General features: G+C 43.2%; 1 protein-coding gene across 4 annotated transcripts; it reads left to right on the top strand.

Moving 5' to 3' along the window:
* The first annotated feature begins 11,861 nt into the window (after window positions 1–11,861).
* Window positions 11,862–59,688, top strand: EPHX1 (epoxide hydrolase 1). 4 transcript variants are annotated; one of them, XM_039529273.1, is made up of 10 exons: window positions 12,420–12,557; window positions 13,925–14,004; window positions 43,099–43,292; window positions 45,415–45,595; window positions 47,633–47,860; window positions 49,206–49,335; window positions 49,835–50,049; window positions 53,962–54,070; window positions 55,383–55,508; window positions 58,938–59,688. In XM_039529273.1, exons 3-10 carry the CDS (start codon window positions 43,110–43,112, stop codon window positions 59,161–59,163), a joined length of 1,398 nt encoding a protein of 465 aa, XP_039385207.1. In that variant the 5' UTR covers window positions 12,420–12,557; window positions 13,925–14,004; window positions 43,099–43,109; the 3' UTR covers window positions 59,164–59,688. The 4 variants fall into 4 exon arrangements, with proteins under 4 accessions (XP_039385210.1, XP_039385206.1, XP_039385207.1 ...); XM_039529276.1 differs by lacking the exons at window positions 12,420–12,557; window positions 13,925–14,004 and adding an exon at window positions 11,862–11,949; XM_039529272.1 differs by lacking the exon at window positions 13,925–14,004 and having other exon boundaries at window positions 12,419–12,557.
* Window positions 59,689–60,948: the final 1,260 nt, after the last annotated feature.

A 60,948-nucleotide genomic window follows, 5' to 3' on the forward strand; every position in this document is an offset into this window, starting at 1 on the left:
GTCCAACCAGCAACACTCCCAGGCTACTTCCTCTGATAAGGGACACAAGAGGTTTGACCTCTTCCACCCCCGTCTAGTTCAGGATCTCAAACTGTCAGGCTCTCCTGACCAAATATGATTTTATCAGTTATTCTAAGTTTATGGATTTTAAGGATAAGCTCCCTGAGGATAGAGCCTACTTCCAGGCCTTAGTTGATGAGGGCAGGATGATGTCCAAAACTTCCCACTAGGCCATCGTGGATGTGGCAGCTACTGCACTTAGGGGGGTGGTTACTGCCTTGTTATGAGAAGAAATCTGAGATTGCAATCTTCAGATTTCTCTAGGGAGGTGTAGCTTCTGCTCTTTGATACAATCAACCTACAAGAAGCCAGATGACTGGCTCCACTCCCTCAAGGAGTTTAAGACAACACTTTGCTTGCTGGGCATCTATACTCTGGTCCTCAAGAGAAAACATCACAGATGGGGCGTGACTGCCTCCTCAACCTTTTTATCACCATTGTCCTCAGGAGCTACCATGTAAGAGACAGAAGGTTTACCAACCCAGGAACCCAGACTCTGCAACATCCAGCACCACATCATACTATAACTCCCAGGCAAAGAGTTTCTTTTGATGGGGCTGTTGAGGCCTGCATCCCTTTATTGATGCCTCTTCATTCCCCTCCTCAGATATTTGGAGGCTGCCTTACCCAATTTACTGAAAACTGTAGGGCCCTGACTACTGACAAATGAGTACCAGAAGTTATTGATGATGGCTATCTGATCAAATTTCTGGCAACGTCTACCCACAAACCCCCTTTCCCGTTCCTTTTCAGGGACAACTCTCATGAGGGGATTATACAACAAGAAAGGGACCCCCCTTTTCCTCAGGAGAGCTATAGAAAGGGTTCCACCTCAACACCAAGAGAAGAGATTCTACTTCCCTTACTTCTTGATCCCTAAGGAGAATGGAGGTGGAGGCCAATGCTTGATCCACAATGATTGAACATATTCATCCAAAAAGTAAAATTCTGCATGAATTCCTTGGTATCAATAATTCCCTCCTTATGTTGAGAGCCACAAGCTATCCTCTAGAGACATATTTTCAGACATTCACTTAGCCCATAGGAAGTCCTCAGGTTCCTCTTTGGTCAAGACCATTACCAATGTAGAGTCCTCCACTTTGGGCTGGCCAGAGCAGCCAGGGTCTTTACAAAGATCTTTTCAGTGGTGGCAGCTTTGAGGAGAAGAGTGGGATTTAGAGTTTTCCCATACCTCCATGATTGGCTTCTGACACGCAGTTCCTTGAACTCCAGTGGCAACCTGTGTTCTACTCAGTCTTCTGCCTTCCCTATGTGTCTGCATCAACTACAAAAAATCCACAGTGAGCCCCTCAAGGTATATAAATTTCATAGCTCTAGCTGGACTCTACCTCAGCAAGGGCCTGAAACCTCTAGCTATGCTATGAAAACACTCATACACCAAGTCATTATTTGACCCTGGATGTCAATCAGAACTTGCCTTTTCCTCCTTGGCCACGTGGCTTCATGCACACACACGATGCCATTAGCCAGGCTTCATCTTCATTGCATACAAGCCTGGCTTCTCTCCATATACTCACCAGAGAAGGGCAACATCAACGACAGAGTGAAAACTCCTGCCAAGGTTTTGGACTCTCTTGTCCAGTGGACAAAACTGGAGAAGATTCAGGTAGGGATCCCTTTTCTCACACAGATTCTCAAGTCACAACTGTTACCGATGCCTCCCTCTCAAGTTGAGGTGCTCACAATGGGCGATCATATGGACAAGGTGTTTGGACCTTGCAGGAGTCCAGAATGCACATCAATTTACTAGAACTCTGGGTTGGTACTTCAGTGCCCTGCCTGGTTTCAGCTAGACCCGCTAGCCTGCTGCAAACCCAGACCCAGGTCTGAACCACATCCCCTAACAACTGTAGGCTTAAACTGAAAGCAGCTTAAGAAGTGTTCCTGTGTTTAGCACTCAGATGCCCAACTCCCAATGGGGTTCAAACCCCAAATAAATCCATTTTACCCTATATAAAACTCATAAATTGTTCGCCCTCTATAACACTGATAGAGAGGTATGCACAGCTGTTTGCACCACCTCCCCCCCCCCAGGTATTAATACATACTCTGGGTTAATTAATAAGTAAAAAGTGATTTTATTAAATACAGAAAGTAGGATTTAAGTGGTTCCCAGTAGTAACAGACAGAACGAAGTGAATTACCAAGCAAAATAAAATAGAACACGCAAGTCTATGTCTAATACAGTAAGAAAACTGAATACAGATAAAAATCTCACCCTCAGAGGAATTCCAGTAAGCTTCCTATTACAGAGTAGTCTCCTTCTAGTCTGGGTCCAGCAATCACTCACACCCCCTGTAGTTACTGTCCTTTGTTCCAGTTTCTTTCAGGTATCTTTGAGAGTGGAGAGGCTATCTCTTTAGCCAGCTGAAGACAAAATGGAGGGGTCTCCCAGGGGTTTAAATAGACTCTCTTGTGGGTGGAGACCCCCTCCTCTCTCCTATGCAAAGTCCAGCTCCAAGATGGAATTTGAGTCACATGGGCAAGTCACATGTCCATGCATGACTCAGTTTTTACAGGGAGCAGCCATTGCTTACATGCTACCTTGAACGTCCGCAGGTAGACTTCTTATGTGGATTGGAGCCTTCCAAGATTCATTGTCCTTTAAGTGTTTCATGATTGGGCACTTAATTCGCACATTCCTTTCTCAAGAAGCTGACCAAATGCTCTACTAAGGCTACTTCTGAATATTGGCTGTAAACTTGCTTGATTTCAAGTACAAAAATGATATATGTATACAAACAGGAGGAATGTATTCAGTAGATCATAACCTTTACAGAGATATGTTACATGGTATATGTAGCATAAAACATATTCCAGTTATCTCACATATACATTCATAAGCCTCATGGGATACACTCTCACTGGTATTTCAATGGGCATTGGAAATAGAATGCTTGTGTTCTGGAAGATGCATTCCATCTTTAACCAATGCAGAAAGGACTCCACAAGGAACTGTTATTCAACAAAATGGAGCACTTCTCCTCTTGGACTCAACAACACCATTTGTCTGGAATATGCTGAGATCCCTGCTATCCTAGAATATCTACTTACCCTTAAGTCTCTGGGTCTTGCACCCAGTTCTCTTTGAGTACATTTAGCAGTAATCAGAGCTTTCCAGCCCGGGGTAACCCTATGATCTTCACTTATCTTATCACACCTAGATTTCTGAAGGGACTTCTTAGATCCTTTCCAACATTGGTGGTGATCATATCTCAGTGGGACCTCCAGTTTTGTTCTATCATCTCTCATTAAACCTCCCTTTCAAGTCTCTAGCCACATGCTCAAAGGCCCCTCTGTCTATGAAGGTGGCCTTTGCAATGGCTATATCAGCTAGAAGAGTCAGTGAGCTGGGGATGCTCATGGGGAACCCACCATATACTACCATCTATAAAGAAAAGGTCTATTTACACCCCCACTCCACATTTGTCCCTGAAGTAGTTTGTTTCATAAGTCAGATCATCCACTTACCAGTATTTTTTCCTAAACCGTATGCCGCAGATGAAGAGAGAAGGCTGCATTCTCTGAATGTCTAAAGAGCTTTGTTTTTTTATCTACAAAGAATATTAGAAAGACAGCTAAACTATTTGTTTCCATAGCAGAAAATCAAGGGACACACTCTATGGGGGTAGAGACTTTTAAAATGGATCTCTGGTTGTATTATCTTTTGTTACCAACTAGCCTGCATCCCCTTGCCCCACACCCAGTGGAAGGGGTGAGGGCTCATTCCATCAGAGGGCAAGCAGCCTCTTCTATGTATCTGAGAGACCTATCCCTACTAGAGAGATGTAGAGGAGCTACTTGGAGCTCTTTCCATATCTTCACCAGACATTATGCTCTGGTCCTGGTTTCCACTGCAGATATACCTGTGGGGACAGCAGTATTACAGTCAAGAATCACTTCTGCATCCTTGCACCCCCCTCCTGTTTGATTGCTGTTTGTTTATTCTCCCACGTGTGGAATACACAGAGGGACCATCACTTTAAAAAGAAATGGAGGTTACTTACCTGTAACGGGAGGTTCTTTGAGATGTGTGGTCCCTATCTCTATTCCACTACCTGCCATCCATCCCCTCTGCTGCAGGAACTGGAAAATCGTCGGCCCACACCAACCTTTATGCCCTTGATTTAGGGCATGAGAAAAGTTATGGTGCATGTGCAAGCCAATGGACATTGCTTGCAAAAAAAAAAAAATTCCAGACTCAAGTGCATGGTGTGCATGCATACTCACATGTGGAATACAGACAGGGACCACACATCTCAAAGAACCTCCAGTTACACATAAATAACCTCCATTATTTGTTGTGGCTGGAGGCACTATAGAAAATATCTCTCTCCACCCTAATGTTGTTCTGCCTTTAGTGAATATCTGTTCTCTGCATTAGTGTGGTCCCAAGGGGGAAACTTGTTCTCTTGGTAAGGCTGCATTATTTTCCCAATAAGAAGAATACCACGATTTTTTTAAAAGTGGGGTAGTTATTTAGCAGAGTAACCAACATCAAGAGTTCACCATCCTTCGTTTATTATATACACTTCATAGCTCTCATCCCTGTGGTATTTAATGCCTTGCATTATAATGGCCTTGTTGCTGTTAGAAGAATGTGGACTTAAATAAGATTATCTGAAGTTGGTCTGGTGGGAGTGAAGCCAAAAATAAAAAAGTGTAGTCACTAAATGTTTCTAGGGTTTGTTACTCTGATACAACTACAGACCCCATTGTTGCAGATATAACCACAGTCTATGCCAGAACCAAGGGTTATTTTAATTTTGTGTGCCAAAATTCATTTTTTCCTTGAGCAGCATGATGGTAACAGATTTGCTTTCTGCCACTGTAAAAATGTCTTGCAACTATTAAAGAAAGGTCAACTGAAAAGGCACTGAGACATGCATCTAATAGAGAAACCTGGATTCTTATATCCATTATATTTTTTTCCTCTAACAGAGATTGGATTTGTGCCCAGAAGTTGTGAATTTGGGATATAGCCATGATATTTGGGCACATATTCCTTCCTTACTGCATTTTCTCTATTACAAACCTGAAACAGCTATGTTCATTTTTATTCTGTACTGTTGTATTTATAAAAGATATTAACTACTATTTTCTATTTGAAATTCAAGGCAGCCTTGAAGATGCTGTATATACTACATCTGCCTGACGACTTTGATCTTGTGCTCATGTTTCCTTTTTTGAGCTCATGCTATGGTATTTTGCTCACTAGAATTTAAACAAGAGTAGTAGTGACAAGTGTCTCTCTAGGGTGTGTTATCTTTTGAAGATCTAGGGGACAGTGAGTACATCTTGCGTCTAAGAGGAGCCTACACTCAGAAAGGGACTTCTTTGTAAAGCACTGTCTACGCAAGGAGCAAAATTTCCCAGATCAGTATGGGATGGATTTTTTTTCTTGAACATTACAATCCGTGCAGTGTTTTTATCTATATAGTAGTTTGGCTAATATAGGTCTGGCGGTGGGGGGAAAGAATTCCTCACACTGGTTAGGGAAAATATGTTCAAATCATGTTTACCATGTTTAAACATGCATGGCCACATGTGTAACACAGTTCTGCAACCACTATGTGGCAAAGGCCTAAAAGGCTTGCCAAAGTAATTTAAGCCTTGGAACTGCATGGCCTCCCTAGCACATGTGTAAAACACATTCCTGTCAATAAATAAGTGCTTCCCAATGGTTTACATACATGTCAAATAATGTTATTATTAGACTTGCTTCTATCAAGGCTAAATACTGATTTAGTCTGAATCATTTCAGTCTGCATCATTTTATTGCCAATGTGGATTAAAAACTACCTGAAGGCTCTCACTTCTGGCCTATAGTTTAGTGGCTTTCCAAAAGCTCCCAAAATCCATTGCTTCGGGGAGCTGTGCTGCAAATAAGCATTGCCACTGAAAAAGTTTACACCACCACTAGAGTGGATGCTGGTAAAACTGCAACAGTTCAAAACACCAGTAATCAGAGCTAGTAAGGAGGCATTGAATTGTGTGTGTTCAATCACACTAATTTGATAAGGGACCCTTTAATTCTCTAGACAGTCATAGGCCCTGTTCACAGTGGCTTTACAGTCGGTGTTTAAACATGGCTTAAATGTGTTTGCAGCCATGTTAAAACTGGTATAAACATGTTGAAAAAGCCACTATGGACAGTGTGGTGCTTAAACATCAAATTAGAACCTAACTACTTTAATATGGGGTGTTCACCAGTGGGTGAGCCATGCAAATCAGATTTGCATCCTCACATTTATGTTCTGTAGGAAAAGGGAGTTGAATTCTAGGCTAATTATTCTCAATAGAAGACGCATCTAATTTGTTTCTTATATCTTGTTTTAGGGATAGTCTGCATGGGGGTGAGTGGCTGGTAGCTGGGACAGATAACTATTCTGAAATCATTGCAACTACGCAGCTGGCTTTTACCTACTTTCCCCTGAATCAATGTGCACTGATTTTTTTTTTTAAATAAGCTCTTAACATTGTGGGTGAGAATCCCCTGATGCTTTGTCCTACTAGTGGGCTCCATTCATTTTGGGATTTTTCTCACAGGGTGTTGTGGGATGCCTACCACAAGCTACTGGAATTCTGGGACTTGGAGTCACAGTAGCAAAATTTCCAAGATTCCTCTCCTGGCATCCCATGATTAATCTTTTGCAAGTCAGCACATTTTCAAACTACAGCCAACCAACCCAGGGGTAATATAGCTGCATGCTGTGGACTTTCCAGAGCAGGAGGCATGATTGGATTCATCTAGATAAATGTTCTCTTTCTGGTTAAACTATCAACATTTCATTCATCTAGGCTTTTATGGTAATGCTTGCTTATAGAATTATAGGGATTTACTGGAACACTGAAAGTAATAATTCCAACACACACAGAGATAGGTCTTGATTTCTGTCAGATCAGATACAACTTTGTAACAACACACAAGACAACTTAACACTAAGGACTTCCACCTTGTGTTTAGCTGTAACACACTGAATACGTTTCCCAGGTATGAGGAAAACTTCCGTGTAAGCTTGAAAGCTTGTCTCTTTCACTAAGAAGTTGGTCCAATAAAACACATTTCCTCACCCACCTTGTTTTTCTAAGATCCTGGGACCGATATGGCTACAACAACACTGTGTACAGCAAAGTTTACCAATAGCATTTCTATAGCTATCATTACAGCCTTGAACCATATAGAGCCTGGGTTTGTGGAAAGGAAACTCATTCTTCCTGACTTCAACAAGAGCAGTCTGCAAGCTCTTCAAGGAACTGTACACTGAATATATTCAAAATCTTTGCTGGAGACTTGTTAGAATCCAGCAATCCATTTTTGTCTGCCTTGTGTTCCATGCTTTTTAATACTTTTACATGCTACCTTTGCTGATTAATCTATAAGCTGCTTCTTACTATGATTAGATATTGGCAGGTCTATAGCCATTTCTATCACAGACAGCTGGTCTTAGTTTTTGTTTTGTTTTTTAAACCACTCCCACTGTTCCCACAAGATAAAAGCAACTCTCTAACCATGTTTATAATTCCATTTCATCAGTGAATTTTTCTTCTTCTCTGGTTCATCAGAATCCTATGTGCTTTCACAGACAGCCCTGTAATAGTCTCTGCTGTGGCCATATCCTCTTTCTCTGGATCTAACTCATTGTGTTATCACCACTCCCTGCTTAAAGTTCCTTTTTCTGATATATAGCATCTTGGGCTTAGCACATTTTCCAGGGAGGCCAGTGTGTTTTACTACATCATCCACACAGTTTTCACTCATTTGTTTCCTGTCCCCAAAGTCTTCTGTTGTAGTTGCTCATGTTTGCTGCTTTCATTCCACTGACATTTGCATGCTCATATTTCCCAGTAAACTGCACTTTCATGCATGCTCATATTTCCCTGCTCCTTCACTTTCATGCACATTTCTTCTGTTCTGGAATTAGGTCTGATGTTATCTGCCTCATCTCAGATTACGTATGAGAATTTACTCTGTACTCATTGCTCTTAAATGTCTATCTGTAAACAGGTTTCAGAGTGGTAGCCATGTTAGTCTGTATCAGTAAAAATAACGAGGAGTCCTTGTGGCACCTTAGAGACTAACAAATTTATTTTGGCATAAGCTTTTGTGGGCTAGAATCCACTTCATCAGATGCATGGATTGGAAAATACAGGAGTGGGTATAAACACATGAAAAGATATGAGTTGTCTTACCAAGTATGAGATCAGTCTAACGAGACAATTTAAATTAACAGCAGGGTACCAAGGGAGGAAAAATAACTTTTGAAGCCACTCTCATTACTGGGATTCCTCATTATTTTTATCTCTAAATAGACATGTTAAAGTATTAATATAACAGCCCTAATAATATCACAACATTAAGACACTGCAGGGCATAAAAAACCTGTAGTTTTCTAAAGTACATTCATTCAGACCAGTGTTTCTCAACCTTTTTATGCAGCTCTGCCTCCCTAACCAGCCAGGCATGACCCTGCTTCCCTAACCAGCCCGACATGACCCCACCCCCCTGCCGTGACCACTCCCTGCATGTGGCTCCAGCACTCCAGCTGGGGGAGGTGTGCCGCCCACCTTCCCGTGCTCTGGGGCCAGGGCACTCCAGGATTAGGGCCGCACACCACCCACCTTCATGGGCGCCAACTTATATGGGCTCGTGGGGCTAAAGCCCCAGGAATATTCACAATCAGGGGCTCTGCTCCACCAATATTTGGAGCTAGGTTTCGCCCCTTTAAATCCCAGCCGCCGCCGGGAGTCAGAGGGCTCTGGGCTGCCGGCAGCAGCGGGGAGCCCAGAGCCTTTTAAATCCCAGCCGCGGCTGGGAATCAGAGGGCTCTGGGCTGCCTGCAACCGCGGGGAGCCCAGAGCCCTTTAAATCCCAGCCGCGGCCGGGAATCAGAGGGCTCTGGGCTGCCTGCAACCGCGGGGAGCCCAGAGCCCTTTAAATCTCAGCCGCGGCTGGGAATCAGAGGGCTCTGGGCTGCCGGCAGCAGCGGGGAGCCCAGAGCCTTTTAAATCCCAGCCGCGGCTGGGAATCAGAGGGCTCTGGGCTGCCGGCAGCAGCGGGGAGCCCAGAGCCCTTTAAATCCCAGCCGCGGCTGGGAATCAGAGGGCTCTGCGCTGCCCGCTGCGGTGGGGAGCCCAGAGCCCTTTAAATCTCAGCCGGCTGGGAATCAGAGGGCTCTGGGCTGCCTGCAACCGCGGGGAGCCTAGAGCCCTTTAAATCTCAGCCGTGGCCGGGAATCAGAGGGCTCTGCGCTGCCCGCAGGGGCAGAGAGCCCAGAGCCCTTTGAATCCCAGCTGCGGCGGCTGGGATTTAAAGGGCTCAGGGCTCCCTGCAGCTGCCAGCAGCCCAGAGCCCTTTGAATCCCAGCCCCTGGCCGCTGATTGCCCCCTCCCCAGACCCCTGCCCCAACTGCCTCCCAGGACCCCCACCCCCTATCTAAGCACCACTGGTCCTTGTCCCCCGATTACCCCCTCCCGAGACAACTACCCCTTGGGACCCCAACCCCTATCTAAGCCTCCCTTCTCCTTGTCCCCAACTGCTCCCTCCTGAGACCCCACCCAACTTCCCCCCAGGACCCTACCCCCTACCTGTCCCCTGATAAACCCCCTGGACTCCCATGCCTATCCAATTGCTGCCTGTCCCCTGACTGCCCCTCTGAACCTCTGCCCCATCCAACCCCCTCTGCTCCTTGTCCCTTGACAGGCCCCCAGAACCTCCTACCCCTTCTCCAACCCCCAAACCGCTTACTGGGGGTTGGAGAAGGGCAGCAGGAGGGTACGGGGGGAGCCCAGGGCTGGGAAGGGGGGCAGTAAAATTATTTTTTGCTTGGGGCAGCAAAAAACCTAGAGCCGGCCCTGCCCGGAGCTTCCCTGCCTGAATGTAAAGAGCGCGCAGTGCGCGTCTCTCTCCCTTGCTGCTGCTGCTGCCGCCGCCTAAGGGCTACAGCATAACAGCAGTGCATGCTGCTGGTCAGGGCCGGCTCTAGCTTTTCTGCCGCCCCAGGCAGAAAGAAGAGCGCCGCCCCAGCGGCGCCGACCGCAGCCCCCGCCCCGAGCAGCGCAGCGCCGCCCTCCCCAGCGGCGGCCCGCAGCTGGCTACCGGTTGGTGTGGAGGTCAGGAGAGCAGCGCGAACAAGCTGACTCCTCTGCAGCTGGGGCAGGGGGCTTACTGCGGAAGAGTGGCGGGAGCTGGTAGCGCGGCCCTTCCCAGCTGCAGAGGAGGGGCCGCGGGACAAGCGGACCTCCTCTGCAGCCCGGGCAGGGCTGCGGCAACCCCAGGCGGAGCTGGTAGCGGCCCTTCCCGGCTGCAGAGGAGCGGCCTGTCCTCTGCAGCCGGGAAGAGCTCCGCCACTCTTAGGCACCTGCTTGTTTAGCTGGTGCCTTGCTGCTGGTGCTGTAGCACCTCAGGAGGGGGGAGTGGAGGGGCCGTGCCGTGCCCCTCACCATAATCCCATCTAGGTTGTAATTAATTTTGACTGAGTTGACCAGGACAATATCCCTAAGACCTGCAGACTTGTGGCTGCTGCTCTGTGACTTTTAAAGCAGATGAAGCCACTTTTGATTACAGCTTAAAACAAAACGATGCGGGTGAGAGGAGGAAGTGATTGATTGGTTTCACATAGGACCTGGAGTAAAATTGCTATAAAGGATTGTCTGAAACTGGTGTACAGACAAACTAGTGTGTGGCAAAGTCTTAAAATGACTGAGAATTGAAATATTTAATTGTAATGTGCTCTTAAATTAATCAGATTGCATCGACAATTGGGAACCATTTTTATACAGTGATGGTAAAATGTATATTGAAGTAGGCAAGTGCTGCTTCTGACTTTCCACTTTTAATTGACCCTTGTAATCTTGTGGCACTGACCATTGTAGCTTCATTTTATATCGGCTTACAGGGCGGGAGCGGGGGGGCACCACCATTTTGTGCCCCACCAAAAATTATACAAACCTGCTGCCTATGCCCACCTTCCTGGTGCTCCGGGGCTGGGGCCTCCCATGCTCCGGGTATGGAGAGGCTGGGGCCATATGCCACCTGCCCTTCTAGTGTTCCTTTGGGTCAGCGGGGCTAGCTGCAGGACTGGACTTGTGGCCGTGGCGGAAGGGGTGGCTCTGGACTCTGGTGAGGGGCGGGGCCGCAGACAGAAGGGGCGGGGCTGGGGGCTAGCCATGGCGGGTGACAACGTTTGGACTGAAAAGCCTGGCACGGCTCGGGCTTAGGCAGTGGGGGCTGAAACATGCAAATTAGCTTTGCAGGGCCTCAGGCAATTACCCTGCTTCCTATTCCCTAATGCGAGCCCTGTTTGTAACCCCCCTAAACCCGTCCTCTAGGTTGAGAAGCACTGCTTTCTGAGTTCTTACATTACTTTGCAAACAATGTGCTAAGCCTCACAATACCTCATTTTACAGATGGAGAAACTGAGCCACAGCAAGGTAAAGTGACTTGTCCAAGGTCACACAATGACAGTGTTTACTGCTGTGATTCCAAGACCTCTCAACTTGAGTTCATGCTTCATGTTGATCAGTCTGTTGCTGTAGGGTCTGTTGGTTAAGGAACTACCCTGACACATGGGTTCAGGTCCCTGTTCTTTCACAAGGTTCCTGTGTTCTTATCAAGTCATTCAGCAGCTCTCTGTGCCTTCCCCAGCTGTGAGATGGGATAGAATGACCAGACAGCAAGTGTGAAAAATCAGGCCATGGGGTGGGGTAACAGGAGCCTATATAAGAAAAAGACCCCAAAATTGGGACTGTCCCTATAAAATCAGGACAGCTGGTCACCCAAGCATAGTGATACTTCCCTGCCTCAGTGCTGGGAGAATAAAGGCACTGCTGTGAAGGCCTTTGAGCTCTGCTGTTGAAAAGCCCTAGGTAAGAACCAGCTGTTGCAAGGAGGGCTGGAGTACCTGATTGTTTTTGGGCCCAGGCTTGGCCAGCAATCCCACTGGAGAAAACAAACCTCTTCCCGGGCACATGCGGGGGCTTGGATTAGACTTCTTGTTATTTGCACTACTAAGGGGTCTGTCCCTGCAGCATGTGGGGGTTCGCTCCTATCCACGCAGCCCCCACACGGGCACTGGGAGCTTCTCTCCCACGAGCCGTGTCCACCCTCCCATCACTGCGGGTCCGACTCCCGCGAGGCACGGCAGGGCCGGGGGAGGGGCGGGCTCCGCTCCCAGAGGCAGGTCCCACGGCGGCCAGGGACCTCACCGGGGCCTCCACTCCCAACCTGTGGGCGGGGCCGCCCGGCCCGCGGAGGCGGGGATGCCGGTTCCCATCGCCCTGCCAGCGCGGCAGCTCCGGGTCCCCCGCCTCAGGCGGCGGGCGGGGCATGTGACCCGCCCTCTCCTCCCCTTGGCGGGCGGGCCCGCAGGGGCTGCCCCTCCCCCGGTCCCGGCGGAGCGCAGCGCACCACGGAGCTCGCAGGGCCAGGCTCGCGCGCCGGACTCAGCGACGGATCCGCCCCCGCCAGCTCGCAGGTACCTGCAGCCTCTGGGGTCGCTTTAGCGGGAGGTCGATTCCCGCCGCGCCGCGAAGCTCCTGGCCCTGCTGGCCCTAGGACACCGACCCCTCAGCCCCGGCGCGCTGAGCGGGGGTGCCCTGCTCCGCCCCCGCGGGAGGTGGCTGCCGGCCCTGCGGTCCGAGCTCGCGTGCCCCGGGCCGCCCAGCGGTACAACCCTCCTGCGGGACGGGCGTGGGCCAGGGCTGAGACCTGCTGCTGCGCACGGCTGGGAATCTGGGCCCACCCACGCTCTGATTTCAGACTTCAGCCTGGCAGAAGGGCCTCCGGCGCGGCTCGAAGTGCCCTCCTGTTGGTGGTTATTCCTGGGAGGGGCACGAGTTAATATGTAATACAGTTAACATCAAAACATGACATTGCAAGGCTGTTTCCTTACCAGTAACTCTGTCTTACGGGGGTGTGAGTGTCAGTGTCCATTTCATTTTAAAACGAGCATTAGGGCGAGTCAAAAATGAAACGGGTTCCCCCCCCCAATTATATTGTTTTCTACATTTAAAAAAAACAATTTGTAATAAGACTTTTAAAAATATAGAAATGTCCCATTTCGATGTTTCTGGAACCAAAAAAAAGTTTTGCTGTTTTTGTTTTGAAATGAATTTTTGTTTAGACATTTATTTTATATAAAAATTATAAAGGGTTGAAGCTGAAACATTTCAGATTTGTCCAAAAGAAGTGTTTAGGCTGACATTAAACTATTTGTTTTCTAATTTTGTGAAAATTTTTGAAACTTTGCCTTTTTGTCCTGATTCGTGATGATTTTTTTTTTATTTTGAATTTTTTTGCGGGATGGAAAATATGTTTTCCAACTAGCTCTGAGCATAATGGTTATCAAGTTGCACTCTGCTCTTGCCACTTTCAGTCATTAAAAAAATGATTTTAAACATTTAATTTACTTCTTCCCTATTTCCTCAGTTTGAACACTGAAAAAAGATAGATCGCTCTCACTTATATTTATTCTATTTTCTAGTCAACAGCACTTTCATGTTTTTATGCATTTAGCACAACATTCAATGTTTTGGTTGTGAATACTTCAGAGGAGTGCATTAAACTGTTTCCACTGAAGACTGATATCTAGAGAAAGATATGATGATGATGTTTTTGTAAACATTTACTTTTTTTTACCAAGTGACATCTTGTAATCATACTCTCATTCATGGGCATTAAAGACCACTTTTAGCTTCAGATACGTGTGTGAGCAGCTTCATTGGAAACTTCCCGAGTTTAAGATTTTTTACTTCACTACCATTAGCCGCCCTCCCGATTGAAAAACAAATGGTTTTCTGGATTTTCTTTTACTTTCTCTTCTATTCTGCGTTTTGTTTTGAGGGTGACAGAGAAAAAAATCTGAGCTGAATCCAGTTTCCTCTAGCCCTTGGTGAGAATTACTTCAGCACACTGAGAGAGCAGTAAGTGGCAAAGTACAGTAGTTTCATTGAGAGTAATCCTATTTCTTTTGTGTGTTGTGTCTAGATTAAGTTACATAAGGGCCTTGCTTACTATTACTGGAGGTTTGCCACTTGAATATGAGCGTCCCAAAAAGCTTGGCTAACTTTTTTTCTTCACTACTTACTAGCCCTTTAGTAAGAGAGAGTGGATTCCTAAGATTCTGCTGCTGTCTCTGTGCAGAAAAGGGCTCTGGATCCAAGCAGGAGAACCGAGAAATCAGAGCTTGGTAATGACTTTTAGCAGAATGATTACACTGAATTAGTTTTATTAGAGGTCCACAGCCCCAAGTTATCCAAAACTAGGAATAGGAATCTAAAATACACCTCTACCTCAATATAACGCTGTCCTCAGGAGCCAAAAAAATCTTATCGCGTTATAGGTGAAACTGCGTTATATCGAACTTGCTTTGATCCGCCGGAACGCGCAGCCCCGCCTCCCCGGAGCGCTGCTTTACCGTGTTATACCCGAATTCATGTTATATTGGGTGGTGTTATATCGGGGTAGGGGTGTATTTTAAAACATTTTTGTTATGTGTGATTTAATCCTCTTTAGCCTACGATGAAGAACCTCCCAGAAAAATGCACCCTAGGTATGAAGGAAAAGCATTGTTTTCAGCCTTGATTTGAATTATAGATTAATTATATAGACAGGGAAGGACCAGATGTGGTGGTTTGTTGTTCCAGCTCCCACCGCCACTACAGAGCTAAACTGCTCCTACACTAGTCCTACTATCTCCATTCCTTCCCTCCTCCCCCGCAAAAAAGCCAAAATATAGGATGTGCAGTTTAAATCAAACTAGGCAGCCATAAGATCTCTATGCCATTTGGGGGGAGGGATGCATTTTTTTTCAATTGCCAGTGAAGATGATGTTAAAGTAAAGGGGTGAGGGGAAATTGTTTGAGGCTATGTCTACACTACAGAGTAAAACCAACGCAAGTTACACCAATGATCATAAACTGCTATAATTGCATTGTTTGTGCGTGTTCACACAACACTTCTTGTGTCGTTGGAGCCCGTCCACAGTTGGTGCTCTAGCGTTGACAGAGAGAGCAGTGCACTGTGGGTAGCTATCCCACCGTGCAACTTGCCACCTTCTGCATCGTCTCATGATGCAGTTTTTTCTGTCTCATCATTCCATGGACTTTCGACTACGTTTTGCGCTGTTTTTTTTTAACAGCCCCGGTAAACTGTGCGCCCTCCATCTCTGCCTGAAAGCATGGATCCTGCACTGATCTCTAGTTTTGTGATCAGTGTTATGAACACACTGCGGCGGATCATGCAGTATTTCATGAGCTTCGAATCTGAACAGGATCCATGGTGCCTGTCCTGCTGTGTGCCATGGAAAGAAACAATTCCAGATTAAGTTTGGCATTCATGGAGTAGCTGCAGATGGTGGACCGTCACTTTTGGGCTCAGGAAACAAGCACAGAGTAGTGGGATCACATTGTTGTGCTGGTCTGGGATGATGAGCAGCGGCTGCAGAACTTTTGGACGTGCATAGCCACCTTTCTGGAACTGTGTGCTGAGCTCTCCCGCCCTGTCCTGTGGTGCAAGGGCACCAGAATAAGAGCATCTCTCTCAGTGGAGAAGTGCATGGCAATAGGTGTGTGGAAGCTGACAACTCCCGACTGCTACTGGTCAGTCGCGAATCAGTTTGAAGTTGGGAAGTCCACTTTGGGAGTTGTGTTCACGCAAGTGTTCAGGGCCATTAATTGAATCCTTTTATGAAGAACTGTGTCTGTGGTGTGTGCGTGAAATAGTGGACGGCTTTGTGGCAATAGGGCCTTCCCTAACTGCGGCAGGGTGATAGATGACACACACATCTCAATTTTGGCCCCGGACCATCTTGTGACGGAGTACATCAATAAAAAGGGGTACTTCTCTGTGGTATTGCAGGCCCTTGTGGGTCACCAGAGTCATTTCACTGATATCAACATGGGGTCGTTAGGGATAGTGCATGATGCACGCATTTTCAGGAACACTGGCCTGCACAGAAAGCTGCAAGCAGGGACTTTCTTTCCAGACCAGAAGATTCAAGAGGTGTTGAAATGCCTAAAGTGATCCTGGAGGACTCAGCATATCCCTTACTGCCATAGCTGATTAAGCCTTAAACGGGAAACCTGGACAGCATCAAGGAGCGCTTCAACAATAGGCTGAGCAGGTGCAGACTGATTGTTGAATGTGTGTTTGGCAGATTAAAGGCTCTCTGGCACTGTCTTTATGGCAGGTTAGACTTCAGTGAAGAAAATATTCCTATGGTCATAGCAGCCTGGTGTGCGCTGCATAATATTTGTGAGGCTACGGGTGAAACGTTTCCCCAGGGATGGAGTGGGAAGTCGGATTGCCTTGTGGCTCATTTTGAGCAGCCAGATACCAGGGCTGTTAGAGAGGCACAAGGTGGGGATATTGGAATCAGGGAGACTATGAGGCACCCTTTTGACAATGAGCACCAGTAACATGTTTTACTATAAAGCAGTTTACCATGCTTTGTTAACTTGTCGCCTTGAATGAAAATTTTGATGATTGCTTCCTGACCGTGATTTGTTGTCTGCAAATGTGCAAATTGCCACTGTGTATGAATTCCAGCAGCAGCCATTGTGTGTAGGAGATAAATAAAGATTGATTTTCTTTCAGAGAGTACATTTTTATTAAACAGCAGTAACCAATGCACACATAACGCTTTCTTGATAGGGACATAACACTAAGAGGAGCACTCTCTTGATGGAGGCTCTCATAGCTGTGTCTAAGTCCAGCTATCACTGGGGAACCTGTCCAAAGGAATGGAGTGAACAGGGTATACTGCAGCCTGGGAAGATGCAAGGAGTCTGGGGAGAGCATAGCTAGCAGTTCTGTATGGGCTGCAGGAGGGAGCGAGCTCACGTGTTCCGCCTGCAGCACAATTAGGGACTTCAGTATCTCTCTTTGGTCTCCATCACTTTTATCATTCACTCCTGGTCCTCTAAAATTCTCTCCTTGCCCTGCTTCCTCTCTTGGCTATCTATTTTTAATTTTTAATTGATTGTCTCTCTCCACACCCTCTGTTCTTCTTCTGCGGCATCAAAGGATTGGAGTACCCCTTAGAACATTTGCTCCTGGGTCACTTTCTGTCTGGCAGAGGCACTCCACCGGTGTCTAAGGGGTTCTCCTCAAGGCCACATCTGCAGAAACACAGGAAACAATAAACAGAGGCATGAAAGTGCACTCACAGCATTGAATCATAATAGTAAAATACCTCTTTCTCACTGTCCCTTGGCAAGCACATAGCTCAGTGAATGCCTTAAACATGGTGAGTTTGGCTGGGGTGGGGAAGAGGGTGTTCAAGATGAGGCAAAGGATCTAGGTGGTTTTTTAAGGGGATCGCTGCAAGTGACTAGGGACAATATTGTAAATTCTGCCACCATTCTCCATAGGCTTGTCATTGAAGCCAATATCTCACTCCTGAGGGTAAGCAAGGTTGCAAAGATGCATTTCCTACATACGTGCGACTTCACGCTGGGTCCCTATGCTGCTCGCCTATGTGCTGCTTTGGTCCCTGCACAAGTGATTGCCGATTGGCACGGGAAAGTTTCCTACAATAGGGGAAGGAACAAAGCAGCTCTGCCAAGGAGCCTTCCACAGAAGGTTAGCAAGTACCTCCGTGAAAGTTTCCTAGAGATTTCGCTGGAGGATTTATGTGAAATCTTGGTGTGCACCTGCAGGGTCCCACTGTGTAGTTGCATAGGGGAATGTGAAGCAGAGGTAAACACAGCTGGTCTTGTACATTTCTATCTCTTAACCCACTTCTAGCATATAACAAAGCAAAGGACAGCTCTACCTCATGTAACCGAGCAGTATCAACTCAAAATGAGCACTTACCAGAGCTCCCCTCCCCTGCATCATGTGCACCACAGACGGAGTGGCTTGAACCCTCTGGGGTTGAGAAGAGATCCTGGCTCGTCATGGTACTGGACAACCCTGTCACCTGTCCCATCTCGTCCACCACAAGGTTCGTGGAGGTGGGTTCACCGCCAAGGATGGCATCCAGCTCCTTAAAGAAGCAGCAGGTCTTTGGCACAGCATCAAAGTGATGGTTTGACTCCCTTGCTTTTTGGTAGGCCTGCCTCAGCTCCGTGATCTTCACATGGCACTGATGTGTGTCCCATTGATAGCGCTTATCTAACATGCCATGAGAAATCTGACAGTAGATATCAAAATTCCTATGTCTGGAGTGGAGCTGGAACTGCACAGCCTCCTCTCCCCACAGAGCCAGCAGATCTAACAACTCTGGTGTATTCCACACGGGAAATTGTTTAGTGCATGGAGCCACCATGCTCAGTTGGAAAGATGCCATGTGATCAGTCCACACCAAGCAAACAGGAAGTGGAATTTCAAAAATTTCTGGTCCTTTAAAGGGAGAGGGGCAGAGGCCTGTGTACCTGGGTGCAGGGCAGGGAAGTTCAAAGTGCTGACCAGAGCAGTCAGGATGGGCATTGTGGGACACCTCCAGGAGGCCATTTACGGTGACATAACTAAGCACAGTGTATACATTGACACTGCGTCAATCTAACTTTGCCACAAAAAGCTCTATGCCTCTTGTCAAAGTGGTTTTTATTTTGTTGGCGTAGCAGGAGAGTTAAATCAGCGGGAGGAGCATTGTTCTGTGTACACCTCCACAGTTTTCTCGACGAAAGCTGACTTTTGTCGACAAACCTGTGTAGTGTAGATGAGGCCTTAGTTTGGTCTCCGGTAGCATGAACAGGAAGTTTCCCCTAAGCAGACTTTCTAAGCAGATGGAATGGGAACTACAGTTCCCAGGCAGTCTTTCTAAGTATGATCTCACTTGCCTAATTGCATGTTCCACCCAAGCTATGTGTATTCCTGACAGCATTTTATTATTGCCTGCTTATTTTATTTGTAACAGTTATTTGGCATCCACTAAAGATTTGTCCACATTTTTTGGTTCAGACAGAATAAAAAAGCTAGAATTCTTTGCAGGGTGCTTTACAACACATAGTCTCTGAAGTGGGGGATAGCAGAGTGGGTGTTTTTTTTAAATAGATGATAACTGGGGATATGATGTTGAACTTTTTGTCTCATGGGCCATTTGCCAATCCTGAAATCTGTGATGAGTACCCATTCAAACACAGTGTCCCTTGCTGAGTAAGCATATCAGGGGTGAGGGAAGAAAATCTTTTAAGGTCTAATGACGATATTTTTATCGCATAACTGAACAAACTGAAAAGGATAAGACAGAATCCTCAAGTCTGGCTCAGTTTATTGGAATTCATCTTTAATTTGACCCTGCTGCTGCTGGCATGCAATTAAAACATAATCCTAATCGGGGATGTTGTTGATCAATTGTTTAGTGGTTGTGAAATAGGCCATTCTTTCCTCCCATACTTTCATGCAGTTGAGCCTGTGAGACGAGATCACTTTTCATGGGATACATTCTGGAATTATACTCTGTTTGGCTACAAAGGCAGTGTTATTGTACACAGCCATATTTTGTTTGGCATACCTCCCTCCCCTGACAAACATTATTCAGACCCAAAATAAGAATAATTTGTGTGTGAGGCAGTTGTGTAGGTACTTATGCTGGGTCAGGAAATATACAGGTACAGACATGTAAACCAAGCCTGTTAAACTGTAGGCCTCTTTCCAACACCACCACTCCCTTCCTTGGAGTGGATTTTTGGGTGTTGGGTGTAGGGTAGAACAGGCAAAGACAGCTGTTACATGCTGCTCCTGAACATTTAAAAAGCAAAGCACTGGGTTTTTTTTGTTTTTTTTTTTAGTGTATAATGGTTTGTCTAAATTAAAAGTTGTTGTGGGTTAACTTGAACTGTTTTGTGTCCACGCACACTTTTTTTATAGAATATCAGGATTGGAAAGGACCTCAGGAGGTCCTCTAGTCCAACCCCCTGCTCAAAGCAGGGCCAATCCCCAGACAGATTTTTGCCCTAGATCCCTAAATGGCCCCCCTTAAGGATTGAACTCACAACCCTGGGTGTAGCAGGCCAATGCTCAAACCACTGAGCTATCCCTCTCCCCATTTGTTGCAAATCATCTGATGTTTTAACCCACATTAATACATTTCCTTTGGGAGTGTGTATACTGAGGTGTAGGATGAATTTACCCAGAACAAAGCAGGTGTAGATGTATCCCCATTGTGAAACAACTGTTCTATATCTGGCAGTCCTGCTGGTATCCCATGCTGCTTTGCTGGCTACTTGGGTCAGCTTGTCTATTTACCTGTGTGCCCTCTCATTCATTCATTCATTCATGCCCGTCACCCCAACCGGGGTATGGGCCGCCAACAACAGATCTCCATAGTCTTCTATCCTGGGCCATTCGCTGTTCTGGAATCATCTTGACTTGACTGTCACCTCCCTGTTTAGATGGTGGCATGCAGCCAAGTGTGGCTGTTCATGATTCTAGCTCATGGAAATGATTATTCAGCAGCCATGGCTCATGCTCCTGTGTGGTCCCAGGCTGAGGTTCTGGACTTCATTGTCCTCTGGGGAGAGGTGTGAATCCCAGCCTATTTGAAGAGCAGTCACCATAATTCACATGTCTGCAAGTGTCTATCAAAACAAACAAAGGAGAAGGGGCACTCCGAGAACCTGATCTGATGCTGCCACAAAGGAAAGGAACTCTGGCTGTGTTTTAGTAATGTCAGGGTCAATAATAAGGACCCTGGTTGAACTCGCATGGTTTGGCAGTTATTGTGATGAGCCGGACTATTGTTTTGTACTGGACTTTTAACTTTGCATCATGTTATGTTTGTTCAATAGTTTTTTTTTCTTTTACTATTCACAATGTTAAACTTGATGTATTATTTGTTTTTTTATTAATCATTAATTGAAAATGTCATGACATTCTTTGTTTGAAAATTTCATAAGAGCCTTATAAAAGCAACAAAGAGTCCTGTGGCACCTTATAGACTAACAGACGTTCTGCAGCATGAGCTTTTGTGGGTGAATACCCACTTCTTCAGATGCAAGTCAGAAGATGTCTTGCATCTGAAGAAGTGGGTATTCACCCACGAAAGCTCATGCTGCAGAACGTCTGTTAGTCTATAAGGTGCCACAGGACTCTTTGTTGCTTTTACAGATCCAGACTAACACGGCTACCCCTCTGATAAGAGCCTTATGTGAGTCAATAAAATACCCACCTGCAGTGTACTAAACTCTGTCCACCAGTAGATATAAATGTTAAGACACATGCATTGATCATGATACAAGCCTTACACAAAGGTATATACATTGTTCACAAGTTTGTCTTAGCCTCAGAATAGGAACATAATGCTTGGCTGGCTCTGAGTCCCTGACCAGTTGCAGCATTTGGTAGATGCTGCCTCTCTGGTTGTTCAGAAACTTCAGGAATTCTGCTCACCACCTCCTTCTACTCTTCAGCAAAGCTATCTCCTTTGATCTCAGTAGGTTGTGCAAAACACAGCAAGCTTCTATCACATGACACAGATATTGCTTATCAGCTTCCAGCCTGGACATTAGGTTCCTCCATCTACCTGTCAGTCTTCCAAATACATTCTGCAGCCACTCAGGATTTAGTTAAACAGGTCCTTTCTCCAATCCATGTATACAGTAAGAGGCTTCGTAAGCCAGGGAAGCAGAGGGTAATCAGAGGAGGAATGGCAGCACCATCAGTGTCCAGAGTGGTTTACAGAAACAAAAGTTGTGGTATCATTGCAGAAAACAAGCCAGAGTTTCTAAAGATCCCGGCATCATGGACCTTTGCAGACCACCCCACATTAATATTGGTGAACCTTCCATAGTGTTCAGCCAGCCTTGCTGCACCAGGAAGAAGTATCCCTTTCTGTTGATGAACCCTGAGGCTTGATGTTGTGGGCAAAGCAGAGGCACATGGATCCCATCAATGGCTCCAGTATAATTCAGGATCTCAAATAGTAAATCCATGAATAACATCCTGTACATTGCCTAGTTTTATGACCAGAGGGAACAGCACCTTCTTGATAGCCGCACACACCTTCATTACAATAGCCCCGAGAGGTGATCTAACAATACCAAAATGGGTAGCTACTGACTGGTAGCAATCGTGTTGATGAGCTTCCAGATAGGTGTGTTCTGCACAGATTTCTAGGAAAGTGGACTTTGACATTCTGAAGTTCTGCTTCCACTGCTGGACATCCTAGGTCTTCATTCCTATTCTGTTCCATCAGTCAGTGCTAATACTGGAAATAAGGTGTACATTTTTAACTGAGAACAAATTGGAACAAATTACCAAGGCTCATGGTGGATTCTCCATCACTGACAAATTTTAAATCAAGATTGGATGTTTTTCTAAAAGCTGTAGGAATTGTTTTGGGGAAGTTCTACGCCCTGCGCTATACAGGAGGTCAGACTGCATGATCACAATGGTCCCTTCTGTCATTGGAAACTATTAATCTAGTTGGCTGAGCTCAAAAGTGGCGGCTAACTTGCTGAAGCCACTGCAGGAAAATATTAAGCACTAGTATCTTCTCAATTCCATCTTCCTCAGGGGCCTGTATGGTCTTGGCTCTGAAATCATTGCACAATATGACATATATTTGCAATATTCTGTTTGAATTAATCACTGTGATGATCACAATGCTCAGCAATGTTTCTTCCATGCTGTCTGACAGTGCTTTAAAAATAGCACTGGCTCATAACGATGGATGATGAAATGAAATGGGATCAAAATAAGTAGTTCCCATGATTCCTCTCAAGTCCCAGAATTCAAGTGCCTTTTGGTAATTATCTCACAGTCATAGAAATGTAGGTCTGGAATGGACCTCAAGAGGTCATCTAGTCCATCCCTCCATACTGAGGCAAGACCAAGTACACATAGATCATATCTGATGGGTGTTTGTCTTACTTGTTCTTTAAAACCTCCAAGGATGGAGATTCTACAACCTCCCTTTAGAACTTATTCCGGTATTTAACTATGTGTAGCAAAAATAATCCCAGAATGCATAGAGTTTAGTGGGGGAGCACTGTACCGGGAGATGTCTGCCCAGAATGCTGACTGCTTGTTTTGAAATCGTGCAGTGCTGTGTGCGTGCAGTGATCCCAAAAGGTGCTTAGCTGGGGATTACAATGTGGTGTTGACAGACTGCTTGTGCAGCCATTGTTCTGGATCACATAATGCAGATACACAAAATCTGCAACAGCTTTCATGTGCAGACAAGCTTAGTCCAGAACTCTGACGCTTTAAAATGTAAATGTAATGGAGACTTAGATAAAATTGGAACAGATTCACCCTTGTTAAATGTACGATCCAGTTTTGATGTAGCTGGTGAACAGATATCTGTTGTTTAAGAACAGCATGGGAGGCCCAAAATACTGCTTTTTTATAATGTGTGTATATTTCATATTTTGGGGAATATTATATTAGGAGGAAGAGATGAAATAATCAGAACTATAGTGAGGCAGAAATGATACTGAAACACTGTTCTGTATAGACAATATGGATTCATATTTCAAGTTAGAAAAGTAAGTATTTTGCTACATTGTTTAGGATTAGTGCAGTATATTCCAATTTAGATTTTTTTTTATTTTTAATTTAAAAATTAGTTGGCTAGCAGGAATCATGCATACAAAGCTTGTTGTGGGGGACGCTACCCTGGTACAGTATCATAGAAATGTAGGGCTGAAAGGTAGCTCGAGAAGTCATCAAGTCCAGCTTCTCTGAGCTGAAGCAGGACCAAGTAAACCTAGACCAGCCCTGAAAGATGTTTGTTCAGCTAGTTTTTAAAAGCTTCCAATGATGGGGACTCCATGTCCTCCTTTGGAAGCCTATTCCAGTGCTTAACTACCCCTAGAGTTAGGAAGCTTTTCCTAATATCTAACCTAAATCTCCCTTGCTTCAGATGAAGCTCATTACTTTTTGTCCAATCTTCAGTGGACGTGAAGAGCAACTGATCACCAATCCTCTTTATAATAGCCCTTAACATACTGGAAGACAGTTATCAGGTCCCCCTCAGTTTTCTTTTCTCACGACTAAACGTTCCTAATTTTTTTAACCTGTTCTCATAGGTCAGGTTTTCTAAACCTGTTATCATTTTTGTTGCTCACCTTTGGACTCTCCCCAATTTGTCCACATCATTTTTGTTGCTCTCCTGTGGACTCTTTCCAATTTTTCCACATCTTTCCTGAATTGTGGTGCCCAAAACTGGACATAGTGCTCCAGCTGGGGCCTCACCAGTGCTGAGTAGAGTGGGACAGTTACCGCCTGCATCTTACATACAACACTCCTGTTAACACACCTCAAAATCATATTAGCCTTTTTTGCAACTGCATCACATTGATGACACATATTCTGTTTGTGGTCCACTATAATCCCCAGATCCTTTTAAGCAGTAAGACCACCTAGGCAGTTATTCCCCATTTTGCAATTGTGTGTTTGATTTTGCCTTCCTAAGTGAAGTACTTTGCACTTGTCTGTATTTAATTTTGTCTTGTTGAATTCAGACCAATTCTCCAATTTGTCAAGGTCATTTTGAAATTTAAACCGGTCCTCCAAAGTGCTTGCAACCTCTCCCTTGGTTCATCTGCAGATTTTATAAGCGTACTCTCTACTCCATTATCCAAGTCATTAATGTAACTATTGAGTAGTACCAGATCCAGGACTGACCCCTACTGGATAGAACTAGATATGCCCTCCCAATTTCAGAGCAAACCATTGAGGCATAAGAGAGGAAACATTTTCTCTGCTTCAGACCAGTGTAATGGAACATTTTTTTTTTGCCTGAGGGGCAAAGATAATGCTGCAATTTCAACTTACATAAAAACCACTATCACAGCATATGGTCTGGTACAAAGGTCCTGGAAGGTAATAGTAGAAAGCAAATGGTATAAGGGAACCAGAAAAAAGCATATTTTTACACAGTCTGAAAGATTTGTAAGGGCATTTTTGTTTAATCTATAAAATTGCATTTGGTCTGTAATTAAAACCATTTGCTTTAGTACTACTTTTAGGTAGCACTTCTGCTATATTTACATTTTGTACAGTGAATGTATGAGGAAACCAGAGCTTTCTATTTTAATCTCATTGATCGTTTTACAGTCATTCTTTGTGTGAGAATTTGGAGATCATAAATGGCTTGCCTGATTTATTATTATACTAGAATACCATTGTCTGACAGTTAAATTGCATCTTTAGATGTAAATATTTGGGGATTGAACCTGGTCTCACAAGGCTGTGCTATCAGAATCAGGCCCTTATTTTCTCTTTACTTGGCTACAATAACAATGCTCTTCATTTTCAAAGCATTCTATGAACACTGACTAATCCTCACAAAACCTGCCAAAGGAGGCCAGTGTTGTATATCTTTTACCAATGGGGAAATTGAGGTAGAGAGGCTAAATGAGATTTTCAAAGGCACAAAGAGCAGTTAGGCATCTAACATATAAAAAAATCAATGGAAGTTAGGTGCCTAACTGCCATTTGTGCCTTTGACAATCAGTCCGAGTCCGTGAGTGAATAGCCCCTAGGACACAGATTAAATCTTAGTCTGAGCAGGTTTTACTGTACTAGAGTTTCTGGCTGTAGCATTGGGCTCGTACATCTTGACTAGATGTTTTACCCAAGTAAATTTTCATAAGTGTAAATTTGTGTACCCCAACTTATTTAACTTGTGGATTTTTAAAATCCATTTGTTCTGAATTCATTAGTTTCTTCTACCTGGGGGAGGATATGGTGCTGCAGTCAAAATCCACTACAGATATCATATAGTCAGGGGACTGTAGGTGGAAAAGTTAAGTCCTCCTAAATAGCCAAAATCCAACATAACCTTTATCTATATGAGATGCACAAAATGTGTTTTTGCCATAATTAGATTTTAGAATGCATGCATATGATGTCATCCAAGAAATTCTGCTAATTATAATCCTTCCTTAAAAGTATGTACTGTAGTATAATCTTTTAATCATTATTTTATATATATATAAAAAGAAATTACATTTAGCAAAGCCCATAGACATGCAATTATCCTTTTAAGTAGCTTTGTAGCCACAAAAACTTAGTGTGAGAAGGTCTATGAAACAAGTTATAACTCCACAGTAAAACACACACAGTCATTACACCATAGTTAATTGCAGTTGTAAGTATACATACTTTAAGAAAGGTTGGTCTAATTAACATCTAAAAACCAGAGTTCTCAGGAAATTTTGCTGGAGGGGTAACGGTATTGTTCAGTAAAGGTGCAGTTTTTGGCTTAAAGGGTAATAAAATGAGATGGGGTAGAGGAAACTTAATGTTTAGTTGTAAGCAAAATTAATGGATTATCTCATACACATACTTCACTGGGGATTTCTTAATGTTACAGATGGAACATTAGAATTCCATAGTCAGGCAGACAGAGGTAAAACTTTATCCTTACAGTTGAGGCTAAGTAGCCTGTGTCCCAGAGAGCTTGTTAGAGAGCTTTTCTCTAACAACACACAGAGAAATCCAGAACAAGGACAATCTCCTTTAACTTGCATACTCAGAACACAGCAAATAGAGTTCCAATTACTGTCAGTGCCCCCAGAGAATAGTCACTTGGGAAATAGAGTCCTAGGCACTTTCTGAAGAGCTTTTGTCTGCTCATAATTAATACTGAAGACACTTTCCCCTTTCTGAATACTTTTACTGAATAATTCCTAAATTCTTTTTCTCGGAATAAATTAATTAAAAGCACCATGATGTATGTGAATGGGATGTTTGCATAAATAATAGTTTGATTTATTTGTTCTATCTCTTATAACTACAAATAATTTTTCCTTAATTTTGTTCTAGTCTGCAGCGGACGTGATTTTTTTTTTCCGTTTGAACTTGGTGTGAAGAAACTTAAATGAGACTTCTCATTTTTCTTTATGTAGCAAGGCTACCATTGCATCTGTGTTCTGAACACATCCCACGAAACTGATGTGAGACAGAGCTTGCTCTCAAGTTAAACAGTTCAGTACTATAAGGACGTGCCAAAGTAAACTCTAATTGAGAACACTGTTTCCTCTCTACTTCTTCTCCTCTCTTAGTGGTAATTACTCTGATGTTGTTGTGATTACAGATATGACATTTAGAAATGCAGCTTTTAAATCTAGCATAACGTAAGCGCTTCAGTTGTTGCTAACCAAAAAGCTGAAATAGCAAGGAGATATGTGCCTGTTACATATTTACTTTGGCACATCCTTCTGGTGCTGCAGTGTCTAACAGAAAGTGATGATTACCATCTGTTCCCTCCCGGCTTATCATCAAAGATTCCCTTCTTCACTGAGAATCAGCTCTTCATCGGGAGATTCTATGCCTTTCTCCATGGACACAGTTCTTTTTTTAAACAAACATTCCTGTTTTTTACTCCCAGCTTTATGCTGTCATTTTCTCTGTCTCTTTCTGCTTGGAACTATCCCATTACTTTAAATCCACCAGGCACATCCTCATCTTCACTTTCCTGAAAATGCTTCCTTAAAAGTAAACCCATGTCTTCCAGTAATTCTTGCCTTAATCTCACCAGTAATTTCTCCACACCTTACCTTTACTGAACTGTTGTCCTATGTCTTGTCTTCTCCCTGCTAATCTTAGATTAAAACTCTTCATGGCATGAACACCCTGTATATTGCTACATACTCTGCTATATAAATTATTACTAATGCATGGGCAAGTTTTACTGACTTAGTTTGCTAATGGTGGTTGGATAGGAAGAGGTTTATAGGTTCACTGAATGAGAAATACGTTCTCACTCTCTGATCTGCTTGGAATCATCATAAAGAATTAGCAAATGAATATCACACTGTATACAGAAGACACATATCACGTCTAATACCAATTTGCATAGAATGTATCTCGTTCATTTAGATAAAGACCAGACTAAGAGAAGTGATGGAATTGATACTACCAACACGGGGGAGAAAGAATAAGATTCTGGAAGAATACGACACTTGTTAGACACAGGACTCTGGGTTTGGGATACCTAGATTCTATTTTTAGTTTCAGATTTTCTGTTAATGTTTTGGGATCACTTATTGACTTGAGTCTGAGTTTTACTTTAATATCTTGGAATAGTGTGCCCTATGTCTCAGTTTTCCTACCTGTAGCAGGAGGATATTAATGTACCTCAAAGTGATGTTGAGGCAAACTTCATTAGTCTTTGTAAAGTGCTTTGAGATTCTGATGGAAGGAGCTATGGAAGTGTGGATTATTAATATTTATTTTCATATATTAAAACTTAACAGTTAAAGTAAGGATCAAGATGTGGTGGTCCCTTCTGGCCTTAAACTCTGACTTTAAGACAGTTCTTTGGGGAGTTTAGTTTTGGATTATGGGGTTTTCTAGGTGAATCTTAGTTGCTGGTTTTTATTGCTGATTTTTACATGCATATTGTACTCTTTTTTGTTTACTTGTAACTTTTGTTTTTAGTTATTACTGTTTAGGTGTCCAAAAGCGTCAGCCATAGGCACTGTCAGGTTACATCTTAGCAAAACTATTTCACACTGATTTTTGTGTACTGAGTTGTACTGACTGAACTACAGTTTTGTAAGGATCAGGGAATGTGTACTTGGTAATTAAAGGATCCAATCCTGCAAGCCTTCTGCGTGGAACTTCCTGGAACATCAATGGGAGGTCACGTATGTGGGACTTGCAGGACTGAACCCAAGTTGAGGTAATTGCGTAAAGTTATATGCCTGAGTTGAGACCATTTAATACATCTTGTTTACTTATATGGCTGGAATGTTGAAATTGGAGTTAAAGATAGCTGTGTTAATTAAAAACACCCACAACTAGATTACACTGAAGAGTATACAACAGCAATTTATTATAAAGTTGTATAAAAGTAGCATGTGAAAGACAAGAAATTAATAGTTGAATACTGGATGATCTACTGGAAAATGTTATATAATAGTCAATTTGCCTGGAAAACAGAGTGGGGTAAAACTGTTGGAGATGACTCGTGAACCCCCTATTCCTGATTAAAAACCCTGGTGTGTGTATGTACATGCACTCCTGTGTATATGTGGTGCCAAATTCTGTGGGGATTGCAAAAGTAATGTAACTGAGAGGAAACTTTTGTCTGTATTATTTGCTAAATAAAGGGGGTGTCAATAGTATTTTGTGCCAGACTGTTTTACTAGAGTCATTCCATAGAGGCACTTTTTTATGTGGGTGTGAGAAACTGGATGCTTTGGCTCTTTTTGGTGTTACAGTCTGACGTTTATTAGTGGGATAATGGATATTAAAATCCTACTCGATCCAACCCATGTTTTTGAGTAGAAAACTGATTTCTGTAGAGCAGGGGTAGGCAATCTATGGCACACATGTCAAAGGTGGCACACAAGCTGATTTTCAGTGGCACTCACACTGTCTGGGTCCTGGCCATTGGTCTGGGGGGCCCTGCATTTTAATTTAATTTTAAATGAAGCTTCTTAAACATTTTAAAAACCTTATTTACTTTACATACAACAATAGTTTAGTTATATATTATAGACTTATAGAAAGACCTTCTAAAAATGTATTATTGGCATGCGAAACCTTTAATTAGAGTGAATAAATGAAGACTCTCTACACCACTCCTGAAAGGTTGCGGACCCCTGTTGCAGAGTCATGACAAATTCCGAACAAATTTTCCACCCTGGTGGATTGCGCCAAAAATTGTTTGACTAAACTTTGGCACTGCAGAAATCCTCCACCAGCTGCTGTGTGTATGTTGTCCCAAACAGAAATGTTTGAAAATAGAAAAATGTATACATATTTCAAAAACAAAGTTTGATCTTGATCCTTGGATCACTGTTATACATGTGCAGAGATGATAGGTCAGATATTGCCCTCTTACTCCATGCAGCCCCACAAACTTTTTTTGGATTTAGTGGGGTTGCAAAGGTGTAATTGAGAGTAGAACCACAAGTATAGTGTTTTAGGCACAGATGCACAATGCCAACTAATGTTTGGATACAGATGTTTACATTCGTAACTCTGCCATTGGAACACATCAGTAATAACTTTTTAAATCACATGTGCTATAGTTTTTTTGTTTTGTTTTTTACTTAAGCCTGAAAAATACACCTGTAATTTGGTTGCTTTTATAATTAGAAGGTTGACAGTTAATAGTAATGTATTAAACTCAACCCCGCTCACCAATGTGGGTTGGTTTTTTTTCGTTTTTTTTCTCCTGGATGGTCCTCTGAACTCTTGAGACCCAGATATTGGAAAACCATTCCCAGAGAGTAGTTATCAGTGGTTCACAGTCATGCTGGAAGGGCATAACAAGTGGACTCCCACAGGGATCAGTTCTGGGTCGGGTTCTATTCAATATCTTCATCAGTGATGTAAATAATGGCATACAGAGTACACTTATAAAGTTTGCAGATGATACCGAGCTGGGAGGGGTTGCAAGTGCTTTGGAGGATAGGATTAAAATTCAAAATGATCTGGACAAACTGGAGAAATAGTCTGATGTAAATAGGGTGAAATTCAATAAGGACAAATGCAAAGTACTCCATTTAGGAAGGAGCAATCAGTTGTACACATACAAAATGGGAAATGACTGCCTAGGAAGGAGAACTGCGGAAAGGGATCTGGGGGTCATAGTGGACGTCAAGCTAAATATAAGTCAACAGTGTAACGCTGTTGCAAAAAAAGCAAACATATTTCTGGGATGTATTAGCAGGAGTGTTGTAAGCAAGATGCGAGAAGTAATTCTTCCACTCTACTCCGCGCTGATTAGGCCTCAACTGGAGTATTGTGTCCAGTTCTGGGCGCCACATTTGAGAAAGGATGTGGACAAATTGAAGAGAGTCCAGAGAAGAGCAACAAAGTATTAAAGGTCTAGAAAACATGACCTGTGAGGGAAGATTGAAAAAATTGGGTTTGTTTAGTTTGGAAAAAGAGACTGATAGGGGACATAACAGTTTTCAAGTATGTAAAAGGTTATTACAAGGAGAGGAAGAAAAATTTTTTTTCTTAACCTCTGAGGATAGGACAAGAAGTAATGGGCTTTATTGCAGCAAGGGAGGTTTAGCAAAAAACTTCCTAACTGTCAGGGTGGTTAAGCATTGGATTAAATTGCCTAGGGAGGTTGTAGAATCTCCATCATTGGAGATTGTTAAGAACTAATGTCAAGGCTGATTCCCCACTCTGGCACTTCGAGTGCAGAAGGTGGGGGCCCGCAAGGATTCTAAAAATTAATACTGGCCACTCCAGGCTTGTATTAAACTCCCAAGGTTACAGCTTTTCTCTGACCTTGGATTGGTAGATGCTGCCACCACCCAAGTGCAGAACCCCTTTGAGAGACCAGGAAGGCACACTTGGGAATTCCTTCCCATGGGGTATCCTCAGGCCCTTTAACCCCTTTGGGGAAGAGCTGAAAAAAGAGGAAAAAAAAGAAATCAGCTGTTGCCTCCAGCTAATTAAACAACATGTGCATTAACCTCTTAAGACACAAAGATCCAATTCTGTTCTTTAAAAAGGTAAATTTTATTAATAAAAAAAAGGAAGAGAATACATCTGGGAAGTTAGGTATTTGCTATATTTAAAAAAAAACACAACAAGGATTAAGCATCAAGAATAGCTTTCTTGAGGTCCAGCTTAAAGGTTACAAGCAAAACAAAAAGCACCTGGGGTTAGTACAGAGGAATCCACAAGCCATAGCAAAATAAAAGGAATAAATGTAATCACGTCTTCCTAGATATTTCCTGATCTACTTACATATCTGGAGTTTTTAAATTAGTAGTTTCGAGGTATGATATTGATGATTTTTTCATACCTGTCCCAAGTTCTTACAGCATAGCTCTGTCCTGTCCACCTCTCCCCGGAGAACAACCACAGACAGACAAAGGGGGAGTCTTGTCTAAATTTTAAAAAGTTCTAGCCTTTCCATTGGCTCTCTTGGCCAGGCGCCCATTCACCTCTTTTTACCTATGCATAGCAGTGAGACTTTTTAACCCTTTACAGGTAGAGCAATTAGAGAACAGCTACTAAGAAGGATTTGATAGCTTCTGGCTGGCTGGGTATCCATAAAAGGGAGTTCCCTCCCCCCCCTTTCATTTATCACAACAGGTTAGACAAACATGGTCTAGACTTAGTCCTGCCACAAGTGCAGGGGACTGGTCTAGATGACCTCTCAAGGTCCCTTCCAGTTCTGTGATTCCCCCACTTTTCTGTTGCTTGTTCCTTCAAGGATCCACATTGTGACTAATCTAGTTCCAGTCAAATAGGGGCCCCTTCTGGAGCAAAAAAATAGCACTTCTGAATCAGGCAACAGATTACTATTTAGCATCAGAAGAGTACACTGGAAAATAAGATCCCTGCCTTGCCCCTGACCTGTTATAGCTGCAGAACATTGTCAAGCACTCCCAGTGGTTTAGTTGAGCAAGTTCAAGCTGATTTATACCTTTACATTTTTAAACCCTGTAATAATTTTTTTGTTCCATTAGCTATATTGGCAAAGAGTGATCTGTCTGGAGAGGTACTAGTGTAAGGGCTTATTGTAAATCTGTAAATAAAGGGACTGAATGCGAACATGTTATCAATAAAACATAAAGAGAGTTTGTATAACAGCATGAAAATACATTTAAACTTAAATAACTTCCAAATTGAATTATTTTTCCAGCACAGCAGTTACAGACCAATCGATGCTAAGTCTGCTTGCAGTAACCTCATGGTCTGCAGGTAAATAAAAATTAGTGACAACAAAACATATTAAATCAGAGTCATCGTAATTTCAGATATCTGACTGAAAGTAGCAAGCCCGGTCTTAAGGCTAATGCTCCATCCCTATAGTAGTTTACATTCTTGGGCATGTGTGATTAACAGCACCTCTCAGAACCATATGTGTTGCATATTATGTGTTCTGCAATATCTAGGCAAAGTAGGATGAGGTAATCCTTTATATTTTTAGAGTGGCATTCTGTTGTAGGGGGAAGAGCTTTAGCTCTGAGATTCACTGACGTGAGTTTTAAAGTCCTACCTGTCACGTACCCACCCTGCAGTAAATTTTCTGCAAAGGCAGGCTCTTTGTCTTTCTTTTAACCCTTAATGTTGTTTTAACTGATTTTTAAAAATAACTTATTGGCTTTCTGTTGTTGCTAAGGATAGCTGTGTTACCTTCAGGCACCTCCTTCAATCCAGGCTTGACCAAATCTATGGCAGTTTGAGGTGCAGCAGGGTACATTTCACTATCCTCTCAGAACTCTGCACCTTGGTGGGAAAGGGTCCCAGCAGTAAGCATTGGAAGTACAATGCATCATTCTGCCTCTCTTTCTCCAACTTAATCTAACTCTAAGAATTATTTTAACAATCTTAGATTCATCAGATGATGAAAAATGACTTATTTCAAGGGTGCATATGGAGAAGACCATTTTATTTTGTAATGTACCCAGGAAAGTTCAGCTCAGATGCAACGTCTGGCTGTCAGCTTAGTTTCTAGCCCTCTTGTTTGAAGCACGAAGAATTGAAATGACTTCTCTTTGGCTGAATGAAGAAATAATTGGATAAGGATGGGTAGAGCAGAATGTGTCTAATTCATTGCTTGGTTATGACTTGTAGGAATACTACCAAAACAAAAGCACAAAAGAAAAACTTGTGGAACTAATATGATGTTTGTAACCATTACATTGTTCACTCTACTTGTGTGGTTGATCCCTTTCCCCTGATCTTTGTTTCTTTAAATGGTCATTTTTTTAGGGTAAGGACTGTCGCTTATTCTATAGACGTACAGTAAGCTAGGACAGTGGAGTCCTGTTCTTGACTGACCCCTAGGCACTATTGCAATAAACATAAGTAACAGAAGTTGGGTGCTGTTGAGTAATTCTCTGAACTGAAAATGGATCCTATCAATGTAATGCTTTAACTTTCTTTGATCTATGGGTATGCAGAATTTGTTTTATTTAAAGTTTTACAAAGCCTAGTGTTGTTAAAAGAAACCGCTGGTATGAATATTAAAAAATAGAGGGATTTTTTTATTGTGACTTAAACATTCCTGTGCAGTGTCTGCAAATATTTCAGTATTGGATTAGTGCACTAGATTCAAAAAGTGAAACTGACCATAAACAAAAATGAATGTGAACAAGAGTTCATTCAATGAAATTAAAGGTAACAAACTTAAAACTGGTAAAAGGAAATACTCTCCCCTCCCTCCCAGAAAGCACAGTAAAACTTTGGAACTAATTGCCACTAGGCATCACTGAGGCCAACAGCTTAACAGTGTTCAAAAAAGGATGAGATGCTTGTATGGATAATGAGAACATCCACAGTTACATTTGTATTTATTGTAAGAGACAAACTCTTCAAGGCTTAAGGCACTAAGTGATGGGAGTTAGGAGGAAAGTCCTCCTATGGCTAAGGGGACCATTATGGTGATGGCTGCTGTTGGAGACAGGGTATCAGAGTAGATGTGGTTAGATGTCATATGGCAATCCCCATGCTCCTATGAAACTGTTCAGTCTATTTTTACTGTACAAATGGAGTGAAATGGAAACCAAACTGAGAATATGGTGAAAAATAAACTAGATTTTAATATTCACTTTTAATCATTTAAGGTGTTCTAAGGAAATGTTTTTTTTAAATGTGATTTTTAAGCAGACAATATCTGCTTTCAAATGGATGAGTTTCATTTTTATAAAAAATTTAAAAAACAAAAAAAAATGTACTAAGTCTTTGGCCTGGTCTACACTAGGACTTTAATTCGAATTTATCAGCGTTAATTTGAACTAACCGCTCAACCGTCCACACCAGGAAGCCATTTAATTCGAACTAGAGGGCTCTTTAGTTCGAATTTGGTACTCCACCCCGGCAGGTGGAGTAACGCTAAATTCGACATGGCTAGCTCGAATTAGGCTTGGTGTGGATGCTAATCGAACTTAGTAGCTCCGGGAGCTATCCCACAGTGCACCACTCTGTTGACGCTCTGGACAGCAGTCCGAGCTTGGATTCTCTGGCCAGCCACACAGGAAATGACCCGCGAAAATTTGAATTCATTTTCCTGCCTGGGCGGTTTGAATCTGACGTTCTGGTTGCACATCGGGGCGAGCTCCGCAGCACCTGCAACGATGCAGAGCTCTCCAGCAGAGGAGTCCTGGCAATCCCAGAATAGAAAGAGGTCCCCAGCATGGACTGACAGGGAAGTCATGGATCTGATCGCTGTGTGGGGCGAGGAGTCTGTGCTCTCGGAGCTGCGCTCCAGCAAGCGGAACGCGAAGACCTTCGAGAAGGTCTCTAAAGCCATGAAAGAGAAAGGATACAGCCGGGATGCGATGCAGTGCCGTGTGAAAGTGAAGGACCTAAGACAAGGGTATCAAAAAGTCAGAGCGGCAAACGGACGCTCCGGAGCCCAGGCCCAGACATGCCGCTTCTACGAGGCACTGCATGCCATTCTAGGTGGGTCTGCCACCACTGCCCCACCAGTGCCGGTGGACTCCGAGGACGGAATAGTGTACCGGGACAGTTCCTCCTCCATGTTCGCCGATGGGGAAGATGAGGAAGGGTCTTTTGAGGATGGCGCAGGCGACATCGAACCCACTCCCGCTTTCCCTGACAGCCAGGATCTCTTCATCACCCTCACAGAGATCCCCTACCAACCGTCCCCGCCCGTTAACCCGGACTCGGAATCAGGGGAAGGATCAGGCGGTAAGTGCTACAAACAGGGAAACATTTATTTTTTAAGAAACAGGTATATAAAAAATAGAAATACTATATAAAAATTTTTAAATATCAAACTATACAAAAAGTAGGTCTACACATATAGGAATCGAGCAATAATCCTCTGGGGACAGTTCAAAAAAGCTCTCAGAGAGCAGCTGGAAAAGCCTCAGCAGGAGGTTCCTTGGGAGAGGTGCCTTATTGTGTGCTCCGTGGAAGCACACTCTTCCGCACCAGGCCATCCTAAGGTAAAAGGGAAGCATCGCCTCTACAAGCATGGCAGCGTATGGTCCTGGTCTGTGCAGGGCTTCTGTTAGCATCCGCTCTCTCTGAGTCCGACTGACACGCCTCAGGGTAATGTCGTTCTGGAAGTGCTGCATCTAATTAGGGGAATTAGTGTACTGTTACTATTGTGAATGGTAGACTTTTACTTTGCATAAGAATGACCCTCGCTTAACAGACTTTTACTTTGCATAAGAATGACCCTCGCTTAACAGCCACGTGTTGGAGGCCACAGAGGAAAAGCATACAGTGATCTTTCCCGTGCACTGACGGGAGGGGCTGCAAAAGGCTCATCTTTTCTGCTTTGCACATTGCCTTTAGCAGGAGAGCACAGCTAACCACTAACTGATAAGCAGTATGTACTGTAAGGCTTACCAGGACTTTGTGCAAGAGGGATGCAGCTGTCTCTCCTCGCATGCGCTATCCAGTGCAATGGCGCCGCCAATGAGAGCGTATTCCGAAATCTCGGACTAGTTCTGAGATCTCCTGAGACTTGGTTCCCTCTTTGGTCTTGTTAACTGAAACTGACTAGACTGTGTTTACTGTTGGCAAACATGTATGTGTTCAAGGAAATCACCTACTTTTTCGCATCACACAGCTTCGGCTCCTTCCCGGACTGCCCGGCATCCCCTCGCAGAGGCTGGCTCAGATTAGACGCCGAAAGAAAAAGACTAGGGACGACATGTTCCAGGAACTGATGGCCAGCTCCAGAGCGGAGGCGGCAGAGCAGAGACAGTGGAGGGAGACCCTGTGTCAGCAGCATCGCACACACATGGAACGGGAGGATAGGTGGTGGCAGGAAGACCAGCAGGCGACTCAAACGCTGCTTGGTCTAATGAGGGAGCAAACGGACACGCTCCAGCGCCTTGTAGATGTTCTGCAAGACCGCAGGCAGGAGGAGAGAGCCCCCCTGCAGTGCATCTGCAACCGCCCTCCAACGCCAAGAAGTCCTGTTCCCCCCTCACCCAAAGTTACAAGAAGGAGGCGGTAGGGGCCGTGAGAACTGTCCCTGCACCGCAGCAGACCGATAATGTTCGAGACAACTCTCGCTGTAAATTTGTACAAGCTCTTTCCTTACAGCATCAACCAGTCCCAACTCCAAGTTTAAACCCCCCACTGTGTACTACATTATTAAAAGCGGTTTGGTGTTACTCACTGTTTCCGTCACGTTTCTGGTGTCAGAAGACTTTCTGTGGGTGTGTGTGGGGGGGGAATTGTAATTTCAGTGCATAGCCCACAGTGCCATGGTACAGACTTGGGTGCAGGGTCAACTGCAGGGCACACACAGACTGCAGTCACTAGGCACCAGGGACAGTCTGTGTGGTGTATGCTGCCCCGGGTCTTTCCTTGATGTGTATGCTTGTCCAGGGTCCTGGTGCCTGCCATCCCCGAATGTAAAGGCAGGCTTCCCTTCACATGCACTTGGACCGTAGCCACGATCCTCCCCGGTGCCCTGAGCCCCAAAAAGAGCCCTCATCCAGGGGCAGATACTCACCCTTCCCCCACACCCCTCCCAACGCCCAAACCCACAGCCGTCATGTTAACCCCTATCCAAAGACGGCACCCCTCGCCCCTTCCTGCAAACCCACCCATTCCTGCAACCCTCCCCCTACATGCACAACCACCGTAAACCGTCCCCCACCCCACAGACCTATGTAGGAGCAGGAGGCTGTCCGTCCTCTTTTGGACAAGCGGTCTGTACATCAGTGCACACCTTACCCAGCACAGAATGCTTCCATGTTTCAACCAAGAAACAGAAATGCAAAGTCAACGAAAGATTTATTATTAATAACTGAAACATGTCCTTAGTTTTAAAACGTCCTTTGGAAGTGGGGGAAACTTGGTTTGTGATCAGGCTCTCTTAAAATCAAGTGGACAGTCACAGGTTACCCTGCTCTGCGAGGAAACTCGCTTTCAAAGCCTCCCTGATGCACATCGCTTCCCGCTGGGATATTCTCTCAGCACGGGTGTCTGGCTGATCGTAAACAGCAGCCAGGCGATTTGCCTCAACCTCCCAAGCGGCCAAAAAGGTCTCGCCCTTGCTCTCACAGAGATTGTGGAGCACACAGCAAGCAGCAATAACTACAGGGATATTCTTTTCGCTGATGTCCGAGCGAGTCAGTAAGCTCCGCCATCTCCCCTTGAGACGTCCGAAAGCACACTCCACCACCATTCTGCACTTGCTCAGCCGGTAGTTGAAGAGTTCCTTCTCACTGTCCAAGGCGCCTGTATAGGGCTTCATGAGCCAGGGCATTAGCGGGTAGGCCGGGTCCCGAGGATCACTGTAGGCATCTGCACATCCCCAACCGTTATTTTGTGGTCCGGGAAGAAAGTACCTGCCTGGAGGCGTCTAAACAGACCAGAGTTCCTGAACACACGCGCGCGTCATGAACCTTGCCCGCCCACCCGACGTTGATGTTGGTAAACGTCCCCTATGGTCCACCACAGCTTGCAGCACCATTGAAAAGTAGCCCTTTTGGTTAATGTACTCGCTGGCCTGGTGGGCTGGTGCCAGGATAGGGATGTGAGTCCCATCTATAGCCCCACCGCAGTTTGGGAATCCCATCGCGGCGAAGCCATCTATGATGACCTGGACATTTCCGAGAGTCACTACCTTTGAGAGCAGTTGCTCAACGATTGCGTGGGCTACTTGAATGACAGCAATCCCCACGGTAGATTTGCCCACGCCAAAGTGGTTCGCTACTGACCGGTAGCTGTCTGGCGTGGCAAGTTTCCAGAGGGCTATGGCCACTCGCTTCTGCACACTCAGGGCTGCTCGCATCCTTGTGTCCTGGCGCTTCAGGGCAGGGGACAGCAAGTCACACAGTTCAAGGAAAGTGCCCTTACGCATCCTGAAGTTTCGCAGCCACTCTGTGTCATCCCAGACCTGCAGCACTATGCGGTCCCACCAGTCTGTGCTTGTTTCCCGGGCCCAGAATCGCTGTTCCACACCATGAACGTGACCCATTGCCACCATGATCTCCACTGCCCGGCGTACCCTGGTTTCTGAGAGGTCTGTGCCACTCTCCTCACCGCGCTGCCGGAGCCTCCTCGCCCGGTTTCTCAGCAGCTGACTGTGGAAGAGGTGGACGATAAGATGCGAGGAGTTGACAACGGCCATAAGTGCAGCGATGATCGCAGCGGGCTCCATGCTCGCAGTGCTGTGGCGTCCGCACTGTAACCGACCAGACAAGGGCGCGAACAGATTTCCCGCCGGCGCTTTCAAGGAAGAGAGGGAGGGCGTGATTGACGGTTCAATGACGACACTAACCCAAAACCACCCTCGACACATTTTTCCCCCCAGCATGCATTGGGGGGAAATCCCAGAATTCCAATGGGCAGCGGGGAGTGCGGGAACTGTGGGATAGCTTCCCACAGTGCACCGCTTCCAAAGTCGACGCTGGCCCCGTGAATGTGGACTCAGAAGTTCGAATTTGTGTATTTAGTATGGATACACAAATTCGACTTATTAAGGTTGAATCCACAAATTCGACTTAAGTAGATTCGAAATAGTCCTGTAGTGTAGACAAGGCCTTTGTTACTTTATTTAGCTGTTAGGAATATGTCTTAAAATGTGTTTTTGAAAGGAGCAAAACAAAAACATAATTCTTTGCTGGACTGCTCATAAAAAGGTACCATCTAGGATATTTATTTAAACAATATCCATGAAGGGTCATTCATTCTGAGGAATAGTTAATTTCCAGACTCTAAATATTACTGGAGGATGAATGGAAAGAGCTCTTTCTAAGATCTGGCATTGAGCCACTACAAAAAATAAATAATGTTAGCTCGCGTTGAAGTTGTAATCTCAAAGGCAACATGCCAACAGTGCCACATCAAGAGACTTTAGAGAGTAAAAACATTAACAGTTTGTTTACATCTCTGAAAAATGCAAGAACATTAATATAGCATCAGAAAAGTTAAAGAAGAAATAGGTGCAGTGAATCCTTCCCTTACCAAGAGAGAGCTAGAACAAGTGTAAAGGGGTTTTAACTTTCATCTCTGGGGACAGCACTGTCCAGTTGTTAGAGGAAAAGATTCTGGGCCAGATTCTCAGCCTTGCCGAAGATGCTTTGCATTGCTCCAGTAGCACAAAGCAGCTTTAAAGAACTGGCCTGAGTAGCAAACTGGGGAATCTGCAAGTGGTGTAAAGCTGGTATAGTTGGCTCAATATCATCTCCTTCTGGCTCCCACCACCCAGCACACGAGCATGAGGTGGCCGGGGGTGTATGCTGTGCTCTAGCAATCTGTCACTAACATAATGGTTTTTTGGAGGCCATTACAGGTTAGAACAGCTCTGTGTCGCTTTGCCCTGTTTCCCTGTCCTCAGGTGCAACAGTCAAGCAAAGTGCAGGATCGGGGCCTCTGTGTTCTTATATACCACAGTGATTGGGAGTTCAAGAGGACTGAGAGGTGTACACTGAATACAGAGAGCAACTCAGGGTCTGTGTCTTGATATGCAAACCCCTCCATTGGGTTGGTCTTTGCGACTGGAGAGATTACTGCTCCCTTTATAACCAATACCTCCCATGAGAGCCACATTTAACTGACACCATGACTCTCCTTTTGACCAATGGGGGAAGACCTGTGCAGTGAATAGAACTTTCACAGGTACTGAATGTGCTTTATGGAACTCACTACCAGATAAGATCAGAATAACCTCTTACCTCAATGCGTTTGGAATGAATTGCAAAACAAATGTCTTTGAATTGGCTTTTCCATAGCAAGTTCTGCATGTGCCCTTGCACAGACACAGAATTCACCCACACAATTTAAAAAAGTCTAACTATTTAAGGTTTTTAGCCCCACAGGTGGAGATGGGAGAGGAGGAGAGAGAGACTTTTTGTTTTAAACGTTTGTGAGGCATTTGGTTACTACTGTGATGGGGCCATACAGATTCCTAGACAGTGCAGAACCCATATCTGACTTGTGGTGTGACCTGGGGTAAGTCACTTCATTTCTCTGTGCCTCAGTTTCACCATCTATTAAATAGTGATGATATTTACAAGCCTCTGCCAAGTGCTTTGCAATTTTTAAATGGCCCTTCAGTTCTGACATGCAGCACCACTGCTATGTTATTCCTAAACTGGTTGCTCTTGAAGAAAGGCTACTAAAATGTTTTGTATTGGATGATTTTTATGGGGACTAACTTCCAGTCTGAAACACTGAAACTGGCATGTAATCAAGGGTTTGTGTGCAAACCTGGGGAGAATCTGGGTTAGGACTCTGAAGAGTGTGGCTAAGAGAAATTAGTACTTTCTCAGAGGATACAGAGGTATTTATGGAATTCTGACTGAAACTGGTCAGCTGATTCAATCCTTAACTTGCCTTTAATTTCCATTTTCTAGGCTGAGAGGGTTTCTGAGGAATTTGAGATCAATTTGAAAAGTTGCAACATTTGCATGTGCACCCCGTGCATCCTTAAAACTTCTGGATGTATGCACACAAGTATCTGATTTTTCTCCAAATGCTGTTTTTATGGGTGCTAATTGTGCTAGCACAATTTTTATGGCAGACTTTGCAAAATTGACCCCAGAAGCTTAACAACATCTCCTGCCTTACAATAATTTTAAAATTGACATTGGTCAATTTTAGCCCTTAGGTAACTGGGTGAACTCCCTTAACTTAGATGCTACAGTTCTTGTTTAGCTTCATGGATGAATTTGGCCCAGCATTTTCAGTGAATATTTTATTTATCCCCTTGAGCAATTTCAAAGCACCAAATTACTCTGTGCAACAACAGCAACAACTACAACAAAAACCCTTCCAGCACTGGAGAGAGTATGGAATAGTATGTGTCATAAATAATGTCTGCCATACAGAACAGTTTTGAAATAATTAATATTTTAACAATAATTCCTCAAGCATGATGGGTCTTTCAAATGTGACATACTTTAAAAACAACAACAACAAAACCCAAACCTCTGCACACACATTTCTTGTATTTAAAAGGCTACTCAGAAACATTCATATTAAAGAGAAACTGGTTTGGGGTTGTTTTTTTTTTTTACTTGAGGCACAAAACAGTGTAAAGATGTTCCAAATGGAATTGTTTAATATTTTAAGTATTCTATATCTACTGCTCTTAAAAAAGTACAACCAGCCTGAAGCAGTGATTATGGGATTAAGAAAAGGTGAATCCTGGGTGGCTTTGGTTTGGCAAAATTTCATCACTTGGGGAGGTGTTTTGGATCCTGGAGTCTATGTACCCTTTTTCTTTTGGAGGGTCCACAAGAAAGCAAAGGGGAGGCCTTCTGAACACTTCAACCTCAGTCTACATTTTACACTGATGAAGTCTGTGAGGGAGTATAGTAAATGTAAAATATCTTTTCTCCCAGCAGCATTCAAGTATGCAAAATTGTCTGCTTCAGTGTTCTTTGCTAGTTTAGTATGCTAAAATGAGGTATGGGTCTGTGCAAGAATCTGAAGCCTTGATATATGTATTCTGTGAATTTTCAGAGAGAGGCTGGGAGATTCAACTGACTAATAATATTTTTCTACAAGGCAATAGTGACCAAAAGTTATAGCAAATCTGATAATATAGCCATGGTATCTACCATGTTATAATATGGTTGGGCCACAGCATAGATAAAGGTAATAATTGGAGATATACCAATCTCCTAGAACTGGAAGGGACCTTGAAAGGTCATTGAGTCCAGCCCCCTGCCTTCACTAGCAGGACCAATTTTTGCCTCAGATCCCTAAGTAGCCTCCTCAAGGATTGAACTCACAACCCTGGGTTTAGCAGGCCAATGCTCAAACCACTGAGCTATCCCTCCCTCTCCCTTCTAGCTGCTTACATAAATTTTGAAAGTGGGACTTAGGGCTTGTCTACACTACCGCGCGGGGTTGATCTAAGGTACGCAACTTCAGCTATATGAATAGCGTAGCTGAAGTCAACATACTTAGATCTATTTACCGTGGTGTCTTCATTGCGGTAAGTCAACAGCTGATACTCTCCCGTCGACTCCACTTGTGCTCCTTGTTCTGGTGGAGTACCAGAGTCAACAGGAGAGCGTTCAGCTAGATGTGATAAATCGACCCCCTCTGGATCTGTCTCTGCCTGCCAATCCGGCGGGTAGTGTAGACAAGCCCTTAGGCTCCTAAATTACTTAAGCTCTTTTGAAAATTTTATGTGACATGCCTCAGTCAGTTAACGACAGGGTTGTGCTTTTCTCTTGCAGTTGCAGTCATTATGTTGCTTGAAATATTCCTGACACTGGCCTTGGGGATCATCGTCTATCTGTTCCTTACCAGAAAGAAGGAGGAGACGCTACCCATTGAAGAGGGATGGTGGGGCAAAGGGCAGGAACCTGACTCTGAAGAAGATACAACTGTTCGTCCATTTAAGGTGGAAACCACAGAAGAAGAGCTGAATGTAAGGAAACATTTCTCCTGGGGAGAGGAGAGTATGAAATGGCAGAATAAATGTGTGATTTGTTTTGGAGCAATTTTTAAATTAAATCAGTAACTAAATTTATAGAAGTGAAATAGAACTATTGAAATTGAGGCGTGATGCACAAATCTTAATAGCAAGGGACTTTCCCTTGCTCTCAAAAAGTAATAGTGATAAATAGACTTCTGTATCCCAATGTTTTGTTTTGTTTTGTTTTGTTCCCAGCTGACTGCTATCATGTTAGCATATGAGCCTACTTTGTGGGGTCTGATAATTCCAGAAAATGTAGCACATAAAAGCGGAATTTGGTTTTTGTGATCATTCAACTCTGTGCTACTGTATTTGCCCCTCCCTCCGACTGATTATTGAGGCTCTAGATTATAAAAAGACTGATTGGGAAAATGTCTTTAATTTACTCATTTCAGAAGCAGATAAGAATTTCTCACCTTCTTGAGTGCCACTTGGCTGCAAGTAAAGAACAGCATAGCTCTTGACAATGTTAGTTAAAGCCTTTTATAGGATGACTGACCCGCCTTGGCATTAAAACACTGATCCCATGGTAATAAATACAGTGAAAATATGTAGGTGGTGGAATCTTGCAAGTGACAGAGATTTTGTTTTTACATGTACATATACATATTTGGGAAAGTTGCAGCTTTATAGAGCTGCTTGGAGTGACTATTCAAATATTATTCACAAAATGGGATTGTCCCTATATTTCCTTATAATGGGTTTCCGTTTCTTTTATTGGTCATGGCTTCTATAACTCTTACCTTCTTCCACTTCTGAGTTTAAATAGAAGGTGGCCTCTTAAATGTTCTCTTCCGTTGCATGGTAAAATTGTGGGTAGCTGCTTTCTTGAGGGTTGTCTCTAAATTAAATACAGTTTTGTTTTATATAAAAGCTATTGTAAAATAACAACCCAGCAGCAATAAATGATATTGGTTGGGCATAAATAAGCCTTGTCTAGACTAGGATTTAAAGTAGCATGTTAAATTTAAAGTTAGCACGTTAGCTAACACATTTTATATAAATGTAGGCTAGACAAGTCATTTTACCTTCAACACCTGTTAAAGCCTAGAGGAAGTCTGGACTTATACTTGGCCAGTTTAGTACATGCTAAAGTATACACTGCCTTGTCTTCCCTAGACTTTTAAAAAACATTTTAGCTAAGATCACAACTTCAAATCCTTGTCTAGGCAAAATCTAACCTTTCTGTGAAGGTGTGCGTGTAACTCCTGTTAGCTACAATAGGAGTTATCCATGTACATTGACATCAGAAAATACTTCCCAGGTCAAAACCTCCATAATTGCAAGTATGAGAAGTCTCTTGCTTCATACAGGCTGCTTGTCTCTGCTGAGTGATTATTAGCAGACTGTAGCCTATCTGCAGCATTCCACATGAGCCCTGAATCCCCATCAGGAGGGTCACTTTTGTAGACTCGACAAATCCACCAAAATAAATTTGCAGGAAAAATATCCAGCTCACTGGTTGAGGGGAGCAAGAGAAAGGGATTTGTTGGAGTTCCATGTGTGGAAGGATTGGAGTACTGGGCTCCAACAGTGGGATTTTCCCAAGTACCTAAATAACATGAAGCACAAGTACCATTGGAAGGAAATGGGACTTTTATTCCTAAGTCACTTAAGATGGTTTTGAAAATCCCACCCTTAAAGCACCTTATTCAGTACCCAAATAAATGGAAAAGGGAAGGTATCCTCGTGACACAGAATGGGAGTGAGCACTGTAAAGAAGACTCTGATATCCTGCCCATTGGATGCTAGAAAAAGACTGTTCTCTCCCCCTGTGGTCTGACTGAACAAGGACAGCCAAGACAGTGTGACAGGTATGCTACAGTCAGGAGAGAAAGGGCAGGACTTTAACAAGGGGAGAGGGCATTGACAGGGGCTCTGTAAGTACATCAGCAAAGCAGTAAATTACGCAAGTATCACAGGAGGTTTTATTTTCACTTCAGTTACTATTTTGCTTGGCAATAAACCAGGAAACTGCCAAGTAAAACACACAAGAGAATCTGTAGCATCTTTATCTTATCATCCTTCCTCTTTTCTTTTCCCTTCAACCTCTTTCTCTTCTTGTTTACTCTAGGATTTATTTAGAAGACTGGATCAGGCTCGATTCACTGAGCCCCTGGAGAACAGTTGCTTCCAGTATGGATTTAACTCCATTTATCTCCGGAAGGTCATCTCCTACTGGAGAAATCAATTCAACTGGAAGAAGCAAGTGGAAGTTCTCAACAAATTCCCACAATTCAAAACTAAGATTGAGGGTGCGTGGCTTTGCCCTAAAAAGAGCATGTGATAAAATTTAAAGATCACATCTAGCCTGTTGGAATCATTCCAGTGCCGTTTAAAACTGGCCAGTTATAAAGTCTGTTTCTGAGAGGTTTTTAAAATGAAAATTCTAGCAGATATTGATGCATAGTGGTGCTGATTGGTGCTGTTGTTAACAAATCTTTGCCAAGGGGAGGTTCTGATGCCATGAAATAAAAATACTTTACTGTCTTGAGCAGTCTCGCTAAGATCAGAGTGCTGCACATGAGTAAGGTTTGCAGGATCAGGCTTTGCACTTCAGTACAGGACTGCCATAAACTACTTAGTACCAGTAGTTTGGTGCATCCATTACCATTAGGAGGAGTGACACCAAGAAACCCAAATCTTGGTGCTAAGGTTAAACCCCAAGAGTGACTGCATCTGCAGTGAGAAATATAGGGATGTCTCCCACCATGGTTGTAGCATTGGTACTAGCTGTGGTGGGAGCAATAGTGTTGACTGACTGCTCAGAGATTTACCACTGTGTAATCTAAGCTTACCTCTGAGTAGGTCTGGTAAAAATGCTTGTGGCCAGGCTATACAAGCTAGTTTCAGTGAAACTGCACCACTGCTACAGCAATGATGAGAAATTTCCCTAAATGTTTCAGTTTAAACAATGCCAAATAATGTCAGATGGAGTCCTCTGATGCATGCACGGATTTTCTGTTGAGGTCACTGGGAGTCAAGTAGGAGTGTCTTAACGCAGAATTTGACCGTAAGACTTTAAAATACTGATTTGTTCTCAAGCCTGCAAAATATCAAAATCATCCATTGTATCATCCACAGATTCCTTACCTTCTTTCCCTGTCCTATTTTATCCTATGTACTTGCCCAGCCACCATCAGTACCCATAGGTTCTATATCTCAGTAACCCTCTCTAGGACTAAGTCCTAGATGTGGCTCCCTATGGTGGATCCCATCAGATTTTCTGCAGTGCAAATTCAGGTGATCCCTTCCCCATAACAACTGCTCAGTCTGCCTCCACTGCACCCTCTGTCAGCCTAGGAACACAGAACCATGTTTCCCTTTGTAGCAATTTAATGTGCTTCTGGCACTTGGTGACCAGGCTAGCTTATTCTATTTATTGTTTATTTAAAATACTGTACATCAAAGGGACCTCTTGGAGTGACTGGGGAGATTTTGACATGTACCAGTCATTGCCTAATGGAAGCTTTGAAATGCTTGGAGCAGAGTAATGCTTTAGATGTTTGTGTGTTTTTTGGGTACAAGGTGTAGATTCAGGGCAAAGCAGACAATTGTCCCATATTAAGAAATCTATGGAAGCAAAATTCAAGTTTAAGATTATGCCTTTTTTTAATTTGAACCCATAAATGCATGTTGTTAGAAATGGAGCAACTGACCCTAAGAGGCATTCCGGGTTTGTCACACTGAGACAGAGCTGTTCAGTGGTTAGAACTTGGTGCCTTTATTTAAGCACTGACAGTGTACTTTTATCTTGTGTAGCATCCAACAAAGCGACGCTGCCTTAAAAAGGACTTGCAGTTTAAAAGGTAGACTTGAAGAAGACCAGGACAGGATATCCTGGGCAATGCACTGGAAGGAATAATTTTCATATTAATAATTGTTATTAAAATGGGCAGGAGAGCATGATTTAAAAAAAAAAGTTCAAATGTGTAGAAATTCAGACTTCTGGGTTCCATTCCTGCCACTGACTCATTGTCTGACTTTTGATGAATTACTTAACTTCTGTGCTTCATTTTGCTAATCTGTTGGAAATAATATTTGCCTTCCTCAGTTGGCTGTTGTGAGACTTAATTGGCATTTGTAAAGCACTTTAAGATCCTTAGATAAAAGGATTCATAGCTGTGCAGAGTGTTGTTTATAATAATTATGGTTTTTGCAATCACCAGAAATACTTTATGAACAGATTTATTCATAAGCCTCAGTTCTCTGTGATTGATCTCAGAAGCCTTATTGTGTGTGTGTTTGTGTATGTTTGCATATTTTATTTATTTATGCATTTATTTTTACAGGCCTTGATGTCCATTTTGTTCATGTAAAGCCTCCCAGCTTGCCTGAGAACCGCTCTGCAAAGCCATTATTAATGGTTCATGGTTGGCCTGGCTCAGTTTATGAGTTTTACAAAATTATCCCTCTCTTGACGGACCCTGCTAGCCATGGCCTAGGTGATGAACATATTTTTGAGGTCATTTGCCCATCAATCCCTGGCTATGGCTTCTCGGAAGCATCACACAAAAAAGGTATATTGTGAATGGAATAGAAACTATACCAGTACAGCAGATAGCCTCCTTGTGGTATGTAATCCTTAGTGGCTGATACTTTGATGCTCTATGCAGAGTAGGAGATAATATGTTAATAATGAAGTTAAATAATTTATTGTATTGTATATAAGGCACTTTTATGTGATGTGGAGAAATCGGTGTGGTTTTAAAATGACACTTTTAGGGCCAATGTATCAACATTTATTTAAAAGAGAATGGGGTTACAAAAGTTAATATGAAGAGAAACCTCATGAAGTAAATGAAAAACACAAACAATACCTCTCCCCACAAATGGTGGGTTTTTTTAGTTGTAAGTGTTCCATCTAGTATCTTTAGTCAGGCTCAGTTCAGAACAATAAGTAAGCCAACAGCATAAATGGTGAAACATAAATCTAAGGCAGTTAAAGGATAATGCAACTGAGAAATTATTTTTAAATATGATATTTTGTTAATGTCACTTCAAACAAATGTGGAAACAAGATACTATTTTTAATGTGCTTCCATATCCTAAAGATCAGAATAACACTTGGATGAGGAAAGCAGAGTGAAATGACGGCATGTTAGGTCAGGGCCATGAAGCCTCTGAGGAGGGAAATAAGGGCAGAAAAGCCAGTCCTTACCAGTTCTATCTGTTGAAGCAGCTTGTCTGCTGTGCTGTGCTGTGTAACAGGGGGTGCTGTCATTTATCAAATAGAGTGCACAGTGTTAATTCATCCTGTGGTCTTGGGGAGGAGGCAGGAGGAAAGGGAAGTTTGTTTGGTCTTCGAAAGCTGGGCAGCTTCTCCGATAATGTATGTGTGGTTTATGTTAGCACCAAGTTTATGGACTGACACATTGTGTGTATTCTGGAAATGACCCAGGGCATGGCAGTGGAGCATTGTATCACCATTGAGGCTTGAAGTTTCCAGCTCTGGCTAATCTGAAGTTTTCTCCTCCTTGTGGGAATACATTGCAGTGGCAGCGCTCAAGAATACCTGCTAAGGCTAGTTTAGAGCAGTGTTATAGTCTCCAGGGAGACCACCAACCCTGTGGTACAGCATGTGCATGAGGAAGGATGACAGTTAGGAAATGGGTTGGGTTCTCTGCCCCCTGGCTTCTGGTCAGTGGCCAAGAGCCTCTCTAGTCCTTGCCTTAATGAAGTGAAGGGAGCTCCTGTGGAGCACTCTGTCTCGGGGGAGGGGGGAAAGCTAGGCAAGGGAGAGCTGCTGTTCACCTTGTAGGGCTTTGACAGCACCGCTAAAATAATACTGTCTATACAGTGTGGTAGTTGGTAACTGTTAACTTGGTTGGTAAAAGGTAACTTGGTGCCTTTTTCTTTTCACAGGCTTTAATTCTGTGAGTGCTGCCTGCATATTTTATAAATTGATGCTCAGGCTGGGATTCCATGAATTCTATGCTCAGGGCGGTGACTGGGGCTGGCTGATCTGTACCAACCTGGCTCAGATAGCTCCCACGTGAGTATCCTTTAAATAGTACATTTCATGCTCGTGCATGTGAGGGTCTCCTGATTTGCCTTTACCTGGGCAGTGTGTAATTTTCCCCTCTGGATTGCTCTGCACACAGTCCTGACCTGGTCACCATTTCTATTCAGGTCCTGGGCTTCTCTCAAATAGAGATGGCTAGTTGTGTGGTGCTTTTGGCATGGCCACAAATCAGGTCTAGCAAGGGACCCAGCATGTGCATTTGAACCCTTCTCTCTGGAATTGAGTCTAGTGGACTGTGCAATAAACATTGTCCCACTGAACTATGAAACTGATCAAGCTGTGTACTCATCTTGCAGCTTGAACCCGGAAGGCTGGGATGGGAGTGACAGTGCTTTGAGCTACAACAGGACTAGATTGGATTGGAACTAGATAAAATGCATCTAATGCATTACATTTATGGATTTAAAAATACTTATAATTTAGTTTCCAAATATTATTTTTGTTAATTTGTATTTCTTATTGTGTTTAGCCACGTGAAAGGCCTTCACTTAAATATGGTTTCAGTTACGAACATGAGATTTACCCAGCTGCTGTCCATTCTGTTGGGACGTTATTTCCCAGGACTCTTTGGTTTCCAGGATGAAGATGTCAGGCGGATGTTTCCTTTCTTGAAAAAGGGACTCTATAGGATCTTGATGGAGTCTGGCTACGCTCACATACAGGCTACAAAGCCTGACACTGTTGGTAAAAAGATTTATTACTGTAAAACTCCACAGCAGAGCCCTGCAGCAGGACTGGGATCCCACGGGTTCTGCAGGACCTGCTGCCATAATAGTGGGAGTGAGAAAAATATACTTTATTGCAGGTGGGATTGGGTGGACAAAAAAAAAACAGATTGCAGTAATTTGCAGGAAAACACTTAAAAACTTTTAATACTTAAATTTAAGCAAGGAATAGAAAGAGATTTGATGTCTATTATAACAGGATTTAAAGTATTTTTTTACATGGTTTAAGCAAGGTTTGTTTTATTCTTTTAGTGGTAAAAATTGTGTCTAAATTCCATTTTTATATATATAATATCTTAACCAACTGTGTTTTGTTTTGTTTTTCAAGTAGCATGGGGGAATCTGTCTCACGGGATTTGCGGGATCTAAGGTTTTTCGGGTGGGAGCAGGATAAAAATACAAGGAACAATACGGGAACAGGTGGAAGTGGGTAGTGCGGGGTGGGACAGGACTGAGATTAAAAGAATAGTCCTGCGCAGGGCTCTGCTCCACAGCACTCTGCACTCATTCTGTGATCACAGGGAAGATTACACTTGGAGCTATTCTGTTTTTGTTTTCTTAAATACAGAGTACATTTCAGAAAATGTGCAGAAAATCAGTGTTTGCGGGGGGGGGGGGGGGGGCAAACTGGAGTTTTGTGTTTCCAAAAGGTATGCACCTATTCTGTGCATGCAGATAGCAGGGTTGTGCATGCATATCAAGTATTTAGGTGCACATGTGGCCAGCTGTGCAGCTAACTGGCCCTTTGAATGCACAAATAAGTAACTTGCAAGTAAAAGTTGGGCATGCAGTTGTGCGCCTGACCCTCTGTAAATGCTGTTGGCATGTTTTTCATTTTACGTAACTAATGTATTTATACATATCCATTAAGACTTATCCACTTCTATTATGATGTTATGGGGTTGCAAAGTCCATTCCTACCACCACATTCCTGATAAGGGGTGTAGTCGCTCAACAGAGAATGCATCAGATATTAAACTGATGCTACACTTGATGCTGAAAACGGCCACGTTTATTATTACACCAGTGGGTTCTTCCTCATAGACTGTCTAATTCATTCAGATCGCTAGGCCACTTTGATAAATGTCCAGGCATTAAAAGTGTGAGACCTTAAGAGCTGCAGTGCTCACCACAGTGGTACAGCTCTCAACAGGAGAGATTGAGAGCCCTGCCCAGAATACCCCCTCCCCCACCAGCCCAGTAGTTAGGGCATTCTCCTTGGAGATGAGGAACCCAAGTCCTTGTTCCACATCAAGCAGATGAATCCAGGTCTCCCACATCCTGAATGAGTGCTCTAACCACTGGGCTAAATGTTATAAGGGCGCAGGAGGCAGCGTCTCCTCCTCTTGTATCTTTTGTGTGGATTAAAAATGTGCTCAAATCACATCTACGAGATCAAGCCCCAAAGGCAAGGGAAGTGGGGAATGCTTAGTTTGTGAATCCTGCTTGGGTTTAGGCATGAGTTAGGTGCCGAGCTGCTGGACACTTTCAGGACTTAGGCAGCTGAGCATATGCTGAAATTTAGACTCTTCTAAATTTAAGGCTCACCACCTTAGTGGTGGAAAATTAGGAGCCTACAGGGTTGGGCAGGAGCAGAACAGGGGTTTTGTGGATGCCAGTGAATTAAATGTTGGATTTAGGTGCCTGAAGTGGTAGTTAGATGCTTAAGTCTCCCTTGTGAATCCCACTCTAAGTGCTTCCATTTAAAAGCTTTTGTAAGTGAATGGGACAACTGACTCTAGAAGGTGGAATAAGATACTTTTTTAGTTTTCTTAGCTGTATTCAATTAAATTACATGAGATTGAGTGAAATATCGCTGTGCTAAAAATTGTGCTGTAATGCTTTTTTTTTTTTTAAATGTAGCCACAGAAATTATATTCAATAATAGCAGCTGTTTTTTAAGAATGCTGCAGTATATAATCAAAATGGTTACATCAGACTAAGAGTCCATGGTACCTGGAAAAAGTTCTGGCTTACTTTCAGATTTTTTTTTTTAAATTACTAGTCACTAATTAAATTATTTTGTCCAATTAACTTTTTAATTTAAACGTAATTAATTTTTTAAAATATATTTACAGAAAAAACAAACAACGATCGATGCATAAATTTCTCATAATACATTAATCATTTGCAACTATACCTTAGCTATACTTAAGTCACTAATTAAATTATGGTTAAGGATAGCTGATGGACTGACAGGTGACTGCAGTTGGCAGCTCTGCTCCTCCTGCTGTGGGGTTTGCTGACTGAGAGTCTTGCTCCTACAAATCATCTATGATTTGTCGGAGTGGAACTTTCAGGCTGTGAATCATTGGTAATTTGATGGCTCAGGAGTCGCAGAGCTGGAGCCAGGGATATTACTGGTATTGTGGGGGTAGGGGAATATGGAGGGGAGGGGAGGGGAGGGGCATGGCAGAGGCTAGATTGCCAGCTGGGCACCTGTGAAGTTGTGGTAGGGAGCATTCCCGGGGGGGGGGGGGAAGATAATGTGTGTGCTGGATGGGGCATGGTCAAGTGGGGAAACCAGTGCTCATTGGGATGTCTGATGAAGAGGGTATGCTGCTGGGAGGGCATGACAGTGGCAGAGCAGGGATTCTCAGCCAGTGAACTATGGAGGTTTGCAAGCTGAGTAAGCTGTCAGCTGACAGTGCACCATTTGTGCCATTGTATTTTATCCACATTGTCACTTAATTAAATGAGTTTGCATGGATTAGTGTTTATGCCTACAAATTCATGGGGAAACGTGCACTGATTGTTGGATCACTGCAGTTGACTGAAGCACTTTGAGATGTGCATGGAAGTTGCATTTCAAGTGAACATCAGAAAACAATGGTCCTTTACTCCAGCAGATGTCTCTAGTGGAGACAATGTCTCAGGTTTTCCCATTTGAAAAATGGAGACACTTGCCTACTCTGCCCACCTCACCATGGTGTTACAAGGATCACTGCATGCCTGTACAGTGAAATTGGAAAGTCTGATGTTCAGGCTAAATACTATTATGACAACATTTGGTAGCTTGCTTTTTAAGTCTCAGCCACCAGATGGTTAGAACTTTGCTAGCATTATCCATGTTTAAACAAAAGTTGTCACTAATATAATTTCATCCATGACCCTTAAATGCACCCTGTGAGCGTGGATGGGATTTTAAAGATGCTCGTTCCTCATTTCAGTATCATCCTTTGGAAGCCAGAATTGGGCATGTGTGAAGCTGTGAAATGTCAGGATCCCTATATCACAGAAAACTAGGAGAAACCCTTATGGCATGGCACCCAGTGCTAACATACTCTGACTTGGGAGCAAAAACCTAGAAGCAGGTGTAAATTCGCTGTCCAAGCTATATGCAAAAAATAAAGAGCAGAAATGGCGAAAAGCAAACTCTAAAGCAATGGGTATTTATAATATAGGATACAACAGTAGTCCCTAAAAAGAGTTTATTCTGTTTGATACAATGTGCTAAATCCTGGTTGTCTTCTCTTCATACAAGTAGCCCTTAAGGCAAGCAGAATTTGTCCCAGTAATGCTCTTAGTATTTGACAGTAGCTTCCACTTAATAACGGAGGCAAATCTTACTTGGCACATAAAGCTTAATCTTATTAGCTTGCAGAAAAAGCCATTAGAAATACGACTCTTACATTTAATTTTAAATACATAACGGTATCTGAGTAATGCTGAGTCTATTACCATATTTAATGATTAGACAATAATAGGTTCTGACTTGTTCTCTTTATGATAGCTTAAAAAAAAACCCCACACCCTCACAAAGCTGTTCCAACAGCTGTAACTGTTCTGTACTATAATGGGGAGCTTCTAATGTAGTTTGAGATTAATAGCAGGGTATGCCAGACTTATTTTTAATTTTTCTCCTTCTCAGGCTGTGGCCTGAATGACTCTCCGGTAGGGCTGGCTGCATACATCTTGGAGAAGTTTTCTACATGGACTGATCCTGAATTCCAGAAATTAGAGGATGGAGGTCTAGAAAGGTGGGAACAACCTCTTCCACTGACTCACCATTGGCCTCTTTCCCTATTCTAGAGGAGGTCACTCAGCCCAGACTTATGTTTAGAGCACATTAGTCTCTCAAATAAAGCTCTGTTGGGGTAATTTGGTTTACCTGCCATCCTGCAAGGAAACTGTATGGCCACAATAGCACAAAATTACAGTTGTGTTGGCAATCATAGAAAAGAGGCCAAAAGTGAATGGGCCTTGAAGACTGAACTACACCCTCACACCTATCTCTGATCCTTCCAGGCCATGGTAGAGGTACACTGGCAGCGTATGGAAGAAATTTGCCCTGCCACTGCCTATGCAGTGTCTGTTTTACGGATAAGCAGAGGAATTTCGTTTCTAGGTGTCATTCTGGCACCTCTCAGTAGTACTAATATTACATTTTAAAAACAGCAGAGAAAATGTCAGGGAAGGTGGAGGGAGGAGAAATCTGTGTTATATCAGAGATTTTTTGCTCACAAAATATCATCTCTGATTCAATCTAATGCAAATCTTTGTCTCTTCACAGATTTATTTACTTTGTTAACCATTGTCACAAAAACGTATACTTACAGTTTGCTACTAATGGGTCAGTCTTGGCTTGGGGTGAGATTCCAAAGAAGCCCTAAAATTTGCTGAACTACCTGGCTGAAGCTGAGCCAGAGTGCACATTAGAAAAAGACCAATGAAAATTATTTGAATATAATGTCTCCCCTGTGAGTGGTTTACTGTGGGGTATGAAACCTATATTCATAGCAAAGATTGGCCAAGTTTCTGTAGTTTTTTTAACTTAGTCTTTTATTGGAAACATATGTTAGTGTTTATGAAACTAAATGGCACAAGCTGCCCAACATGCTCGTCTGGTCTCCTCGTTTACTGAAGGAACGATATAGGTGGTGCTAGTTCATGGCCTCTTTTGACAGTGTTATTGGAGCTGGGATATTTTTTGGAGTCTGTCTCCCTTGTAAGGATGTTAAAGTGTTAGGCTTTACATGTCTACATGAGCACTAAATACTCAGGCTAGCAGGAAGGGCGAGTGCTAAAATGTTCGGGCTAGCAGGAATGGGAAATGCTAAAACAGTTGGGGTAGCTCTGAAATCCTTGGCTAGTAGGAATGGAGGGTTGGGGTGAGGAATTGTCAAGTCCCTTCTGAATTAGTGTGCTAGTACTATTTTTTGTTACCCATTTTTGCTTTAATTTTTATAATTTAACCAAAGTAAATAGCCAAAAAGATTTGAAATGATTCTTCCACCATAAACTAAACTGCATTCAACTCTCATGAGGCCATTTCTGTGCTGACCTTTTCAGGAAGTACTCTCTGGATGACCTCCTCACTAACGTCATGCTCTATTGGGTGCCAGGCTGCATGGTTTCTGCAATGCGTTTCTACAAGGAGAATATCGGGAAGGGGATTGGTACGCAGAAACATGAGAAGTAAGAGGCTTGCACTCACATGCGTGCTAGTGACACACTGTGGGTTAGTGAGTATTGTGGGGGAGAAGCTGCATCACAATATGTATTTTGTTCATTCTTAGACAAGTCTACTTATTTACTTCTGCTGTATTTTCCAAATGTGCTGCAGTATATTGCTCAGAAATAAGAGACTTTACTACAGCAACTCTACTGTTAAACTTCTGGTGAGAATGATCATGTTTGCACCTTAATCAAGCGAGAGAGAGAAGTGTGTGTGTGCAAACAGTTTGAGACCCTAGTTCAGCTAACGAATTAAACTGTATTTGCCATCTTGACTGAATCTTGTTGTCAACGTTCACTTACAGAGCTTACACCCTTGGTCATCTAGTTTTGTTATCCTGCTTATATTAATTTGGGGTGAAGTTTTCACAAGGGTCTTAAATCCCACTTTCAAAAGTGACTTAAGCATGTAGAAGTCTTTGTCTCATTGAAAGTCAGTGGTACTTAGGCTCTTAGGTGCTAAAGGGGAAGAGTTTCAAAGACCCCAGTGGGAATTAGGCATCTGATTCCCATTGATTTTCAATGGGGGTTAGGTGCCTAACTGACTTTTGTACCTTTGGCTACATCTTCAGTAGCACCTGTGCCATGGTAGCGCCTTAGTGTAGATGCTCACTCCAGTGACAGGAGGATTCCCATTACTGTAGTTAATCCACCTCGCCAACAGGCAGTAGCTAGGTCAAGGGGAGAATTATTCTGTTGGCCTAGCACTGTCTACGCCAGGTGTTAGGTTGGCTTAACTGTATTGCTCAGGGATGTGGAGTTTTCACACCCCTGAGCAACATTGCTGGGTCGGCTTAACTTTTTAGTGTAGACCTGGCCTTAGAAAAAAGCCTCTTTAAGTCACTGTTGAAAATGGGACTTAGGGCGAGGTTTGCAAAGACATTTGGGCACATAAAGATGCAAATAGGTTAATAGTGGGATTTACAAAAATGCTTGAGCCCGATCAAAATCAGTGGGAATTAGATGCCTATAGGTCTTAGGAACATCTGAAAATCCCAGTAGGTGCCCGTTTGCATCTTTAGCACCTTAAATACTTAGAAAATCTGGTCCTTATACCCTTGTGAGAATTTTACCCTTGGTTTACAACAAATGCAATAAGATCCTAGAAACTGGACCCTTGAGGTCATAACCGTTTGCTTCCACTCCACCTGCCACTGCAGAATTGTTCCCTACAGTATATTCTTGTGTACTTTGTGCAGTCCAGTTTTAAATGGCGATAGATGGGAGAGTTTCACCCACGGGAGCCTATTCCACAGGCAGAGCAACCTCAGTGCTATGAAATATTTCCTGATATCCTTTGTTTTACCTTTGTTCAACTTCATCCCATCATCCCTACCGAAAGCCTCTTGGAGCATTCTAAACGCTTCCTTTCCATCACTGCTGTTTACACCCTTCAAATACCTAGTCTCTTAATACATTTCCCACCCTTCAGTTGTCTTGGCAAGTTCCCCATATTTAGTTCTAATCTTCCTTCCCACATAAATAACCTATCCAGTTTCCTCAACATTTTTGTTGCAGTTCTTTGAATTTCTGTCAAACACATGATCCTTGCTGTACTTTGATCAGACTTCTATGCAGTGGTTACTTTGTCCCTACCCTCCCTTCCTCTGGAAGGAACCTCATCTAATCATATAATCCAACCTCCTGTGCTGAGGTGGGACCAAGTAAACCTAGACCATCCCTGACAGGTATTTGTCCAACCTGTTCTTAAAAACCTCTGATGATGGAGAGGGATTCCACAACCTCCCTTGGAAGCCCATTCTGGAGCTTAGCTAACCTTATAATTAGAAAGTGTTTCCTAGTATTTAACCTAAATTGCCCATTACTTCTTGTCCTACCTTCTAATGGAAATGGAGAACAGTTGGTTACCTTCCTCTTAATAAAAGCCCTTAACATTTGAAGACTGTTATTTGGTCCTCCCTCAGTCTTCTCTTCTGAAGACTAAACATGCCCAGTTGTTTGAACTTTTCCTTATAGGCCAGGTTTTTCTAAACCTTTTATTTGCTCTCCCCAGGATTCTCTCCCTGTTATCCATATCTGTCCTAAAGTGTGGTGTCCAGAATAGGGGACAGTACAGTTACCTTCTGCATCTTACATACGACACTCCTGTCACACCCCAGAACATTAGCCCTTTTTTGCACCTGCATCAGGTTGATTCATATTCAATATGTGATCCACTATAATCCCAGATCCTCTCCAGTAGTACTACCACTTAGCCAGTTATTCCCCATTTTGTAGTTGTGCATTTGATTTTTCCTTCCTAAGTGTAATACTTTGCACTTATCCCAGCTTTGTGTCAGCCACAGATTTATAAGCCTACTGTACACTCTATTATCCAAGTTATTAATGAAAACATTGTATTGTACCAGACACAGGACAAACCCCTGCAGTACCCCACTAGATGTGCTCTCCCCAGTTTGACAGTAAACCATTGATAACTACTCTTTGAGTGTGGTCTTTCACCCAGTTATGCACCCATCTTATAGTAATATCAGCTAAGCTATATTTCCCTAGTTTGCTTATGAGAATGTCACGTGGGACTGTGTTGAAAGCCTTACTAAAATAAGATACATCACGTCGATAGCTCCCCCGCTTCCATTTGGCCTGTCAAAGCAGGAAGTTAGGTTAGTTTGGCATGATTTGTTCTTGACAAATCCATGCTGGCTATTCTTTATAACACTATTATCCTCCGACGCTTACCAGTTGATTGTTTAATAATTGAACCAGTATCTTTCCAGGTATTGAAGTAGGGCTGGCTGGTCTGTAATTCCTTGGGTGCTCTTTGTTCCCCTTTTTAAAGACAGGTTCTATGTTTGCCCTTCTCCAGTCCTCTGGGACCTCACCTGTCGTCCAGGAGTTCTTGTAGATAATTGCTAACAGTTCAGCGATTGCTTTAGCTAGTTTCTGAAGTATCCTGTGAGCTATTTCATCAGGACCTGCTGACTTGAATACATCTATCTTCTCTAAATATTCTTGAACCTGTTCTTTCCCTATTTTGGCTTGCATTCCTTCCCCCTTGTTCTTAACGTTAATTGTGTTGAGTATCTGTGCCCCTTCTGAGGGTACTTCACAAATTGTACGAAGTCAGGTCCTATATTTACATAAAATGTGTAGTCACGTCCTTTTAAAGTCTTTTCAGGAATGGGAGGTGATGGTGTCTAGTGGTTAGAGCCAGGGCCTGGGAGTCAGTTGGATTATATTCTTAGCTCTATCACTACCCTGTCGTCATTTAACTTCTGTCTTAGTTTCTCCATCTGTAGAAGGGGAATATAATTCCTGTTTCAGCAAGGTTCTGAGTCTTGCTAACCTGTTTGTAAAGCACTTTGATTCACTATCAAAAGGTGTTCTAGAAGGACAAATTTATTTTCTCTTCTCTATATCCCCTTGCAGGCTCCCTGTGCGAGTGCCTACAGGTGTTGCTTCCTTCCCCAATGAAATCCTGCACACTCCTCGGTCCTGGGCGCAGCAGAAGTACATCAATATCATCTCCTTCAATTTCATGCCACGAGGTGGCCACTTCCCAGCCTTTGAAGAACCGGAACTTCTTGCCGTAGATATTCAGCAATTTGTGGGGAGAGTGGAAAAGGAGGAACTCTGGAGGGAGAAGGGAAAATAACTCCCCCATGTGAGGTGCCTTTAACTTCAGGCACTTGTAAACTCAGTATGGCCTGTGCTGTGATATGCAAGCTTACCTTGAACCAGATATAATAGAAAATAAAATAGAGCAACAGTATATTCAGATGTAGTATTCTTAGGGTGTAATAGTTACTCTTCACCAGCAGGCTGAACTGAAACAGTATAAGAATGTAAGATGAAAATGTATCTTTTCACATGGGGAACTCTGAATGTCAGCATTGACACATGTTAATTCTCTTTGTTTTGGAGATGGAATGGGAAGTAGATCTTATTAGATTTAGATGTGTCTTTGGAGGAGTAAATTTCCTTAGTTATTACAATGATGTGGCAGTTTGAGATTTTCAGCTGATGATAATCTATAGTCAGGGGTTATGGCTTCACTTCTCTGCTAATAGGATGCATTAGATTTCTGTACTGAAAGATGGGAAATGTAGCATTTTAATCCATAACTAACTGAACTACTGCAGCAGTTAATCATTCAATAAAGAAAAGCCTATTGAACGTCTGTGGTGAATTTTTAAGCTCTGTTCTGAGCAAAAGGAAAAACCTGACCTGGAAGGTTTTTGCGTACTTCCTCCCTTGCTAATATCCCAGAACCTTTCATGCTGTGGCATCTGATTGTAATAAGATTTCTGCTAGGCATGATGGGATGACTTAACCTGTAACGGGAGAATTTGGGAGTCTGGGATGGAAGGGAAATTTTAAAAAGTTCAGTTCAAACTTCTCCAAGTGTTGACTGTCCCCGAGCTCAGTAGGGACATGAGCAACAAAATCTGCACTTGCTTTACCTCTGTTTTCATTAGTAAAGTATTCTCTTGTGTTCTCACTCTAGTCTCTGTTGCTTGCAGGCACAGGATGTAAGTGGATAATCATCCTCGTATTCCTAGAAAGAATTTGCTGCAGGGAGGGGCCATTCTTGAGTTATTCCAGGTACACTGTGGGGAAAGTGCTTTCCCATGGGGGTGAGGGGTGTCAGTTCTTTTGCTCATAATACTACCAGCTGTTTGTAGGCTCTGATATGTTCCTTTTTTGGTTAAGTCCTTGGCTTCTGGACACTCATATTTGTCTTCCTTCCCTCCTATCCCCACGTGTGGTCTTACATTTCAGGGCAATAGGTCACCTTGTCACATCTTTATTGCATATGCAGACATCTGCTACAGCATCAGGAAACATTGCTGTGTACTAATATAAATGAGTATTTTCCCAGGGACTGATCAGTCACAGCAAAGACAAAATAAGTGGAAGTGAAGTTTGCTATATGATGCCTGCCAGATCAGTTTTCTAATGCGAGTAAGTGGAAAGCTTAGAAGCAGTTTCATCTCCTTTCTGGTGTAGCTCTACTTTTAGAGGCCAGGCCTGAACAAAAGGAGGCAGAGGAAAGTAAATGAGTCTGTTCCAAGTTCTTATGTTACAGCAGCCCTCCTCGGCCCAGTCTTTAACAAGAGAGGTTTTTTTTTTTTCTTTTAAAATGTTCCTGATGATGATTCAGCATTTGTTGCACTGAGTAATTTGAGACACCAATGATAAAGCTCACCAGCCACTGAGAGAAAATGAGTGGGCACCACATTGCCACATTCCGTACAACAAAGGAAACAGAATTTTATATCAAATTTGTCAATTTTCCATGTTAAAATTTTTTCTTTCACCAAGACACTGAGTGTAAAGGCTACAAGAAAATGGAATTGACGGACTAGATCTGGACATAAAATATAGGCTTTTCAAAGCTCAGTAGAAATGTCATTAATTTTTTATTTTTAATTAAGTT

The sequence above is a fragment of the Mauremys reevesii genome, linkage group 3, assembly GCF_016161935.1.
Source record: "Mauremys reevesii isolate NIE-2019 linkage group 3, ASM1616193v1, whole genome shotgun sequence".
In the NCBI taxonomy this organism is placed as follows: Eukaryota; Metazoa; Chordata; order Testudines; family Geoemydidae; genus Mauremys; species Mauremys reevesii.

Coding starts and splice junctions, on each gene's coding strand:
- EPHX1 (XM_039529276.1), top strand. CDS start 43,110: ATGTTGCTTGAAATATTCCTGACACTGGCCTTGGGGATCATCGTCTAT. Junction 49,336..49,834: donor CTGGCTCAGATAGCTCCCAC/GTGAGTATCCTT, acceptor TATTGTGTTTAG/CCACGTGAAAGGCCTTCACT. Junction 54,071..55,382: donor GAGGATGGAGGTCTAGAAAG/GTGGGAACAACC, acceptor TGACCTTTTCAG/GAAGTACTCTCTGGATGACC.